The following is a 72,089-nucleotide window of genomic DNA, read 5'->3' as shown; positions in this document are numbered from 1 at the left end:
GAGTGTTCTTAGAACACTTTCAACTTGCCAGCGAACAATACAGACAGCGTCCTCAGAACACCCCCATTTTGTTAATTTATGAACATTTCAGGACACTCACATTCAACTTGCCAGCGAACAATATGGACAGCGTCCTCAGGACACCCCCATTTTGTTATTTATGAACATTTCAGGACACCGCAAGTGTTCTTAGAACACTTTCAACTTGCCAGCGAACAATAGGGACAGTGTCCTCAGGACACCCCCATTTTGTTAATTTACAAACATTTCAGGACACCGCAAGTGTGCTTAGAACACATTCAACTTGCCAGCGAACAATACGGACAGCGTCCTCAGGACACCCCCATTTTGTTTATTTGCAAACATTTCAGGACACGGCAAGTGTTCTTAGAACACATTCAACTTGCCAGCGAACAATACAGATAGCGTCCTCAGGACACCCCCATTTTGTTTATTTGCCAACATTTCAGGACACTGCGAGTGTTCTTATGACACTTTCAACTTGCCAGCGAACAATACTTACAGCGTCCTCAGGAGACCCCCATTTTGTTAATTTACGAACATTTCAGGACACTGCGTGTGTTCTTAGAACACATTCAACTTGCCAGCGAACAATACAGACAGCGTCCTCAGAACACCCCCATTTTGTTTATTTACGAACATTTCAGGACACCGCAAGTGTTCTTAGAACACTTTCAACTTGCCAGCGAACAATACGGACAGCGTCCTCAGAACACCCCCATTTTGTTTATTTATGAACATTTCAGGACACCGCAAGTGTTCTTAGAACACTTTCAACTTGCCAGCGAACAATACAGACAGCATCCTCAGAACACCCCCATTTTGTTAATTTATGAACATTTCAGGACACTAACATTCAACTTGCCAGCGAACAATATGGACAGCGTCCTCAGGAGACCCCCATTTTGTTATTTATGAACATTTCAGGACACCGCAAGTTTTCTTGGAACACTTTCAACTTGCCAGCGAACAATAGGGACAGCGTCCTCAGGACACCCCCATTTTGTTTATTTGCACACATTTCTGGACACGGCAAGTGTTCTTAGAACACATTCAACTTGCCAGTGAACAATACAGACAGCGTCCTCAGGACACCCCCATTTTGTTTATTTGCACACATTTCTGGACACGGCAAGTGTTCTTAGAACACATTCAACTTGCCAGCGAACAATACAGACAGCGTCCTCAGGACACCCCCATTTTGTTTATTTGCAAACATTTCAGGACACTGCGAGTGTTCTTAGGACACTTTCAACTTGCCAGCGAACAATACTTACAGCGTCCTCCGGACACCCCCATTTTGTTAATTTACGAACATTTCAGGACACTGCGAGTGTTCTTAGAACACTTTCAAGTTGCAAGCGAACAATACGGACAGCATCCTCAGGACACCCCCATTTTGTTATTTACGAACATTTCATGACACCGCGAGTGTTCTTAGAACACTTTCAACTTGCCAGCGAACAATACGGACAGCGTCCTCAGGACACCCCTATTTTGTTTATTTGCGAACATTTCAGGACACCGCAAGTGTTCTTAGAACTCATTCAACTTGCCAGCTAACAATACGGACAGCGTCCTCAGGACGCACCCATTTTGTTTATTTGCGAACATTTCAGGACACAGTGAGTGTTCTTAGAACACATTCAACTTGCCAGCGAACAATATGGACAGCGTCCTCAGGACACCCCCATTTTGTTTATTTGCGAACATTTCAGGACACCGGGAGTGTTCTTAGAACACTTTCAACTTGCCAGCGAACAATACGGACACCATCCTCAGGACACCCCCATTTTGTTTATTTACGAACATTTCAGCACACCGCGAGTGTTCTTAGAACACATTCAACTTGCCAGCTAACAATACGGACAGCGTCCTCAGGACGCACCCATTTTGTTTATTTGCGAACATTTCAGGACACGGTGAGTGTTCTTAGAACACATTCAACTTGCCCGCGAACAATACGGACAGCGTCCTCAGGACACCCCCATTTTGTTTATTTGCGAACATTTCAGGACACGGCGAGTGTTCTTAGAACACATTCAACTTGCCAGCGAACAATACGGACAGCGTCCTAAGGACAACCCCATTTTGTTTATTTGTGAACATTTCAGGACACGGCAAGTGTTCTTAGAACACATTCAACTTGCCAGCGAACAATACGGACAGCGTCCTCAGGGCACCCCCATTTTGTTTATTTGCGAACATTTCAGGACAGCGCGAGTGTTCTTAGAACACTTTCAACTTGCCAGCGAACAATACAGACAGCGTCCTCAGAACACCCCCATTTTGTTAATTTATGAACATTTCAGGGCACCCACATTCAACTTGCCAGTGAACAATATGGACAGCGTCCTCAGGACACCGCCATTTTGTTATTTATGAACATTTCAGGACACAGCAAGTCTTCTTAGAACACTTTCAACTTGCCAGCGAACAATAGGGACAGTGTCCTCAGGACACCCCCATTTTGTCTATTGCAAACATTTCAGGACACCGCGAGTGTTCTTAGAACACATTCAACTTGCCAGCGCACAATACGGACAGCGTTCTCAGGACACCCCCATTTTGTTAATTTACAAACATTCCAGGACACCGCGAGTGTTCTTAGAACACATTCAACTTGCCAGCGAACAATACGGACAGCGTCCTCAGGACACCCCCATTTTGTTTATTTGCAAACATTTCAGGACACGGCAAGTGTTCTTAGAACACATTCAATTTGCCAGTGAACAATACAGACAGCGTCCTCAGGACACCCCCATTTTGTTTATTTGCGAACATTTCAGGACACCGCGAGTGTTCTTAGAACACTTTCAACTTGCCAGCGAACAATACAGACAGCGTCCTCAGAACACCCCCATTTTGTTAATTTATGAACATTTCAGGACACTCACATTCAACTTGCCAGCGAACAATATGGACAGCGTCCTCAGGACACCCCCATTTTGTTATTTTTGAACATTTCAGGACACCGCAAGTGTTCTTAGAACACTTTCAACTTGCCAGCGAACAATAGGGACAGTGTCCTCAGGACACCCCCATTTTGTTAATTTACAAACATTTCAGGACACCGCAAGTGTTCTTAGATCACATTCAACTTGCCAGCGAACAATACGGACAGCGTCCTCAGGACACCCCCATTTTGTTTATTTGCAAACATTTCAGGACACGGCAAGTGTTCTTAGAACACATTCAACTTGCCAGCGAACAATACAGATAGCGTCCTCAGGACAACCCCATTTTGTTTATTTGCCAACATTTCAGGACACTGCGAGTGTTCTTATGACACTTTCAACTTGCCAGCGAACAATACTTACAGCGTCCTCAGGAGACCCCCATTTTGTTAATTTACGAACATTTCAGGACACTGCGTGTGTTCTTAGAACACATTCAACTTGCCAGCGAACAATACAGACAGCGTCCTCAGAACACCCCCATTTTGTTTATTTACGAACATTTCAGGACACCGCAAGTGTTCTTAGAACACTTTCAACTTGCCAGCGAACAATACGGACAGCGTCCTCAGAACACCCCCATTTTGTTTATTTACGAACATTTCAGGACACCGCAAGTGTTCTTAGAACACTTTCAACTTGCCAGCGAACAATACAGACAGCATCCTCAGAACACCCCCATTTTGTTAATTTATGAACATTTCAGGACACTAACATTCAACTTGCCAGCGAACAATATGGACAGCGTCCTCAGGACACCCCCATTTTGTTATTTATGAACATTTCAGGACACCGCAAGTTTTCTTGGAACACTTTCAACTTGCCAGCGAACAATAGGGACAGCGTCCTCAGGACACCCCCATTTTGTTTATTTGCCAACATTTCAGGACACTGCGAGTGTTCTTATGACACTTTCAACTTGCCAGCGAACAATACTTACAGCGTCCTCAGGAGACCCCCATTTTGTTAATTTACGAACATTTCAGGACACTGCGTGTGTTCTTAGAACACATTCAACTTGCCAGCGAACAATACAGACAGCGTCCTCAGAACACCCCCATTTTGTTTATTTACGAACATTTCAGGACACCGCAAGTGTTCTTAGAACACTTTCAACTTGCCAGCGAACAATACGGACAGCGTCCTCAGAACACCCCCATTTTGTGTATTTACGAACATTTCAGGACACCGCAAGTGTTCTTAGAACACTTTCAACTTGCCAGCGAACAATACAGACAGCATCCTCAGAACACCCCCATTTTGTTAATTTATGAACATTTCAGGACACTAACATTCAACTTGCCAGCGAACAATATGGACAGCGTCCTCAGGACACCCCCATTTTGTTATTTATGAACATTTCAGGACACCGCAAGTTTTCTTGGAACACTTTCAACTTGCCAGCGAACAATAGGGACAGCGTCCTCAGGACACCCCCATTTTGTTTATTTGCACACATTTCTGGACACGGCAAGTGTTCTTAGAACACATTCAACTTGCCAGCGAACAATACAGACAGCGTCCTCAGGACACCCCCATTTTGTTTATTTGCACACATTTCTGGACACGGCAAGTGTTCTTAGAACACATTCAACTTGCCAGCGAACAATACAGACAGCGTCCTCAGGACACCCCCATTTTGTTTATTTGCAAACATTTCAGGACACTGCGAGTGTTCTTAGGACACTTTCAACTTGCCAGCGAACAATACTTACAGCGTCCTCCGGACACCCCCATTTTGTTAATTTACGAACATTTCAGAACACTGCGAGTGTTCTTAGAACACTTTCAAGTTGCAAGCGAACAATACGGACAGCATCCTCAGGACACCCCCATTTTGTTATTTACGAACATTTCATGACACCGCGAGTGTTCTTAGAACACTTTCAACTTGCCAGCGAACAATACGGACAGCGTCCTCAGGACACCCCTATTTTGTTTATTTGCGAACATTTCAGGACACCGCAAGTGTTCTTAGAACTCATTCAACTTGCCAGCTAACAATACGGACAGCGTCCTCAGGACGCACCCATTTTGTTTATTTGCGAACATTTCAGGACACGGTGAGTGTTCTTAGAACACATTCAACTTGCCAGCGAACAATATGGACAGCGTCCTCAGGACACCCCCATTTTGTATATTTGCGAACATTTCAGGACACCGGGAGTGTTCTTAGAACACTTTCAACTTGCCAGCGAACAATACGGACACCATCCTCAGGACACCCCCATTTTGTTTATTTACGAACATTTCAGCACACCGCGAGTGTTCTTAGAACACATTCAACTTGCCAGCTAACAATACGGACAGCGTCCTCAGGACGCACCCATTTTGTTTATTTGCGAACATTTCAGGACACGGTGAGTGTTCTTAGAACACATTCAACTTGCCAGCGAACAATACGGACAGCGTCCTCAGGACACCCCCATTTTGTTTATTTGCGAACATTTCAGGACACGGCGAGTGTTCTTAGAACACATTCAACTTGCCAGCGAACAATACGGACAGCGTCCTAAGGACAACCCCATTTTGTTTATTTGTGAACATTTCAGGACACGGCAAGTGTTCTTAGAACACATTCAACTTGCCAGCGAACAATACGGACAGCGTCCTCAGGGCACCCCCATTTTGTTTATTTGCGAACATTTCAGGACAGCGCGAGTGTTCTTAGAACACTTTCAACTTGCCAGCGAACAATACAGACAGCGTCCTCAGAACACCCCCATTTTGTTAATTTATGAACATTTCAGGGCACCCACATTCAACTTGCCAGTGAACAATATGGACAGCGTCCTCAGGACACCGCCATTTTGTTATTTATGAACATTTCAGGACACAGCAAGTCTTCTTAGAACACTTTCAACTTGCCAGCGAACAATAGGGACAGTGTCCTCAGGACACCCCCATTTTGTCTATTGCAAACATTTCAGGACACCGCGAGTGTTCTTAGAACACATTCAACTTGCCAGCGCACAATACGGACAGCGTTCTCAGGACACCCCCATTTTGTTAATTTACAAACATTCCAGGACACCGCGAGTGTTCTTAGAACACATTCAACTTGCCAGCGAACAATACGGACAGCGTCCTCAGGACACCCCCATTTTGTTTATTTGCAAACATTTCAGGACACGGCAAGTGTTCTTAGAACACATTCAATTTGCCAGTGAACAATACAGACAGCGTCCTCAGGACACCCCCATTTTGTTTATTTGCGAACATTTCAGGACACCGCGAGTGTTCTTAGAACACTTTCAACTTGCCAGCGAACAATACAGACAGCGTCCTCAGAACACCCCCATTTTGTTAATTTATGAACATTTCAGGACACTCACATTCAACTTGCCAGCGAACAATATGGACAGCGTCCTCAGGACACCCCCATTTTGTTATTTTTGAACATTTCAGGACACCGCAAGTGTTCTTAGAACACTTTCAACTTGCCAGCGAACAATAGGGACAGTGTCCTCAGGACACCCCCATTTTGTTAATTTACAAACATTTCAGGACACCGCAAGTGTTCTTAGATCACATTCAACTTGCCAGCGAACAATACGGACAGCGTCCTCAGGACACCCCCATTTTGTTTATTTGCAAACATTTCAGGACACGGCAAGTGTTCTTAGAACACATTCAACTTGCCAGCGAACAATACAGATAGCGTCCTCAGGACACCCCCATTTTGTTTATTTGCCAACATTTCAGGACACTGCGAGTGGTCTTAGGACACTTTCAACTTGCCAGCGAACAATACTTACAGCGTCCTCAGGACACCCCCATTTTGTTAATTTACGAACATTTCAGGACACTGCGTGTTTTCTTAGAACACATTCAACTTGCCAGCGAACAATACAGACAGCGTCCTCAGAACACCCCCATTTTGGTTTTTTATGAACATTTCAGGACACCGCGATTGTTCTTAGAACACTTTCAACTTGCCAGCGAACAATACGGACAGCGTCCTCAGAACACCCCCCCTTTTTGTTTATTTACGAACATTTCAGGACACCGCAAGTGTTCTTAGAACACTTTCAACTTGCCAGCGAACAATACGGACAGCGTCCTCAGAACACCCCCATTTTGTTTATTTTCATACATTTCAGGACACCGCGAGTGTTCTTAGAACATATTCAAATTGCCAGCGAACAATACGGACAGCGTCCTCAGAACACCCCCGTTTTGTTTATTTACGAACATTTCAGGACACCGCAAGTGTTCTTAGAACACATTCAACATGCCAGCGAACAATACGGACAACGTCCTCAGGACACCCCCATTTTGTTAATTTATGAACATTTCAGGACACGGCAAGTGTTCTTAGAACACATTCAACTTGCCAGTGAACAATACGGACAGCGTCCTCAGGACACCCCCATTTTGTTAATTTACGAACATTTCAGGACACCGCGAGTGTTCTTAGGACACTTTCAACTTGCCAGCGCACAATACGGACAGCGTCCTCAGGACACCCCCATTTTGTTAATTTACGAACATTTCAGGACACCGCGAGTATTCTTAGAACACATTCAACTTGCCAGCGAACAATACGGACAGCGTCCTCAGGACACCCCCATTTTGTCTATTTGCAAACATTTCAGGACACCACGAGTATTCTTAGAACACATTCAACTTGACAGCGAACAATACGGACAGCGCCCTCAGGACACCCCTATTTTGTTTATTTGCGAATATTTCAGGACACCGCGAGTGTTCTTAGGACACTTTCAACTTGCAAGCGAACAATACGGACAGCATCCTCAGAACACCCCCATTTTGTTTATTTACGAACATTTCAGGACACCGCGAGTGTTCTTAGAACACTTTCAACTTGCCAGCGAACAATACGGACCGCGTCCTCAGAACACCCCCGTTTTGTTTATTTACGAACATTTCAGGACACCGCAAGTGTTCTTAGAACACATTCAACGTGCCAGCGAACAATGCGGAAAACGTCCTCAGGACACCCCCATTTTGTTAATTTATGAACATTTCAGGAAACGGCAAGTGTTCTTAGAACACATTCAACTTGCCAGTGAACAATACGGACTGCGTCCTCAGGACACCCCCATTTTGTTAATTTACGAACATTTCAGGACACCGCAAGTGTTCTTAGGACACTTTCAACTTGCCAGCGAACAATACGGACAGCATCCTCAGGACACCCCATTTTGTTAATTTATGAACATTTCAGGACACCGCGAGTGTTCTTAGAACACATTCAGCTTGCCAGAGAACAATACGGATAGCGTCCTCAGGACACCCCCATTTTGTCTATTTGCAAACATTTCAGGACACCGCAAGTATTCTTAGAACACTTTCAACTTGCCAGCGAACAATAGGGACAGTGTCCTCAGGACACCCCCATTTTGTTAATTTACAAACATTTCAGGACACCGCAAGTGTTCTTAGATCACATTCAACTTGCCAGCGAACAATACGGACAGCGTCCTCAGGACACCCCCATTTTGTTTATTTGCAAACATTTCAGGACACGGCAAGTGTTCTTAGAACACATTCAACTTGCCAGCGAACAATACAGATAGCGTCCTCAGGACACCCCCATTTTGTTTATTTGCCAACATTTCAGGACACTGCGAGTGTTCTTATGACACTTTCAACTTGCCAGCGAACAATACTTACAGCGTCCTCAGGAGACCCCCATTTTGTTAATTTACGAACATTTCAGGACACTGCGTGTGTTCTTAGAACACATTCAACTTGCCAGCGAACAATACAGACAGCGTCCTCAGAACACCCCCATTTTGTTTATTTACGAACATTTCAGGACACAGCAAGTGTTCTTAGAACACTTTCGACTTGCCAGCGAACAATACGGACAGCGTCCTCAGAACACCCCCATTTTGTTTATTTGCGAACATTTCAGGACACCGGGAGTGTTCTTAGAACACTTTCAACTTGCCAGCGAACAATACGGACACCATCCTCAGGACACCCCCATTTTGTTTATTTACGAACATTTCAGCACACCGCGAGTGTTCTTAGAACACATTCAACTTGCCAGCTAACAATACGGACAGCGTCCTCAGGACGCACCCATTTTGTTTATTTGCGAACATTTCAGGACACGGTGAGTGTTCTTAGAACACATTCAACTTGCCAGCGAACAATACGGACAGCGTCCTCAGGACACCCCCATTTTGTTTATTTGCGAACATTTCAGGACACGGCGAGTGTTCTTAGAACACATTCAACTTGCCAGCGAACAATACGGACAGCGTCCTAAGGACAACCCCATTTTGTTTATTTGTGAACATTTCAGGACACGGCAAGTGTTCTTAGAACACATTCAACTTGCCAGCGAACAATACGGACAGCGTCCTCAGGGCACCCCCATTTTGTTTATTTGCGAACATTTCAGGACAGCGCGAGTGTTCTTAGAACACTTTCAACTTGCCAGCGAACAATACAGACAGCATCCTCAGAACACCCCCATTTTGTTAATTTATGAACATTTCAGGGCACCCACATTCAACTTGCCAGCGAACAATACGGACAGCGTCCTCAGGACACCGCCATTTTGTTATTTATGAACATTTCAGGACACAGCAAGTCTTCTTAGAACACTTTCAACTTGCCAGCGAACAATAGGGACAGTGTCCTCAGGACACCCCCATTTTGTCTATTGCAAACATTTCAGGACACCGCGAGTGTTCTTAGAACACATTCAACTTGCCAGCGCACAATACGGACAGCGTTCTCAGGACACCCCCATTTTGTTAATTTACAAACATTCCAGGACACCGCGAGTGTTCTTAGAACACATTCAACTTGCCAGCGAACAATACGGACAGCGTCCTCAGGACACCCCCATTTTGTTTATTTGCAAACATTTCAGGACACGGCAAGTGTTCTTAGAACACATTCAATTTGCCAGTGAACAATACAGACAGCGTCCTCAGGACACCCCCATTTTGTTTATTTGCGAACATTTCAGGACACCACGAGTGTTCTTAGAACACTTTCAACTTGCCAGCGAACAATACAGACAGCGTCCTCAGAACACCCCCATTTTGTTAATTTATGAACATTTCAGGACACTCACATTCAACTTGCCAGCGAACAATATGGACAGCGTCCACAGGACACCCCCATTTTGTTATTTTTGAACATTTCAGGACACCGCAAGTGTTCTTAGAACACTTTCAACTTGCCAGCGAACAATAGGGACAGTGTCCTCAGGACACCCCCATTTTGTTAATTTACAAACATTTCAGGACACCGCAAGTGTTCTTAGATCACATTCAACTTGCCAGCGAACAATACGGACAACGTCCTCAGGACACCCCCATTTTGTTTATTTGCAAACATTTCAGGACACGGCAAGTGTTCTTAGAACACATTCAACTTGCCAGCGAACAATACAGATAGCGTCCTCAGGACACCCCCATTTTGTTTATTTGCCAACATTTCAGGACACTGAGAGTGTTCTTAGGACACTTTCAACTTGCCAGCGAACAATACTTACAGCGTCCTCAGGACACCCCCATTTTGTTAATTTACGAACATTTCAGGACACTGCGTGTGTTCTTAGAACACATTCAACTTGCCAGCAAACAATACAGACAGCGTCCTCAGAACACCCCCATTTTGGTTTTTTATGAACATTTCAGGACACCGCGATTGTTCTTAGAACACTTTCAACTTGCCAGCGAACAATACGGACAGCGTCCTCAGAACACCCCCCCCTTTTTGTTTATTTACGAACATTTCAGGACACCGCAAGTGTTCTTAGAACACTTTCAACTTGCCAGCGAACAATACGGACAGCGTCCTCAGAACACCCCCATTTTGTTTATTTTCATACATTTCAGGACACCGCGAGTGTTCTTAGAACACATTCAAATTGCCAGCGAACAATACGGACAGCGTCCTCAGAACACCCCCGTTTTGTTTATTTACGAACATTTCAGGACACCGCAAGTGTTCTTAGAACACATTCAACATGCCAGCGAACAATACGGACAACGTCCTCAGGACACCCCCATTTTGTTAATTTATGAACATTTCAGGACACGGCAAGTGTTCTTAGAACACATTCAACTTGCCAGTGAACAATACGGACAGCGTCCTCAGGACACCCCCATTTTGTTAATTTACGAATATTTCAGGACACCGCGAGTGTTCTTAGGACACTTTCAACTTGCCAGCGCACAATACGGACAGCGTCCTCAGGACACCCCCATTTTGTTAATTTAGGAACATTTCAGGACACCGCGAGTATTCTTAGAACACATTCAACTTGCCAGCGAACAATACGGACAGCGTCCTCAGGACACCCCCATTTTGTCTATTTGCAAACATTTCAGGACACCGCGAGTATTCTTAGAACACATTCAACTTGACAGCGAACAATACGGACAGCGCCCTCAGGACACCCCTATTTTGTTTATTTGCGAATATTTCAGGACACCGCGAGTGTTCTTAGGACACTTTCAACTTGCAAGCGAACAATACGGACAGCGTCCTCAGAACACCCCCATTTTGTTTATTTACGAACATTTCAGGACACCGCGAGTGTTCTTAGAACACTTTCAACTTGCCAGCGAACAATACGGACAGCGTCCTCAGAACACCCCCGTTTTGTTTATTTACGAACATTTCAGGACACCGCAAGTGTTCTTAGAACACATTCAACGTGCCAGCGAACAATGCGGAAAACGTCCTCAGGACACCCCCATTTCTTTAATTTATGAACATTTCAGGAAACGGCAAGTGTTCTACGAACACATTCAACTTGCCAGTGAACAATACGGACTGCGTCCTCAGGACACCCCCATTTTGTTAATTTACGAACATTTCAGGACACCGCAAGTGTTCTTAGGACACTTTCAACTTGCCAGCGAACAATACGGACAGCATCCTCAGGACACCCCATTTTGTTAATTTATGAACATTTCAGGACACCGCGAGTGTTCTTAGAACACATTCAGCTTGCCAGAGAACAATACGGATAGCGTCCTCAGGACACCCCCATTTTGTCTATTTGCAAACATTTCAGGACACCGCAAGTATTCTTAGAACACTTTCAACTTGCCAGCGAACAATAGGGACAGTGTCCTCAGGACACCCCCATTTTGTTAATTTACAAACATTTCAGGACACCGCAAGTGTTCTTAGATCACATTCAACTTGCCAGCGAACAATACGGACAGCGTCCTCAGGACACCCCCATTTTGTTTATTTGCAAACATTTCAGGACACGGCAAGTGTTCTTAGAACACATTCAACTTGCCAGCGAACAATACAGATAGCGTCCTCAGGACACCCCCATTTTGTTTATTTGCCAACATTTCAGGACACTGCGAGTGTTCTTATGACACTTTCAACTTGCCAGCGAACAATACTTACAGCGTCCTCAGGAGACCCCCATTTTGTTAATTTACGAACATTTCAGGACACTGCGTGTGTTCTTAGAACACATTCAACTTGCCAGCGAACAATACAGACAGCGTCCTCAGAACACCCCCATTTTGTTTATTTACGAACATTTCAGGACACCGCAAGTGTTCTTAGAACACTTTCAACTTGCCAGCGAACAATACAGACAGCATCGTCAGAACACCCCCATTTTGTTAATTTATGAACATTTCAGGACACTAACATTCAACTTGCCAGCGAACAATATGGACAGCGTCCTCAGGACACCCCCATTTTGTTATTTATGAACATTTCAGGACACCGCAAGTTTTCTTGGAACACTTTCAACTTGCCAGCGAACAATAGGGACAGCGTCCTCAGGACACCCCCATTTTGTTTATTTGCACACATTTCTGGACATGGCAAGTGTTCTTAGAACACATTCAACTTGCCAGCGATCAATACAGACAGCGTCCTCAGGACACCCCCATTTTGTTTATTTGCAAACATTTCAGGACACTGCGAGTGTTCTTAGGACACTTTCAACTTGCCAGCTAACAATACTTACAGCGTCCTCCGGACACCCCCATTTTGTTAATTTACGAACATTTCAGGACACTGCGAGTGTTCTTAGAACACTTTCAAGTTGCAAGCGAACAACACGGACAGCATCCTCAGGACACCCCTATTTTGTTATTTACGAACATTTCAGGACACCGCAAGTGTTCTTAGAACTCATTCAACTTGCCAGCTAACAATACGGACAGCGTCCTCAGGACGCACCCATTTTGTTTATTTGCGAACATTTCAGGACACCGCAAGTGTTCTTAGAACTCATTCAACTTGCCAGCTAACAATACGGACAGCGTCCTCAGGACGCACCCATTTTGTTTATTTGCGAACATTTCAGGACACGGTGAGTGTTCTTAGAACACATTCAACTTGCCAGCGAACAATATGGAAAGTGTCCTCAGGACACCCCCATTTTGTTTATTTGCGAACATTTCAGGACACCGGGAGTGTTCTTAGAACACATTCAACGTGCCAGCGAACAATGCGGAAAACGTTCTCAGGACACCCCCATTTTTTTAATTTATGAACATTTCAGGAAACGGCAAGTGTTCTTAGAACACATTCAACTTGCCAGTGAACAATACGGACTGCGTCCTCAGGACACCCCCATTTTGTTAATTTACGAACATTTCAGGACACCGCAAGTGTTCTTAGGACACTTTCAACTTGCCAGCGAACAATACGGACAGCATCCTCAGGACACCCCATTTTGTTAATTTATGAACATTTCAGGACACCGCGAGTGTTCTTAGAACACATTCAGCTTGCCAGAGAACAATACGGATAGCGTCCTCAGGACACCCCCATTTTGTCTATTTGCAAACATTTCAGGACACCGCAAGTATTCTTAGAACACTTTCAACTTGCCAGCGAACAATAGGGACAGTGTCCTCAGGACACCCCCATTTTGTTAATTTACAAACATTTCAGGACACCGCAAGTGTTCTTAGATCACATTCAACTTGCCAGCGAACAATACGGACAGCGTCCTCAGGACACCCCCATTTTGTTTATTTGCAAACATTTCAGGACACGGCAAGTGTTCTTAGAACACATTCAACTTGCCAGCGAACAATACAGATAGCGTCCTCAGGACACCCCCATTTTGTTTATTTGCCAACATTTCAGGACACTGCGAGTGTTCTTATGACACTTTCAACTTGCCAGCGAACAATACTTACAGCGTCCTCAGGAGACCCCCATTTTGTTAATTTACGAACATTTCAGGACACTGCGAGTGTTCTTATGACACTTTCAACTTGCCAGCGAACAATACAGACAGCGTCCTCAGAACACCCCCATTTTGTTTATTTACGAACATTTCAGGACACCGCAAGTGTTCTTAGAACACTTTCAACTTGCCAGCGAACAATACGGACAGCGTCCTCAGAACACCCCCATTTTGTTTATTTACGAACATTTCAGGACACCGCAAGTGTTCTTAGAACACTTTCAACTTGCCAGCGAACAATACAGACAGCATCCTCAGAACACCCCCATTTTGTTAATTTATGAACATTTCAGGACACTAACATTCAACTTGCCAGCGAACAATATGGACAGCATCCTCAGGACACCCCCATTTTGTTATTTATGAACATTTCAGGACACCGCAAGTTTTCTTGGAACACTTTCAACTTGCCAGCGAACAATAGGGACAGCGTCCTCAGGACACCCCCATTTTGTTTATTTGCACACATTTCTGGACACGGCAAGTGTTCTTAGAACACATTCAACTTGCCAGCGATCAATACAGACAGCGTCCTCAGGACACCCCCATTTTGTTTATTTGCAAACATTTCAGGACACTGCCAGTGTTCTTAGGACACTTTCAACTTGCCAGCGAACAATACTTACAGCGTCCTCCGGACACCCCCATTTTGTTAATTTACGAACATTTCAGGACACTGCTAGTGTTCTTAGAACACTTTCAAGTTGCAAGCGAACAACACGGACAGCATCCTCAGGACACCCCCATTTTGTTATTTACGAACATTTCATGACACCGCGAGTGTTCTTAGAACACTTTCAACTTGCCAGCGAACAATACGGACAGCGTCCTCAGGTAACCCCTATTTTGTTTATATGCGAACATTTCAGGACACCGCAAGTGTTCTTAGAACTCATTCAACTTGCCAGCTAACAATACGGACAGCGTCCTCAGGACGCACCCATTTTGTTTATTTGCGAACATTTCAGGACACGGTGAGTGTTCTTAGAACACATTCAACTTGCCAGCGAACAATATGGAAAGCGTCCTCAGGACACCCCCATTTTGTTTATTTGCGAACATTTCAGGACACGGCGAGTGTTCTTAGAACACATTCAACTTGCCAGCGAACAATACGGACAGCGTCCTAAGGACAACCCCATTTTGTTTATTTGTGAACATTTCAGGACACGGCAAGTGTTCTTAGAACACATTCAACTTGCCAGCGAACAATACGGACAGCGTCCTCAGGGCACCCCCATTTTGTTTATTTGCGAACATTTCAGGACAGCGCGAGTGTTCTTAGAACACTTTCAACTTGCCAGCGAACAATACAGACAGCGTCCTCAGAACACCCCCATTTTGTTAATTTATGAACATTTCAGGGCACCCACATTCAACTTGCCAGCGAACAATATGGACAGCGTCCTCAGGACACCGCCATTTTGTTATTTATGAACATTTCAGGACACAGCAAGTCTTCTTAGAACACTTTCAACTTGCCAGCGAACAATAGGGACAGTGTCCTCAGGACACCCCCATTTTGTCTATTGCAAACATTTCAGGACACGCGAGTGTTCTTAGAACACATTCAACTTGCCAGCGCACAATACGGACAGCGTTCTCAGGACACCCCCATTTTGTTAATTTACAAACATTCCAGGACACCGCGAGTGTTCTTAGAACACATTCAACTTGCCAGCGAACAATACGGACAGCGTCCTCAGGACACCCCCATTTTGTTTATTTGCAAACATTTCAGGACACGGCAAGTGTTCTTAGAACACATTCAATTTGCCAGTGAACAATACAGACAGCGTCCTCAGGACACCCCCATTTTGTTTATTTGCGAACATTTCAGGACACCGCGAGTGTTCTTAGAACACTTTCAACTTGCCAGCGAACAATACAGACAGCGTCCTCAGAACACCCCCATTTTGTTAATTTATGAACATTTCAGGACACTCACATTCAACTTGCCAGCGAACAATATGGACAGCGTCCTCAGGACACCCCCATTTTGTTATTTTTGAACATTTCAGGACACCGCAAGTGTTCTTAGAACACTTTCAACTTGCCAGCGAACAATAGGGACAGTGTCCTCAGGACACCCCCATTTTGTTAATTTACAAACATTTCAGGACACCGCAAGTGTTCTTAGATCACATTCAACTTGCCAGCGAACAATACGGACAGCGTCCTCAGGACACCCCCATTTTGTTTATTTGCAAACATTTCAGGACACGGCAAGTGTTCTTAGAACACATTCAACTTGCCAGCGAACAATACAGATAGCGTCCTCAGGACACCCCCATTTTGTTTATTTGCCAACATTTCAGGACACTGCGAGTGTTCTTATGACACTTTCAACTTGCCAGCGAACAATACTTACAGCGTCCTCAGGAGACCCCCATTTTGTTAATTTACGAACATTTCAGGACACTGCGTGTGTTCTTAGAACACATTCAACTTGCCAGCGAACAATACAGACAGCGTCCTCAGAACACCCCCATTTTGTTTATTTACGAACATTTCAGGACACCGCAAGTGTTCTTAGAACACTTTCAACTTGCCAGCGAACAATACGGACAGCGTCCTCAGAACACCCCCATTTTGTTTATTTACGAACATTTCAGGACACCGCAAGTGTTCTTAGAACACTTTCAACTTGCCAGCGAACAATACAGACAGCATCCTCAGAACACCCCCATTTTGTTAATTTATGAACATTTCAGGACACTAACATTCAACTTGCCAGCGAACAATATGGACAGCGTCCTCAGGACAACCCCATTTTGTTATTTATGAACATTTCAGGACACCGCAAGTTTTCTTGGAACACTTTCAACTTGCCAGCGAACAATAGGGACAGCGTCCTCAGGACACCCCCATTTTGTTTATTTGCACACATTTCTGGACACGGCAAGTGTTCTTAGAACACATTCAACTTGCCAGCGAACAATACAGACAGCGTCCTCAGGACACCCCCATTTTGTTTATTTGCAAACATTTCAGGACACTGCGAGTGTTCTTAGGACACTTTCAACTTGCCAGCGAACAATACTTACAGCGTCCTCCGGACACCCCCATTTTGTTAATTTACGAACATTTCAGGACACTGCGAGTGTTCTTAGAACACTTTCAAGTTGCAAGCGAACAAAACGGACAGCATCCTCAGGACACCCCCATTTTGTTATTTACGAACATTTCATGACACCGCGAGTGTTCTTAGAACACTTTCAACTTGCCAGCGAACAAAACGGACAGCGTCCTCAGGACACCCCTATTTTGTTTATTTGCGAACATTTCAGGACACCGCAAGTGTTCTTAGAACTCATTCAACTTGCCAGCTAACAATACGGACAGCGTCCTCAGGACGCACCCATTTTGTTTATTTGCGAACATTTCAGGACATGGTGAGTGTTCTTAGAACACATTCAACTTGCCAGCGAACAATATGGACAGCGTCCTCAGGACACCCCCATTTTGTTTATTTGCGAACATTTCAGGACACCGGGAGTGTTCTTAGAACACTTTCAACTTGCCAGCGAACAATACGGACACCATCCTCAGGACACCCCCATTTTGTTTATTTACGAACATTTCAGCACACCGCGAGTGTTCTTAGAACACATTCAACTTGCCAGCTAACAATACGGACAGCGTCCTCAGGACGCACCCATTTTGTTTATTTGCGAACATTTCAGGACACGGTGAGTGTTCTTAGAACACATTCAACTTGCCAGCGAACAATACGGACAGCGTCCTCAGGACACCCCCATTTTGTTTATTTGCGAACATTTCAGGACACGGCGAGTGTTCTTAGAACACATTCAACTTGCCAGCGAACAATACGGACAGCGTCCTAAGGACAACCCCATTTTGTTTATTTGTGAACATTTCAGGACATGGCAAGTGTTCTTAGAACACATTCAACTTGCCAGCGAACAATACGGACAGCGTCCTCAGGGCACCCCCATTTTGTTTATTTGCGAACATTTCAGGACAGCGCGAGTGTTCTTAGAACACTTTCAACTTGCCAGCGAACAATACAGACAGCGTCCTCAGAACACCCCCATTTTGTTAATTTATGAACATTTCAGGGCACCCACATTCAACTTGCCAGCGAACAATATGGACAGCGTCCTCAGGACACCGCCATTTTGTTATTTATGAACATTTCAGGACACAGCAAGTCTTCTTAGAACACTTTCAACTTGCCAGCGAACAATAGGGACAGTGTCCTCAGGACACCCCCATTTTGTCTATTGCAAACATTTCAGGACACCGCGAGTGTTCTTAGAACACAACAACTTGCCAGCGCACAATACGGACAGCGTTCTCAGGACACCCCCATTTTGTTAATTTAAAAACATTCCAGGACACCGCGAGTGTTCTTAGAACACATTCAACTTGCCAGCGAACAATACGGACAGCGTCCTCAGGACACCCCCATTTTGTTTATTTGCAAACATTTCAGGACACGGCAAGTGTTCTTAGAACACATTCAATTTGCCAGTGAACAATACAGACAGCGTCCTCAGGACACCCCCATTTTGTTTATTTGCGAACATTTCAGGACACCGCGAGTGTTCTTAGAACACTTTCAACTTGCCAGCGAACAATACAGACAGCGTCCTCAGAACACCCCCATTTTGTTAATTTATGAACATTTCAGGACACTCACATTCAACTTGCCAGCGAACAATATGGACAGCGTCCTCAGGACACCCCCATTTTGTTATTTTTGAACATTTCAGGACACCGCAAGTGTTCTTAGAACACTTTCAACTTGCCAGCGAACAATAGGGACAGTGTCCTCAGGACACCCCCATTTTGTTAATTTACAAACATTTCAGGACACCGCAAGTGTTCTTAGATCACATTCAACTTGCCAGCGAACAATACGGACAGCGTCCTCAGGACACCCCCATTTTGTTTATTTGCAAACATTTCAGGACACGGCAAGTGTTCTTAGAACACATTCAACTTGCCAGCGAACAATACAGATAGCGTCCTCAGGACACCCCCATTTTGTTTATTTGCCAACATTTCAGGACACTGCGAGTGTTCTTAGGACACTTTCAACTTGCCAGCGAACAATACTTACAGCGTCCTCAGGACACCCCCATTTTGTTAATTTACGAACATTTCAGGACACTGCGTGTGTTCTTAGAACACATTCAACTTGCCAGCGAACAATACAGACAGCGTCCTCAGAACACCCCCATTTTGGTTTTTTATGAACATTTCAGGACACCGCGATTGTTCTTAGAACACTTTCAACTTGCCAGCGAACAATACGGACAGCGTCCTCAGAACACCCCCCCTTTTTGTTTATTTACGAACATTTCAGGACACCGCAAGTGTTCTTAGAACACTTTCAACTTGCCAGCGAACAATACGGACAGCGTCCTCAGAAAACCCCCATTTTGTTTATTTTCATACATTTCAGGACACCGCGAGTGTTCTTAGAACACATTCAAATTGCCAGCGAACAATACGGACAGCGTCCTCAGAACACCCCCGTTTTGTTTATTTACGAACATTTCAGGACACCGCAAGTGTTCTTAGAACACATTCAACATGCCAGCGAACAATACGGACAACGTCCTCAGGACACCCCCATTTTGTTAATTTATGAACATTTCAGGACACGGCAAGTGTTCTTAGAACACATTCAACTTGCCAGTGAACAATACGGACAGCGTCCTCAGGACACCCCCATTTTGTTAATTTACGAACATTTCAGGACACCGCGAGTGTTCTTAGAACACATTCAACTTGCCAGCGAACAATACGGACAGCGTCCTCAGGACACCCCCATTTTCTATTTGCAAACATTTCAGGACACCGCGAGTATTCTTAGAACACATTCAACTTGACAGCGAACAATACGGACAGCGCCCTCAGGACACCCCTATTTTGTTTATTTGCGAATATTTCAGGACACCGCGAGTGTTCTTAGGACACTTTCAACTTGCAAGCGAACAATACGGACAGCGTCCTCAGAACACCCCCATTTTGTTTATTTACGAACATTTCAGGACACCGCGAGTGTTCTTAGAACACTTTCAACTTGCCAGCGAACAATACGGACAGCGTCCTCAGAACACCCCCGTTTTGTTTATTTACGAACATTTCAGGACACCGCAAGTGTTCTTAGAACACATTCAACGTGCCAGCGAACAATGCAGAAAACGTCCTCAGGACACCCCCATTTTGTTAATTTATGAACATTTCAGGAAACGGCAAGTGTTCTTAGAACACATTCAACTTGCCAGTGAACAATACGGACTGCGTCCTCAGGACACCCCCATTTTGTTAATTTACGAACATTTCAGGACACCGCAAGTGTTCTTAGGACACTTTCAACTTGCCAGCGAACAATACGGACAGCATCCTCAGGACACCCCATTTTGTTAATTTATGAACATTTCAGGACACCGCGAGTGTTCTTAGAACACATTCAGCTTGCCAGAGAACAATACGGATAGCGTCCTCAGGACACCCCCATTTTGTCTATTTGCAAACATTTCAGGACACCGCAAGTATTCTTAGAACACTTTCAACTTGCCAGCGAACAATAGGGACAGTGTCCTCAGGACACCCCCATTTTGTTAATTTACAAACATTTCAGGACACCGCAAGTGTTCTTAGATCACATTCAACTTGCCAGCGAACAATACGGACAGCGTCCTCAGGACACCCCCATTTTGTTTATTTGCAAACATTTCAGGACACGGCAAGTGTTCTTAGAACACATTCAACTTGCCAGCGAACAATACAGATAGCGTCCTCAGGACACCCCCATTTTGTTTATTTGCCAACATTTCAGGACACTGCGAGTGTTCTTAGGACACTTTCAACTTGCCAGCGAACAATACTTACAGCGTCCTCAGGACACCCCCATTTTGTTAATTTACGAACATTTCAGGACACTGCGTGTGTTCTTCGAACACATTCAACTTGCCAGCGAACAATACAGACAGCGTCCTCAGAACACCCCCATTTTGGTTTTTTATGAACATTTCAGGACACCGCGATTGTTCTTAGAACACTTTCAACTTGCCAGCGAACAATACGGACAGCGTCCTCAGAACACCCCCCCTTTTTGTTTATTTACGAACATTTCAGGACACCGCAAGTGTTCTTAGAACACTTTCAACTTGCCAGCGAACAATACGGACAGCGTCCTCAGAACACCCCCATTTTGTTTATTTTCATACATTTCAGGACACCGCGAGTGTTCTTAGAACACATTCAAATTGCCAGCGAACAATACGGACAGCGTCCTCAGAACACCCCCGTTTTGTTTATTTACGAACATTTCAGGACACCGCAAGTGTTCTTAGAACACATTCAACATGCCAGCGAACAATACGGACAACGTCCTCAGGACACCCCCATTTTGTTAATTTATGAACATTTCAGGACACGGCAAGTGTTCTTAGAACACATTCAACTTGCCAGTGAACAATACGGACAGCGTCCTCAGGACACCCCCATTTTGTTAATTTACGAACATTTCAGGACACCGCGAGTGTTCTTAGGACACTTTCAACTTGCCAGCGCACAATACGGACAGCGTCCTCAGGACACCCCCATTTTGTTAATTTACGAACATTTCAGGACACCGCGAGTATTCTTAGAACACATTCAACTTGCCAGCGAACAATACGGACAGCGTCCTCAGGACACCCCCATTTTGTCTATTTGCAAACATTTCAGGACACCGCGAGTATTCTTAGAACACATTCAACTTGACAGCGAACAATATGGACAGCGCCCTCAGGACACCCCTATTTTGTTTATTTGCGAATATTTCAGGACACCGCGAGTGTTCTTAGGACACTTTCAACTTGCAAGCGAACAATACGGACAGCGTCCTCAGAACACCCCCATTTTGTTTATTTACGAACATTTCAGGACACCGCGAGTGTTCTTAGAACACTTTCAACTTGCCAGCGAACAATACGGACAGCGTCCTCAGAACACCCCCGTTTTGTTTATTTACGAACATTTCAGGACACCGCAAGTGTTCTTAGAACACATTCAACGTGCCAGCGAACAATACGGAAAACGTCCTCAGGACACCCCCATTTTGTTAATTTATGAACATTTCAGGAAACGGCAAGTGTTCTTAGAACACATTCAACTTGCCAGTGAACAATACGGACTGCGTCCTCAGGACACCCCCATTTTGTTAATTTACGAACATTTCAGGACACCGCAAGTGTTCTTAGGACACTTTCAACTTGCCAGCGAACAATACGGACAGCATCCTCAGGACACCCCATTTTGTTAATTTATGAACATTTCAGGACACCGCGAGTGTTCTTAGAACACATTCAGCTTGCCAGAGAACAATACGGATAGCGTCCTCAGGACACCCCCATTTTGTTTATTTGCGAATATTTCAGGACACCGCGAGTGTTCTTAGGACACTTTCAACTTGCCAGCGAACAATACGGACAGCGTCCTCAGAACACCCCCATTTTGTTTATTTACAAACATTTCAGGACACCGCGAGTGTTCTTAGAACACTTTCAACTTGCCAGCGAACAATACGGACAGCGTCCTCAGGACACCCCCATTTTGTTAATTTACGAACATTTCAGGACACTGCGAGTATTCTTAGAACACATTCAACTTGCCAGCGAACAATACGGACAGCGTCCTCAGGACACCCCCATTTTGTTAATTTACGAACATTTCAGGACACTGCGAGTATTCTTAGAACACATTCAACTTGCCAGCGAACAATACGGACAGCGTCCTCAGAACACCCCCATTTTGTTTATTTCCGAACATTTCAGGACACCGCAAGTGTTCTTAGAACACTTTCAACTTGCCAGCGAACAATACGGACAGCGTCCTCAGGACACCCCTATTTTGTTTATTTGCGAATATTTCAGGACACCGCAAGTGTTCTTAGAACACATTCAACTTGCCAGCGAACAATACGGACAGCGTCCTCAGAACACCCCCATTTTGTTTATTCACGAACATTTCAGGTCACCGCAAGTGTTCTTAGAACACATTCAACTTGCCAGTGAACAATACGGACAGTGTCCTTAGGACACCCACATTTTGTTTATTTACGAATATTTCAGGACACCGCAAGTGTTCTTAGAACATTTTCAACTTGCCAGCGAACAATACGGACAGCGTCCTCAGGACACCCCCATTTTGTTAATTTATGAACATTTCAGGACACTGCGAGTATTCTTAGAACACATTCAACTTGCCAGCGAACAATACAGACAGCGTCCTCAGAACACCCCCATTTTGTTTATTTACGAACATTTCAGGACACCGCGAGTGTTCTTAGAACACTTTCAACTTTCCAGCGAACAATACGGACAGCGTCCTCAGAACACCCCCATTTTGTTAATTTACGAACATTTCATGACACCGTGAGTGTTCTTAGAACACATTCAACTTGCCACTGAAAAATACGGACAGCGTCCTCAGGACACCCCCATTTTCTTTATTTACGTACGTTTCAGGACACCGCGAGTGTTCTTAGAACAGTTTCAGCTTGCTTGGAAAACAAAACGGACACATATTGCATCCTCAGAACACCCCCCCCATTTAGATTATTTAGAACATTTCAGAACAGCCGTGTTGTCCACAGACAAATCGAACACAACAAGAGGGTCTACCACATAAAACAATACAACATTTAACCTATCTCATACTCTCCCACCCTCCCCAAAAACTCTTGCACACCAACACACTATTAAATACAATTTTTAAACCAGGTTTCACTGCGCTACCGAAAATCTGACGTGCTTCACGCTCTACGCCGTCCTATCAGCGAACACATCGCATGTCCATGGACATCACGCATGCCGATTGGCCAATCAGAACACTGTCCATGGAGCAAACAGGGAAGTGTGTCTGCGGACCGAATACAAATATCACTACTTTTTTGTGACCTACTTTTTGGTCATTTTAAAAAAAACTACTGGACAGATTTTCACCAAATCTGCAAAAGCACGCTTTCGGGACCAAGCTGCTACTCCTGGTCCAAATTTGGTGAAAATCCATCCAGCGGTTTGGGCTGTAGGCGCGAGCAAAGTTTTTTCCCCATTCAGTCTATGGGAAAAAAAAAGTTTTGGGACCCCCCTTATAACTTTGCCCCCCCCCTGGACGAATCCTTACCAAACTTAGAAATTCAGAGTGGGCCATATACATTTTTTGCAAAGTTTGGTGTGGATTCGTCCAGGGGGAGTGAAGTTATAAGCCACCCAAAAAGTGCTCTTCCTATGGAAACAGCAACTTAACCATAATGTATATATACATATATTATAGGGCGGCGGTCACCACCCTATAGTTAAGGTTAGTTGGAGACACATAGGAGCCCCTCAACATTCTATTGTTAATAACATTTGATTTGAGTAACGGATTTGGCTGAAATTATGAAAGCGATTAGAAGTCTGTGGGGCCCCCATAGACTGCAAAGTTTCGTAAAGGTTTGTTAAAAAATTAAAAAGTTATGAAGCGTCAAAACATTTTTTTCTCTAAAAGTGTGGCCTACTTCCTATTCATTTTTTCATAGACAAAAAAGGTAAATGTTTGCCAAAGTGCACAGCCCAAAATGCTGGACGGATTTGGACCAGGTCCAGAACAACTTTGGCACGAGGCATTCACTTGCGATCCATGCATGATTTGGGTTATTCCATACCGTAGTTATTTTAAAATTTTACGAAGAAGGAGGTGCCCTCTTCCCCAAAGATTATAATTATATCTCTCATGGTGCATTGCAGGATCATGCAGGATCATGGTTTTCAGAAATGAAATGACCGCCATCTTGATTTTCTCTCGATGCAAGAGATATTCAAATCTATCGCCAAGGTTATGGGGAAATGAAACACAGTAAAGAGTTATTTGAAGGTCACATAAAACTCAAATTCCGCCCGGGTAGAGGTTGGGGGATGGCTAGAGGGCACTGAATAAAATTTGGAAGTTGGAGGGGGACCGAGTTTGCAGCACAAAGCTTTCTGTAGCCTCGGCTATAACCATGAAAAGCCGACATCCCATAGCAAACTGCATCACAGAAGAAGTGTGTGTTGTGGGGGGAAAGGGAGAGGGCAGGGGCGGTGAGGAGGCCAACTCGAGAGTGGGGGGAGCTGGCACAGATGAGTGGGGCACTTAGTGAGGTCCGGATGGACAGGAAAGCTTTTTTTTCCATCTGTTTTGCCTATATTCGCAGCTATATCCGAGTTTACAAAGGACTACAGATAACCAAGGGTATGTGTAGTTCGGTATCCACGGCTATAGAGTTTGGGGTGTCCGTGTTTTTTTGAAAGTACTTTGTCGAGGTATAGTGACATTGGGGTGAAAAATCACTGGCCATGGACAAAGGCCATGGTCATTGACCTGGTAGGTATTGGAGAGTCGTTTTTATTTTGGATGTTTGTTTTCAGACTTTTAAGCATGTGAAACTTTGGAGAAAGATAGAAGAAAGTAGTCTAACAAAAGTAATATAAAAAGGAGCAATTGTAGTCTAGTTTTAGATGCACCATGAGTAGTGTTGTTCTGTATTGATCATTTAAGTTGTTTTGTAGTATAAAACTTGAAGTCAATCCCTTGTCAACTGACTTTTTGTAACCGCGGTTATGATAAAAGTCAATGAACTGTAGCCGTGGTTATGATAAAAAAAATTGGGGTTATTATCTATTGTATTTGTGTATTTCTATATGTTAAGTATTCCTTAAAAGGACTGTTTTGTGGTACAATGAGTGTAGATCTTTAGCACGTAAGGAGTACTGTTTTGATGTTATCAAGAAACACTGCATTTCCTTCATCGGTTAGGTGTACACCATCATGTCAATATAAATTGGCCATGTAGAACTGTATGTTGTTGTTCGCAATCCATAATTGGTTGTGGTCTGTCATGAATGCTAAAACTGCTTTATTAACATTTCTCTGGAATTTCTCAATTTTACCATTAATTATGGTGGTCCATCTCCATGTTTGCCTCTGAGTGAGATTGGAAAGATAAAGATGGTGTGAGGAAATAGTTCCATTAGTTTTCCCATGTCTTGTTTCATCATTAAAGTAGGGGAAACCCCTCGTACATTACCCAAATCATTGCCTCCACAATGATTTAGTATGCCGTCTGGGTGACCTGTACTTCTCAGACTTATCAATTTTGGAAAAACTTGGAACCAACGCATTCACCGCAATCCAAACCATTTAATTGTAAAATCTCTCCAACCGAAGTCCATGTTAATATTTAGTTTGTTACAAAAAGCCAGCAACCAAAATAGCCACCTGTCTCCAATCAGCCACACAGTTTTCAAACCAGCCGTAATATCTGCAGTATGTTTGCAGGAAAGTTATTCCTAATTTGAAATTCTAGTAGTTTGTATGGGCAGGGTATGTAGGATGTGTGTGTGTTGTACTTTCTAATTGGTCGATGGTGATGTTGTCATTATTCGCGGCTATCCAACAGCTGCCATGCCCACTGTACATGAAATGCAATAAGCTATGGCCTTCGGCCACGCCCATTGTGTATTACACCACACTAACCAGCCACTAGCTATGGCCTTGGACCTTGCCCACTGTATACTACATACACTATTCAGCCACTAGTCATGGTCTTCAACACTAGCTAGTGGCCACGGCCTTTGGCTGTGCCAACTGCATATTCTGACATATTAATGAGCACTAGCTATGGCCTTTAGACATGGCTACTGACTACAGCTTTCAACATTGCCCACTGTATATTTTAAAACAGTGACAGGCTACTAGGAATGGTAGTTAACCATGCACATTGGTATTTTGAACACTAACCGACCACTAGCTATGGCCTTTGGTGCTGGCCAGTGACCCCAGCCTTTGTCATGGCCAAGTTCACAGCCTAAATTGTTATTAAGGTAATCAAGGTTTTCATGAGATAACTTATGAATTATGTTATGTATAATTGTATTATTTATGTAATCAGTTATATACAATGCAATTACTGTTGTCACCAGTGATGTGATTTGTAATGCCATCATTGTTCTCACACAACATGTCATTAGTGATGTCATCAGTGATGTGATCTGTGATGTCATCATTGTGGTCAAAGTCTGCGCAACAGGGGGCGCGAAGTTTCGGTGAAGTTACGGTGGCTTTAGCTGAATTTCCTGGGTTTCGTTGCATTAAGTTCTCACCTTAATGTCCCTGCACCTAAGTACAAAGAAACGGAATGCACTCCAGAGAGTTGCAATCCGCCGAAATAGGCAGGCTGCAAGGAAAGACACTGTCAAGGTTCACCAATCATAAAATCTAATCTTTACTGGTGCAAAGGAACAAAAGAGAGTGCTCAAAAATTGACGTGTTTCGCGGCTGTCCAGCCGCTTGATCACAATAAGGAGTGCGTGAAACAGGAAGGTATTTAAAACTACAATGGCTATTCTGTGCTGCTGGGAAATGGTAAACATGGTAAAAATACACAGAAAGAGTAGCATTGTAAAAGCAGTAATGCAGGCAGACATCTTTCAATGGGTAAGACACAAGCCAATGTAATGCATAGTACATTATAGTAAAATAAATAAAGCTTAACGTGGCATATGCTAACAAATGAAATACAAGAGAACAGTCCCAATACATGCTTAATACAATTTAGAAACATGATCCCTAAAGGGTTTCAAACATTAGCAAAAAACTGCTCCATGCAACAACTGCACTCGTATTCCCATGAAGATTTACAACTGCATCAACCAACTAAACAATGGCATTGTGTCAGATTAACTCTGATAGTGTGCAATGTGCATAAGTCTGAAAGACCAGCTGCTAATGCATGTATATTAGAATCATAGCAAGTGCAAAAATGTAAATAACGTGCTAAATCCCAATTTATTCCACAATGTCATCCAAAATGATAAAAAAATCTCTCATGATAAAAGATCTTTGATAATCACAGAAAAAACAGCTCATGTTAAATGCCAAATAATATCCATGTAATACTGGATAAGTCAGGACAGGAAACAGCATAGTGCTGAACCAGCAATTATGCATGCTCAAGCTTCCAACATCTTTGTTAAAAAAACCTGAGGAGTGGGAAGGCGGAAACAAGGGGGGTCATATTCACCTTTAGTAAGCTGCATTTGTCAAAAACCAATAAGAGTATAAAAATAGGATGACAGAGCAGATTGTGCAAAAAATGCGCAAGTAAACATATCTGCATGGACATGCATGTGTAAATATTCGCAATACAGTAAGCAGAATAAAGTGCATTGTGCTTCATAATAATAATCAGCATTATACTGGAGCTAATGCAAACATACCTGCACAACACTACATCATATAAAGTGCATCAGATAAAGTGCATAGCGCACAATAATATCAGACTTCATATAAAGTGCATCAGATGAAATGCATAGTGCTCAATAATATCAGACATCACAATAAAACACTTCCAAATTCCCAGAATGCCAAACAAATAAAACTTTGATATTCGTGTGAAAATTAGTTAACCAACCATTCCAATTCATAGCCAAAGAATAATAACATAATGCCCCTGTTAAATACACTACAAAACAACTCCTTAACAAGGTTGTGAAAGCCCCTTCTGACAGATCTACTATAATCATACGGTATGATCATGTGGTCTAAACCCAGCCAGCTGAACGCCTCGACTAGGGGGCAATAACATTCCCTGTGCATGCTTTGTATGTGATACAGACGTGGGAGAATACAATCCATTCCATAACACTGGACATTCAGCGGATTGGCAAAGTACATCCTCTGGATCCTGTTAACAATTTTTATTTTATTTATGATATTCACGATTCAGCACTCTCTTCCCACTCCAATACTGATCCACCTTCCTGTGCTTCTAACCTGAATACCTACGACTAGCCCTTTACAGGTTTCTTTTTGGAACTCTGTCGGAGCACTCCCTAGCGATAACACACCTACCTAGCATGCCTGGGAAGAATACTAAACGACAAAGCTCCATCAATATGTTTGCAAAACCCTCCCAGAAGACAATGGAGTCAAGACCAGAACCTGAGGCGGCTTTGACTTCTGCTCCAGACTACCAAGACTCGGCTAAAATGTTCGAATACATGCAGGGAGGGTTCACCACACTCCACTCCAAGCTAGATGACATGAGTGGGACAATCTGCTCCATCAAGGCACACATGGAGAGGACTGGGGGCAGTGTCACCGAGGTAGAGAATAGAGTCAACGCCACCGAGGACGATGTCACCTCCCTCAGAACTGAGGTAAAAACACTCTCTGCTAAGGTCCGAGAGGTCAGCAGGAAAAATGACGACCTTGAATCTCGCTCCAGGCACAACATCTGTATAATTGGGGTTCCTGAAGACAACATAGAAGGCCCTATGGAAGATTATGTTGAGCAAACTCTCCTCTCCCTGTTGGACTCCCCCAAACTCTCCTCTCATTTTGCCATTGAAAGGGCCCATCGTGCCCTCACTGCTAAACCTAAACCAGGAGCCCCTCCCCGTCCAATTATCGCAAGGGTGCTGAATTACTGTGACAGAGATACTCTACTGCGTGCTGCAAGAGCCAAGGGCAAACTGTTGCTGGGATCTTCAAGGATTCACCTCTACCCGGATTTTTCTGCCGCCATCCAACAGGAATGCAAACCCTTCCAATCTGTGAAGAAGCGGCTACGCGATCTGGGTGTAAAGTACTCCATGCTATACCCAGCCAAGCTCAGGGTTGAGCACGCAAACCGGAACTTTTTCTTTACTATCCCGGAAGAAGCCACCCGATTCATAGCGGAACATTTCCATGACTGATTTCCTTCTGTACACTCTGCGCCCCGGCCCCTATACCAAATCTATCTGTGCGCTGTTTCCTCATACACCTAACGTTGTCACAGGGCCCCTGACCCAGGTCTTGTCCTGCGCAGATCTCTCTGTTGATCTTCTACTGAATCGACAATCACTTCTTCAAACTCTAACCCCGGAGGGATCCGCGCTCTGTATCCTTTGCTGAAACAGCACCCCTGGGCAGGGACCCGACCCCCTTATTGTACACTTGGTTGCTGAAATGGGGATTGTTCCATACTCGTATGCCACAACGGTCTTGCCATTGTCTAACTGCCCTCCTTTACACTGGCCCAGCTGTGCAGCCACCTGATTCCTGTGATGACATCTAGTCTCTGTAATGACGTATTGTTTCAATGCTCATATGCCACACAATCTAGTCACAATCCCAGCACGAGCGCACCCAAGGATCGCCCAGCGCTAAGGCCCCCAGGCGAAGTCGCTATGGTTATGTTTTTGTTTATTTCAGGGTTGGGATTCATTCTTCCGATTGGGGGAGGGAAGTGGGTGGGGGTGGGAGAAGTTGTAATTGTCCTTCTAATTGCGAGACGGGTACAGTTGAGGAAAGTTGAGTTGAGATGTTATTTCAAAAATGCTTGGCAGCTACGGTGGAGGGTAGGAGAGAGCCTATTCCGTCATGGATTGTATGGTTACGTGGTCATATTTCGTTCTGGCCACCCTGGGTAGGCAGTTCTACGCCACTACGTCGCAAGATAACTCCCTTTATTGTCCTCCAAGATGGCGGACAACGACTTGACCTGCATTAGCTGGAATGTAAGGGGGTTAGGAAACTATAAGAAAATGAGAAACGTCCAGCTGTACGTAGAACGACACAGCGCTAAAGTCGTATTCATCCAGGGGACACATACCAAGGCACAAGGCTGATTTCGATTTGCATGGTCATGAGGCACCCAAAGGTTCTACATGGACTACTCCATGCAGAACAGGGGCGTACTGATCCTACTCCATAAGAGTGTCAAATTCCAGCTCACCTCCTCCCGCATAGACCCTTTGGGGCGGTATGTCTTACTCCATGGCTGTTTGAATGGTAAAGAATTGATACTCGTCAATGTGTATGGGCCCAACATAGATGACTCTGAGTTCTACTCCCATCTTATTACATTATTTGTTGAATTTCCCCGGTCCCTATCCTCTGGGGCGGGGACCTCAACACAATTCTTGACGTTGGTTGGGATAGGTGAGGAACCAGCCCCCGCCAACTCTCTAGGGCCGCACAAGTTATTCTAGAATCTTTGCCACAACTTGAATTAACTGATGCATGGGGAATGTTACACCCTAACTCCTGAATGTTTTCTTTCTATTCCTCCGTCCATGACTCCCACTCTAGAATAGACAGATGGTTGGTATCAGAGACACTACTGAGAAATGTCACAAAAATGCTAATCCTTCCCAAAACATACTCTGACCATTGCCCTGTAACCATTTCCCTAGAAGGAGGCGCTCCCTCAGGTGACACTAGCTCCTAGAGGCTGAAATCTCAGGCACTATTGGATGAGGCCTTCATGGCCGACCTGGAGTCAGCAATAGACAACTACTTCACACTAAATACAGGGTCTGTTCCTACCCAAGCCACTCTTTGGAAATCGTTCAAAGCCTACATCAGGGGAATAGCCATCTCCAAAGAATTGGGGATCCTCAAAACTATTCATAGGAGCATCTCCTGAAGCGAATCCAAACTCTCTTCTCTCGAAGCCCAGTATACCCTTCATCGCTCCCCATCAACCTTTGCCAATATTAGCACCAAACTGGACACCTTTCGTGCTCATGCTGAAAGGGCGAGGAAATATATAGACACCCCCGGTTTGGCGAGGCGATACGGGGAGGGTGAAAGACCAGGTCGCACTCTAGCCAGACTCATTCACCGCAAATCGGGAGCCCCACACGTCATTGCCTTCGAAAGACCCAACGGCTCCCTGGTGCTCCTTTTGCAAGATATCAATGACCCGTTTCAGGCATTCTACTCCTCTCTATACGCTAACACTGACACTGCCTCAGAATCAAGGATTGATGAATATCTTGACTCCCCCCCTCTATCTTTTCTCTCAGAGGACACCAGTACGGTTCTGGACAGGACCATCACCTCTGAGGAAATAGACAAAGCAATCGACGCGTTAGCCACAGGCAAAGCCCCTGCCTCCGACGGCTCCCCCATCGAATTTTACAAGCAATACAAATCACGGCTGGTCCCTCACCTGTTAGCATTGTGGGAAGAATCCTGCACCTCAGGCACACTTCAACCCTCTCTTCGCAAAGCCATAATCACCATTTTTCTTAAACCCGGCAAGCCTCCAAACCAGTGCGGATCATACCAGCCTCTATCGCTCATAAATTGTGATATCAAGATCTACGCTAAGGTCCTGGCCATGCGACTAACCCCCTACATGCCCCACATCATACACTCGGACCAGTCCGGTTTTATCCCTGGTCGCTCCGCCTCCCTCAACCTACGGTGCCTCTTTCACGTCATAAGCAGGATTGACCCAATGACCCAAGCAGTGGCTGCGTCCCTAGATATGCAGAAGGTGTTTGACTCCATCTCCTGGAGTTACCTCTGGCGGATATTAGTGAAATGTAACTTCGGACCCCGTTTTCTCTATTGGGTCAAACTACTATATTCTGGTCCTACTTCTAGGGTTCACACCGATGACAGGCACTCTCTACCCTTTGCAATATCTTGTGGCACGAGGCAAGGGTGCCCCTTCTCAACCCTAATCTTTGCTATAGCCATTGAACCCCTGGCTGATAGGATACGGCAGTCACATTTGCACAGAGGTCTCTGCATGCTGGACACGCCCAACATAATTTCCCTATATGCAGACCACTCCCTGCTTTTCATTCGCTACCCTGAACATAACTTGGCCCGTTCCTCGCAGATGTAGTACACTTTGGTGAACTTTCCGGTCTAATGGTCAACTGCACCAAATCAGCACTGTTTCTGTTAACTGAAACCACCCCCTCCCGACCTCATGGGCTTCACCTGGTCACAAACAGAAACCACATACCTCGGGCGGTTGTAGTCCGCTCACGCAATAAAGTCCTTGAGGCCAACTACCTGAACTATTTAACCTTGCTCACAAAGAAAGGCCAGGGTTGGACCAAGCTCCCACTGTCTCTCGCAGGTAAACTTGGGATCCTAAAGATGGTGGTACTCCCTCAATTTCTCTACCGCTTCCTCAATCTGCCCCTATGGCCAGGCAAGGATTTATTCCGATCATTGACCCGGATACTCAACGAGTTTCTTTGGCACTCTGGAGCAGTCCGCCTTAAATACGACACCTTAGCTGAAATACTGGCTTGTCGCCCAGGCGAAATTTGCATCATACTGGTTTGTCACAAATAACCCGACATTGCACCTACATCTGGAACGAAGGGCAGTGGGAGACAGAGACATCTGTTCCCTGGCCCTTTCCCCCTCGCTTGCAATAACAAATCCCTTGACCCAGTAGTCATTACGTTCGAAGCACTCACCAGGACCTGGGCACTGTCCTCCAATCCCCACCCATTCCATGGCAGCCTCCCGCTCTGGAACTTTCTCCCCGAGGTTCCCTGTGTTCCACCGATGGAGGCACACCACTGGGCAGAAATGGGGTTTGCAACCATCCGGGATGTCGTTGACCAAAACCACTTTGTTGAATGGGCAGACATACCGGCAACTCTATGACGGAAGTCCCCTGTCTGGCTTCAATACGCAGCCCTTCGTCGTATCCTAAAAAAGAGATATCCCACTTTTCCCATCAGCCCCCCCGATGACCCGATTTTAGCAGAATTGATGGACACCACGAACACCAGAGGGAAGATCTCCAGACTATACTCCCTACTAAAATCGAACACCTCCCCCAAGTTAGACTCATTGAGACATTCTTGGTCCGTGGACCTGGCAACGGAAATGTCTGATCAGTGCTGGAAACAGATGTGGCCCGCACCCACGAAGTGTCATTCAACTCTCGCTTTAAATTAATCCTCTTTGAAATTCTGCATCAATATCACTACACCCCCCCTTCGTCTACATCGAATGTTCCCCGACCATTCTCCCTTTGGCCCAGGTGTAGGTCCCAAGACTCAACCTATCTTCATATGATTTGGGCCTGCCCCCACCTTACCCAGTTCTGGTCAGATGTCTGCTCCACCACCTCCTCTATCTCAGACCATGAATTCTCCCCTTCCCCTCAAGTGCCTCTTCCATTACTTCCCAGGCCTCCACTGAGACCCCCGAAGACTAGCTGGGCTGTGTATGTTGTTGGCAGTGCGATGAATCCTCCTACTCTGGCTCCGACCCCGGGTGCCTACACATGCCCAATGGCTCTCTTCCGTCACCTGGGCTTCTGACACGGAAGAAGTTTGGTCATCTCAAATGCTACCGGTTTTGAGGCCGAGAGACATATGGCCCTGTTTCCGCTCTTATCTTGCATCCCTGTCTGCCGACTCAGAAGACTCTACATCTGGGCAACCATCCCCTCACAATAGCCCCTCTAAGATGCTTATCTCAACTGCCATGTCGTGTACCCCTGGTGATGTGTCCTCATAATGGCCCAACATTGGTCTATCATGGTACTGTTATGCATTGCTTACTCATTCCCATGTTGTAACCAATATTGTTTGTTGTACTGCCTGCCCTCCATTTGTTCTACCAATCACAATAAAATAAAGTTATAAAAATAAATGCACAAATCTTCATCCAATAGGCCTTTGTCAAGCCAATTTTTAGGAGCTCAGTAAGTTTAGCAATCATGTCTTCAGTGGTATCCTTTTTCAATTTAGCATAGCAGGCTTGATCCTTGAGTTGTCTTTCGGCCTCCTTGATATTGTCATGTCCGTTCATAATCACAAAGTTGGTGCCTTTGTCTGAGGGTTTGATGATGCAATCAGGAAGTGAACACAACTTGATTAGAGTCTCTTGTTCTCGATGACTGAGATTGTATTTATTTGGGATTCTCCTCTTTCTTATTCTCTTGAGGTCATTAATAACCAAATCCTGGGTTAAAGATGGATTAAACCTGCATTAAAGTTTTAATTTGCTTTTTCCTGTCCAATTAGTTTGGAAATCTGATAGGTCACACTCAGAATCTGGGACGTTGCCAGAATTGAGGCTTTCGGATTCCAAAGAGAGAAGATCATTAAAAGTCTTAACATCGTGGATGGACATGTATATACTCACTGAAAAAATTAGGTTAAGGGGACGTTATGGTTAAGTTGCACTAATAAAAAGCTATACAATTCAGTGAAAAAAAACTTTGTTAAAGGGATGTCATGGTTAAGTTGCACTAATAAAAACCTTTGAAATTCAATGAAAAAATATTGTCATAGGGACCATATGGTTGCAAGTAAAACCAAAAAACCTTGGAAATTTGCCAGTTATGGTGAGCTAAGCAACCATAACTCGTGCCTCTCCCGTTCACTGCTAAGAATAACACCCAGGACATGAAAGATGACATTGCAAACATAGCTTGCTCACATAATTGATGTCATCAATGACAAGTGTTTAGCAAAACGCGTCATGTTTTGTCTGCTGTTTTTATTCCCCTGTACACAGGGATTTTCTGCTATTCAACAACTTTGTGATTTCGCAATTTAACTGCCAAGAGTCGCAGGAGTGCACGAGCAAGGTATGCATGCATCAGTCTTTGGATTTTGATATATATTACACGGCCCGCGGTAGCGGGCGTGTAGTTATGGTTAAGTTGCTAAACCCATAGGAAGACCACTTTTTCAGCAGCTTATAACTTCGCTCCCCCTGGAGGAATCCGCACCAAACTTTGCTAAAAAAGTATTTGACCCGCTCTGAATTTTTGTCGGCAAGATTGGTAAGGTTTCGTGCAGGGGGGGAAATTTATTGGGGGTCCCAAAAATGTTTTTTTTTTCATATACTGAATGAGCAAAAACTTTGTGCACGGCGAAAGCCCGAACGGCTGGATGGATTTGCACCAAATTTGCGGCTGGGGCTTGGGTCAGAAAGCGTGCTTTTGTGTGTTTGGGGGGAATCCTATCAGTACTTTTGTTGCAAACAACTGAAATGTACGTCTCTAAAGATTAGTGGCATCTGAGTCCGCTCCGCTGACCCATTTCACTGTTGGCTCCTTGGACAGAATTGTCATTGGCTTGCGGTACGGCGTGCTGTCGGAGACCTTAGGACGCGGCCGGTGGTTGGCTAAGGGAAGCGTTCTGTGCATCAATATTTTTTGACTAACGCCGCCATGGTGTATCGGAGGACAGTGCGCCGACGAAAGGGTCTGGAAAATATACCATATGCCATGTGTTGGCGGCAAGAAGGGACGGAAAGGGTGGGGGAGTGAGAAGTGGTCCATGTGACATATGTAAATAGGTGGAAGAAGACAGAGGAGGGCCTGCAGTATTTGTGCGTATTGCGCCAATTCTGGGGTACCTAAACAGGCGACTACTTTGTGTGGTGATTGGAGGCAGCTGTCGTAATGGGCCGATAGCTTGTGCGGCAACCTGTTTGTGATGACCTCTTTCCGTGGTGAGTGGTGGCAGGTGAATTTCAGAATAGGAGTGAATTGCACATGACATAGGCTGGGTGGGAGCATGGGTGGCTGTACTCTGCGGACGGATTGCGGTAGTTAGGCACATGGTGGCATTCAATGGGTGCATGAAGTTGCGGTGGGTCTGTTGAAGGATTAGACAATTGGGTGCATGGCCGAAGGCCATAGGCCGTAGAGCATTCACTCAATATCTCCCTTCTCAAGCTCTTCACTCATCCGCCTCCAACTCCCTCAGGGTCAGTAGCTTCTCCAAGCAACAAGTTGGTGGCAGATCTCTTTCATCAGCTGGGGCCTTCCTCTGGAACAGCCTCCATGCCTCCCTGAAACTTGAGGAGAACCATCTCCAGTTCCGGAGCACCTCAAAACCTTTCTCTTTGCTTCTGCTTTTTCTCCTCCTCTCACCTGCTGACCTCCTGGCTGAATCTGAAACTGCACTGGCTACCTGGCCACCCTCTGATCTCGGGCCCAGGTCCCTCCCTGCCAGTCACACACCCCTGCACTGCCTGCCTGGCAATCCCCGCACTTGGGGACTGTTTTTCTGTATCCCTACAGTCCCACTACAAGGACTTGACACCTGATGTCTGCACTTACCTTTGCACTTGCCACCTGCTGGCCGTTACTTTTCTTATTGCTATTACTGTATTCCCGTGTACTGCACTTCCCCTTCCCTTCCCCCCTTGCACTTTCCCCTCTTCCCCCATCGCATGCACTTGTGCTATCTGAATGACACCTGGCCTAGTAGGATCTTTGTCTGTCCTCCCTTTGTTCCCCCTCCCTTGTCTTGTCGCGCCTTGAAACACTTGTGTATAGGCGCGTTATAAATGCCACATCATATATCATATCAAGAGCCTGGGGCTTGAGTGCACCCACAGCAGTTATGCATGTCTGACTCTGCATCCAGTAGACGGTGATGCTTGCATGGTGTGGTGTGTGCAGATTGTTTGGAGTAGGGCCAATGTTGCAAACAGTATGTGGGTAGGTTGGCAGTGACACAATACTTTGTGAATGGAAGTGGGTACGCCCATAGTATGTGAATGAAAGTGCACAGGGGTACAGGAGACTGTTTTCTTCCTACATTATGGTAACCGTTGCAATGTTTTGCTGCATAGCTCCATGGCGGTGTGCAGGTTGGGTAGGAGTGCTGGTGGCAGAGATGTGTACGTGGACTGTCGTAGTTGGTGACATGGTGACATGCATAGTGGCATTACGTTGCGGTGGGTGTGTTCAAGACCTTGACTATTGGGTGCATGGCCGAAGGCCGCAGGCCATAGGCCATGCACTCAAGAGCCTAGGGCTTGAGCACACCCATGGCAGTAATGCATTTTTGACTCTGAATCAGTTAGAGGGTGGTAACATGTACGGAATAGTTGTGGAGCATATTTCAGACGCAATAGAGCAGCAGAAGTGAGCTGCCATGTGTGTATGTTTGGCTTAGGAGGTGAGGTCACTGTTAGAACATGGTAAAGTTTTTCATGTGTGGTTGGAGATGGTGCAGTGAAAAGGCACGCATTGTGGGCTCTGGGTGCAGTGTTTGCATGCTGTCAGTATGGAAAAGGGTATGGTTGAAGTGCACCTTATATGTGCTTTGATAGTTGCTGTGTGCAGATTGCTTGGAGTAGAGGCAATGTTCTGAGCATTTTGTGGTTAGGTTGGCAGTAACAAAATACTTTCTGAGTGGGAGTGGGTAAGACCATAGTATGTGAGTGAAAGGGCGTAGGGGTGCTGGAGACAGTGTAATCTTTGTAGATTATGGTACCTGTTGCATTTTACGCTGCATAGCTCCATTGCGGTGCAGAGTTTGGGTAGGAGTGCTGGTGCCAGTGGTGTGTATTTGCATAGTAGTAGTTGGTGACATGCAGACATGCATGGTTGCATAAAGGTGCAGTGAATGTGTGCAAGGAGCACACCCACTGCAGCAATGCAGGTTTGATAGTGCATCAGGCACAGGGTGGTGATCTTTGGAGAATGGGTGTGGAGCACAATGTAGAAATGCTAAGTGAGTTGAAAAGCGTGCATTGTACCTTTCCATGTTTGTGGTGATAGTTGCAACATGCTACAGTATGTGGTGTATGGCAGGAGATGGTGCAGTGAGAAGGTGGGCATTGTGGCCACAGGGTGCCGTGTTTCTATACTGTATGTGTGGAAGAGGGTATGGTTGAAGTGCAGCTTATATGTGCTTGGTTACTCTACTGTGTGCAGATTTATTGAAGTAGACCCAATGTTGTAAAGATGTTGTGCTTAGGTTGCCAGTGACACAATACTTTGTGAATGGTAGTGGGTAGGGGTGATGCAGGCTGTGGTATGTTTGTGGAGTCTGTTAATTGTGACACGTTTTCGTTAATGGGTGTGGGGGAGTTGGGTAGAAGTGCTGCTACATATGTTAACGTGTTTGCATAATGTTAGCAGCCCACATGCTTGCATGCATGGCTCCATAGTGTTGTGGTGGGTTTGGGCAACGGCTGCATTGTTGTTTGCATAGCTAAAGGTGTGCTGGGTGCGTCTGAAGATCTTTGTGGATGCTGCAATCATGCATTCTTGAGCAGAAGTTTCTGTTGGAGGGGCTTTGGAATCAACCGGAACGTGCAGTGAGAGTGTTTAACAGTAAATATGGAGTGGTATACAGAAATTATAGTGTGCAATGCAGAGGTTTTGTATGTGATTGCTGCATGCGTGTGTGAAAATTTCACAGCACCCAATGAGGGAGTGCTGCAAAAATGGCAGTGCAAAGGGAAGAAGTATTGTGTCTGCTTTACTGGGCCATGGCCCTGACTGTAGATGGGAAAGCGCATGTGCCACATCCTGCCATTATGAGCACGGTGGCCATGGAAATGGAATTGTGGGAAATTGGTAATTAGGTGTTTAGGTTGTGGTTGACAGGAAGGGGCAGTACCATTTTTTCCCAATGCTGTGTTGTGAGGTTGGTAGAGATGGAGAGACGCACATCGCTTATTGTCAGTGATACCTTTGTGCGCCATCTGCACAGGAGTTGTGTGCAAAGAGGCGTTGCTGGTAATTTCAGGTTGGAAGGAGTGGACGCTTTCTGGGGCTGTCAATATGACTGCAGTTTCAGCGGGATGGTTCGCCTTTGCAGATATGTGGCCTCTATCACAAACGTTGACTTTGTCGTGCTGCACTATGGAAGTCTACATTTGGGTTACATGGCGTGTGGACGTTTAATCCATCACCTGAAGAGGTTGCTGAACTCAGTGATGTAGATTTGTCCTACTGCCAAGGTCGTTTTCTCATGCATAACACCAGGAGGAGTATGGGTCCATGCCGAAGTAATTTGTCCCCAGCCAGATGTTGGAAGGTGTGTTATAAACAGAAGCATGTGTGAATTTATGCAGACTGCTGGCATGTTCTCCACCCAATATGAGATCATGAGGTCACAAAATATGCAGTGTTTCCATAGAAATGGCATGTATTCGAGCGCCATTGGCAATGCCTTTTTCTTTTACACTGTGCAAGAATCATTGAGCAGAATGTGGTAAAAATGTGAGGAGAGGCAAACAGAAACGCATATAAAGAGAAAATAAAAAATAGAAAAACCTTTCTACATCTATGATGGAAGACCCAATCCCCTACACAGCTTGATATTGCTTCCCCCCGCCACCCACCATCACTATCACGAAAAGGTAGCAGATTCCAGAGTCCTGTGTGGCCATGTGGATGTATGTGGATGGAGAAATAGTGCATACTTTTACTAAACTTTGTAGTGGACGTGCTTTGGAATGGCACGACACTTGGACTGTGAATATGTAACAGTACATTTGTAGTGTTGTACAGGAGTGACAGTGTTGGATGATGGTGGCTTCAATGCGATTGGTGGATGCGTGTGTGCCTATTTACACTTAACCCAATGAGGTAGTTCTGCAGAGAAGATAGTGCAAAGGGAATAAGGACTGCTCCAGCTTTACAGGGGTGCGGCCCTCGCGGTACTTTGGGAAGCACGCGTGCCACAATCTACCCTTCTCACCATGTTGCCCAATTGACATGGCACTGTGGGGATTATCCAGTCAGGTACTGTGGGTGTGGTTCAGAGGAAGGGGCGGTCCAACTGTTATACATTATACTCTGTGTACTGAGGGTGGCTGACATGGATACACGCATTGTGTTGACTGTAGGTGATGCCTTTGTCATAGATCTGCACAACTATGCCCTGGAAAGATACTTTGCTGACAATTTCGGTATGGAAGGAGTGGACACATTGTGGAACGCTGTGTATAAGTGCAGTTTTGCCGATATGCATGCACTTTGCGATGACCTGGCCACTTTTGCTACTGTCGATGTTATCGTCATCCACTACGACCACATGCATATGCGTTACGTAGCTTGCTTAGATTTGTTCCGTTGACTGAGCAGATTGCTGGATGTCGTGAAGATGCTTTTTCCCAATGCCAAGGTACTTTTCTCATCCATAATACCATGAAGAGTATGGGCCACTGCTCATGGATTTTGTTCTGAGCCAGACGCAGGAAGGTGTCTCATCAACAGAAGCATGTATACTTTTTTGTCCGCTCATGAAAGGTTCTTCTGCAAAAATGACCTCATTAGTTGTGGAAATGCAGAGTTTTTCCAAGGAAATGGCATTTTGTAGTCACCCATTTGCAATGCAGTTTTGTTTGGCCATCTACAGGGTGCGGTGAAGAGTTTACTGTAATAATGTGAGCACAAGAAAACACAAAAACAAATAAAAAACGAAACAAGGGGTTTCTTTAGAAGCAACAAAAAAAAGGCTCTTTTAAGAGCCGCCCCTTACCACAAACTCCCCTACCCTGTTTGCAAGTTATTCCCCCCGCCTGCACGCAGCACAAAAGCCACATCCAGGGATTTTGAAGATGGCAGCCCTGGAAATGGGACTGTGGGGATTGTCCAATCAGATGATTAGGGTGTGCGGCAATAGGAAGAAGGCCTCCTGCTTCACTCGAGCCCGGCACTCGCAGTACTTGAGGAAGCGCACGTGCCACATTCTGCGCTTCTCACCATGCTGGCCTATGGAAATGGAACTGTAGGGATTGTCCTATCAGGTGCTTAGGGTGTGCGTCACAGGAAAGCGTGCCAATTGGAAGAAGGACGCCTCCTGCTTTACTGGGGCGTGGCCCTCAGGGTACTTGGGAAATGCACGTGCCACAATCTGCGCTTCTCACCATGCCGGGCAATGGTAATGGGACTGTGGGGATTGTCCAATCAGGTTCTCCGGGTGTGCATCACAGGAAAGGGCAGCAATGAATTTTCCCATTACTCTGTTTACTGACTGTAGCAGGCAGAGATGGAGAGACGCACTGTCTTGATAGTCGGTGATGCCTTCGTGGAAAATCTGCTCCAGTATGCCGTCGAAAAAGGCTTTCATGGCAATTTAGAGTTGGAGGGAGTGGAGGTGTTGTGGTGCTGTGGCGATGTGTGGAGCTTCGGCGCTGTGCTTGCAGTATGTTGACGAGTGGCCACTTCAGCTACTGTACATAGTGTGGTCTATGGAGTATTGCATTATGGTTCCATGCCTTGTTCCCTTCTGTACTGTCAACTGAAGAAGGTGATGAAAGTAGTGCAGCGTATTTTTCCCACTGCCAAGGTGCTTTTCTCATGTATCAGACCCTCCATCTTATTGCGATTTTGCGATCCCGCAAAATGCAGCGAAAATGGCAGTTTTGTGCAAAATGCAGCAAAAACTGCCGTTTTGTGCAAAAACTCCTGTTTTTGCCCAAAAAAATGTAAAAACTACAATGAAAAAAAAAATCCTCAGGGTGCCAGATTCTCAAAACTATTCAATGCAAGAAATTCAATCTGCAAACACATCTCATAACTTGCGCCCAAAAAAAGAGCAGCCCAATCCACAAGGGACACTTGAATGGGCACATTTTATTAAAAAAGTGCCCATTCAGGTGTCCCTTGTGGATTTTATATGCGCGCTCATTCAGATGGCCTTTTTCACCTCTTTGAGTAAATCAGGGGGCGTGTCTGCCAATTTAAAAGTGCATCCTAAATTTCCATGCAAGATGCACTTTTAAATGTGCAGAAATTGTAGGCAACCCCACACGCATGGGAGGTGGTGATGCCACTGCATGACAGGGGGCCTCATTACAAGTCTGGAGGTAGCCGTGCTGTTAAAAACGGCACAGCTGGCGCCAGAGTCATTTTCTTTCTGGCGGTCCCTCCGGCCAGGCGCTGGAAAAAAGAAAATCCCCATTCCCATCGCGTCCCATTGAACTCGATGGGAATGGGGAGGACAGATGCACCGTGCATCCGTCAAGGTCTGTGAGCGGGTGCCGTTTCTCCCTCCAGGTCAGACTGGTGGGCTGAAAGGCACCCACTCGCAGAACTCGTAGTTTGCCGGTCCGGAAGCAAAGGTAGCGGCAAGCTTACCAGTACCATTGTTTCCGGACCGGCAACCTCATAATGACCCCAAGGGTCTTTCTTGATCCTGTCATGCATTTTTTTTAAGGTATGAACTGCTGCTATGTCGCTTGCATTTCTGTTCCTCAAACAGGATAGAAATGCTTTTTTTGAGTGGCATTTTACAGTGGACGTGCTGGGAGCTTGCAGAACACTGTCAGGAGAGCGCTTCTATTCAAGGTAATACCCATTTTGACCGCCAGAAATTGATATAATTACCGAAAATGTGGAGGGGGGGTTGTGGGGTCTCATCCGCTCCCTATGTTCAGTATTTTGGCCTTGGGGGTTGCAAGGGTGTCTCCCGCTTCCTCAAAATTGGAGGTGGGGGTTAAGTAGGGGAGAGGTTGGTTGGTGGTGAAAGGTACATTTTAGGTTGTTTGGCTGAAGTGCAAATCTATTCGCAGCAAAATTGAATACGGTCAATTCCACCGCAAATAATAACACTTCGGTCATGCAACCCAGAACTCTATACAAGGCAGCTGGCCAGTGCACAATTTGCACTACAGTTCATCCCTGTGGAAATGTGCAGGTCACCTTTGAGAATAAGGTGACCTGCTCATTTCCAAAAATGGGTTATATAAAAATATCATATCCTCGGCTTAAATGTCCAATTTTTTGAGGATCATGGTCAAACTCTACATTTTTTAAAAATGGTCACGCTATGAAAGGGAAAGGAGAGAGGAAGAGTGATGAGTGAGATGTGACGTGATAGAAAAGAAAGCAGAGGGAGAGCAGTGGGTCAGAGGAGAAAGTGGTGCACAAGAGAGCAGAGGAAGCAGTGATGCGATGGGCCAGAAATCTGAGAGCGAGAGGAGGTACAGAAAGTAGAGGGAGGGTGGTCGGGGGGAGCAGTGAGCCAGAAAGCAGAGAGGAAGCGGTTGGCCAGAAAGAGGCAGTGAGCTGTAGATTGGGAAAAAAGGTGAGTGAAGAGTGTGATAGAATGGGAGAAAGGATGCAAGATGCAGAAGCAGCTCAAAATAATGAAGGACTTTATATTGCGGTAAGAATTGTAGAGTGTAAGTTTTGAGTTGGGAGTATGATTTGGAGTTTGGCAGGGGCGGGGGAGTTCAAATTGTGACTTGACAGTGTGACATAGCACATTAGTATTTGTATGACAGATTAGGAGGTTCAGGAATGCAAGTATAATGGGGAGTTGGTGAGCTGTGTGATGTGTGTTGGTGAGAGAGGTGTAGGGTGTGGGGGATTGGAGAAAATAGAAGGGGCAAAATTTCAACATTACAACTGATAATGATAAATTTAGTTAATACTATTAAATATGCATGCACATTAAAACAAAAATATAGTCAAAACAAAACTGTTCTGCCAAAGCCAGAGACATCTGGGATTCTTCCTATTAAATTAATACAAAAGATACATTATAATGACACCCTGATTCTCTAATTGGGTTTCCAAGGGAGAACCAAACGCGGGGATGCCTGAGATCAAGGGATGGAGCTGGGCAGTGGGTTGGGTTGGGGTTTTGGGGTGTGTAAGTTTAAATATGAGCCTGGGGGGAGGAACTAAAATCAGGTGTCTGTTTGGTGTGGGGGGGAGGGTTGCTTCGAAGGGGGAAGGGGAGCTATTGATGAACCATGGGGGACCTTAGGATATTAACGTGGAATATTAGAGGGCTCAACAGTTATTTGAAGCGAAACAAGGTCATGCTGTATCTGAAGCGACAGAAGATAGATGTCGCCTTGCTACAGGAGACGCATCTGACGCGAGAGAAAATGGAGTTGGTGGGGAGGAAATGGAAAGGGACAGCGGTGGGGTCAACGTACTCTGCCTATGCAAGAGGAGTACTGGTTTGGGTGGCGCCACATGTCCCATTTAAGTTAACTGAGGAGGTTGTGGAGGCGGACGGGAGGTTGGTCATAGTGAGGGGGCTGATAGAGAACAAAGAAGTATGCATTGTAAATACATACGCCCCCAACCAAAACACGGCGGCATACTTTAGGACGCTGTGTACCAGGCTCAGTGCGGGTGTGGGGGGTGCGGTGATTTGGGGTGGGGATTTCAATTGTGTATTGAATCCTAGGGTGGACAGGTCGGATGATAAGAAGGCCAAGCCCAGCCCGGCGGCTAAAGTATTGCAGACGCTGCTAGCGGACTTTGGCTTGGTAGATGTGTGGAGAGCGAGACACCCAGACGTGAGGCAATACTCGCACTATTCGGCTCCGCATCAACTACATACGAGGCTTGACTACTTCTTTGCCACTCCGGACGTAGTCGCGGAGTGTGACCATATAGACTACAGAGCAAGAGTTCTCTCTGATCACTCGCCCCTGGTCCTGAGGTGGCAGTATTGCCCCCCAAGGGCGCGCATACCAACATGGCGCCTCAGGGCGGAGGCGCTCAGAGACCCAGTCTTCAGAGAAGACATAAGGGAGGAGATTATTGCTTACTTCGAGGTGAATACTGGTAGTGTAAAGTCGGCCGGTACTTTATGGGAGGCTTTTAAAGTTGTAATGCGGGGGATCGCCATTGCGAAGTCAAAGGGACTGATGGGTGGAGTTCTAGCTGATCTGCATAGAGCTGAGACTGAGCTGGAAAGAGAGTTGGAAGGTGACGGGATCGATACGGAGGTAGTCTCCAAATTACAACAGAAGTGCGCAGAATACTGCGAAAGGCTCTGTAACTTAAATTATAAAAAGTATATAGAGAGACAGCATGCGGGAGGAGACAAAACGGGCCGACTCCTAGCGTGGTTGTACAAGAGCGAAACCCTGAGATCCCCGATTCGATTGGTAATCAATGAAGAGGGCGAGGAGGTGGACACCCAAGAAGGTGTAAATAGGGCATTTGTGGAATACTATAAGGCATTATATGAAGATGACGAGGGGAGCAGCCAGGAGGAGATAGACGAGGTACTGGAAGATATAGGCCTGCCTAAGGTCAGTGACAAGGAGAGGGAGGAGCTGGATGCTCCGATCACTCTGGAAGAGTTGAAAGAGATTGTAAGGCAGTTACCCACCAGCAAGGCTCCAGGTGCAGACGGGTTCCCTAGTGAATTTTATAAAGTGTATGGAGAGGAGGTGCTCCTACCCATGCTAGAAATGCTTAATGAAGCGTTCGAGGTGGGACGGTTGCCAGAGTCACTGAGGGAGGCGATCATAATACCGCTCCCTAAGCCCAATAAACCGGGACACAGTTGCGGCTCCTACAGGCCCTTGTCGATGCTGAACCAGGACAGCAAGATACTGACAGCTGTCCTGGCCAACAGAATGCGGAGAGTAATCGGCAAGTTAATCCACCCTGATCAAACGCGCTATGTCCCGAGCAGGAACATCACTCACAACCATAGACGCCTCCACCGGGTGGTCGAATGGGGGTGCAGTGATGACGGCGAAATGGCGATAGTGGCATTGGACGCGGTTAAAGCGTTCGACTCTGTCAAGTGGCCGTTGTTGCTGGCGGCCCTAGGAAGGTATGGAGTGGGGCCAGGCTATATTAGGTGGGCTGAGATGTTATACAGTGCACCGCTGGCCAGGGTCCGCACGGGTGCAGTGGTGTCGGAAAGATGGCATCTGGGCAGAGGCACTAGGCAGGGGTGCCCCTGGTCCCCGATGCTGTACATATTGGCCCTGGAACCCTTAGCAATTTACCTCCAGCAGCAATATGACCCGATCGGTATCGAGGTGGGAAGGGAGTGTCACCGTATAACCCTGTATGCTGATGACATGCTACTATATCTGAGATACCCGGAAGAAAATCTGCGGTATGTCTTGGAGGTGATGGGGAGATATGCCAGGCTGTCCGGTATAGCGGTGAACCCCCAGAAATCTGTTCTATTTCCCCTGGGTAGCTATGTGGGGACTCCTGTGGAGAGGTTGCCGGTTTTGCAGATTCCGTGGGCGACGAGCTCTTTCCGCTACCTAGGAATCGACGTGTATCACACGACAGAGGAAGAACATAGGCACAATACTGAATTAGCCATTGGGAAGATCGGGAAATGCATGAGGTTCTGGGAGAGATTGCCATTAGCGATGATGGGCCGAGGTGCTATGCTTAAAATGGTGGTATTACCTAGGCTTTTGCATTACTTCAACAATATCCCATACATGATACCCAAGAAGTTTTTTGTAAAGCTGCACAGTATGTGCAGGGAATTTTTGTGGCACAGTACCCGGAACAGAGTTGCATTATGGAAGCTGCAGAACTTTTACGAAAAAGGCGGCATTAAACTGCCGAATTTTGAAGCCTACTATGTGGCAGCGCAACTGCAATATGTGGCTAAGTGGCTCTCCGATGAAGAGACCCCTGAACACAGGTTGCTTGGGAGGGACTGCACCCCTTTTTACTTGCGGGAGATGATCTGGGTGGCCAGCGCAGACATGAGGGAGCGCCCTAGAATGCTGGCTTTGGGGCGGAACGTGTGGCGCCGAGCCTGTCGGATGATGGGGGACCCTTTGCCGTGTGTTCCGCAGATACCACTGGTCGCACTGGCGAGGGGAGACAGGCAGCTGAGGGTAATCATCAGGACATACTGGGAGTCAGTGGGACTAGTCACTATGGGAGACATTTGGCAAGACGGGACTATTATGGAGTTTGAGGAACTGGAGGAGGTGGCGGGATTGCATAGAGGCCAATATGTCACTTATCATAGGGTAGTGCAGGAGATTCGGAGTAGGTGGCCTGAAACTATTCTGGTGGATGAACCGGATGCTATGGTTGAGATAATATATGACACATCGGAGGGCGGGCATGAGGTCTCTAGATTGTATGAGATGTTGATGACTAAGGTCGGGAATGACCTTGTGCACTTGAGATTGGAATGGGAATCTCCCGATGGAAGATGGGCTGTGGGAACGTGCTTTGGGATATCACAAGAAGGTGTCGAGAAATGCCAGGTTCAAACAGATACAGCTATATATAACGCATAGGGCGTACATGACCCCTCTGAGAATATCTAAGTTCCGGAATATTGGGCGCCAGGCGTGCCCTAAGTGTGACGAGGAGAATGCCGACATGATACACATGTTCTGGGCGTGCCCAGTAATTGCATGCTACTGGGGTGAAGTGGCGCAGAAACTAGCAGGAAAGGGGGTCACGCTCAAAGTAGATTCGGCCTGGGCCTGCTTGCTGGGGGGGTATCCCAGAGCGCGAAAACTCAAACATGTTGGGAAACTGAGAGATTTGGCATATTTACTTGCGAAACGTAGGATCGCCATGGGATGGAAGGAGTGTCATAAGCCACGGGTGGAGGTCTGGTGGAAGGACCTACAAAAATGGGCAGAGGCTGAAACAGTGGTGTGGCAAGAGGCCAGTAACGCGGGGGGGATGAAGAAATGGGCTCCCTCATGGCATGGAAATTATTGATAGCTGAACTGTTTGGAGCAGTGTCGGCTCCTGTTGAATCTGAGGACGGCGATACCCTGCCACACGAAGCGGATGCTGAATGCGAAGAACATACAGGCTCATAGGGGGGAGGGACGGGGATTGCGGTGTTCATGTTGTTTAATGTGTTTATTTATGTTTTGTTGTATTGTTGTTTGGTTTGAATAAAATAAAAATATTTAAAAAAAAAAAATAATGACACCCTGACTCTCTGTTAGCCTTGCATTCTGCCTCTTTCCTACAATGTGGCAATCTTACACCCTCCAGATAATACAAAATGTTCGACAAAAATGCTGCAATAAATAAAGGTTTGTGCCACAAAATGTGTGATTTCATGCCGTAAAATTTGTCATTTCATGCCGCAATATCCTGGAAGGTCTGATGTATACCACCAAGATTACTATGCACCTCTTCCAATGATTGCTGTCACCAGCTAGAGGTTGGAAGGGGTCTCATCAACAGAAGCATGTATACTTTTTTGTCCGTTCGTGGATGTTCTTCTGCAACAATGACCCCATTAGTTGTGGAAATGCGGAGTTGTTCCAAGCAAATGGCATTTTGTTGTCGTCCATTGGTAATGCAGTTTTCTTTGCTTGTCTTCAGAATGCGCTGAAGAGTTTACTGTAATAATGTGAGCATAAAAAACAAAAAATCAAATAGAAACCAAAAAAAGGTGTTTCTCTAGAAGCATCTACAAATAAAAGACTATTTTCGGAGCTGCCCCTTACAACAAACTCCCCCCTACCCTGGTTGCAATTTATTCCTGTACGCCCGCACGCAGCACGAAGGCAACATCTGGGGATTTTCAGGATTGTTGCGGTAATGGAAATGGGATTTTGGAGGCAAAGGGATTGCACAATAACGTTTCTGGACTTGGTGTGTATGCATAGGTACAGAACAGATACTGTTACATGGGGAGATCTTCAATGTTATTGGTGGATGTGTGTGGACCATTTTAACAGTACGCAATTACAGCGTGCTGGAAAGAAGACAGTAGAAAGGGAAGAAGGAATGTTTCTGCTTTCTTGGGCACGGCCCTTGCAAAACCTTCGGGAAACGCACGTGAACATACTCCCGTTGTCAGCTTGCTGCCCATGACATTGGGACAGTGGGGACTAGCACACCTGCCGCTGTGGGTCACAAGAGGGGCCATTCTTAGTTTTCTACATTACTGTGCGCACTGAGCTGGATTGACATGGTTGCAATTACTTGCAAGTGCAATGTAGCACAGCCCATTTGGTCCAACATCACTTACACGCCAAACTTATGTGGCTTGCTCCTGTGTTCTGAAAAGCTGCAAACAGATTGCGGAGCAGCTCGGGGGTTTGGCCTTGTGTAGGGCTGCTGTGGAAAACTTGCACCCGGAAAACATGCTTACCTTGTTCAAACACCTACATACATGTACAACAGCCCATTGTGGTGTATTTGTAAGCTTGTACTTTCTGAAAAACGCTCCCTACCTTCCTCAACACTGTCCTTTGCCGCTGTCCATGGGTCTGGATCGTGTCACTGAAATAAGGGCCCATGCGTAGCGTGGGTGCAGTTGCATAGTGATGTCGCCACTGCTCTCCTTTCAAACTTCTTCTGCAGGACCGTTTTGGGTGGAATACATTGTGCGCATGTGCATACCATTGCCACTTCGGTACTGAATAATAGGGCGCCATACTTTTGCCGAGCATTTTGGGAGACACTGGCTGTTTATATGGTACAGCAGGTGGGATGTTTATCTGTATATGTACCTGCAGGCCGTGGGTGGGCGCCAAGACCTAATTAACATTTTTTTGCATATGCTGCACAGTGGCAGTGTTACCAGGACACATAGGAACAGATACATATGCGTGTACCTGTACAACGGTCAAATGTTGCCTCCCACACGTAATCGTAGGTGGAGGACAAGATGCAGACATACTGAGGGTGCTGGCGTTGTACGGATGCCTCCATTGTCATTGTGGATAGGCGGGGCAACTGCGGTGTCCATAGGACACCTACCTTTTCCTTAATTGCGGTCATTCCAACGAGGACTGTGTGCCGCCGAGTGAGAATGGCAGTTCAACAAAAAAACAATATCACATATGCACTCAACAATCTTTCACTTAATATCATTTACGTGTACACATTCATACAAACCATTAGGAAAGGGAAGGAGTAGCATAAGTGGATACCTATTGTGGGGAATTCCTCAAGTTGGTTGTGAGGGGAGGAAGACATTCAGGTATCACCCTAACGCCTCCCATCATATGGATTTTAAGGGGATGGAGCCCTTTGCCATGGGGAAGGGGTACATGTGCAGGTCTGCTAGTGCTATTTCATTTTGTCAATAATAAACCCTTGTACGCACCCTTTCAGGCGGCACAATTGTTCATCAATTTTTCCACTTTGCTTACAGCCTGTCCTTTTTGCTATGCACAGAGTTTCTTTCCTTAGCTATGGCCGTATGCCGTTGTTGAAGGCTTGCCGCTTGTGCTGCCTTGCTTGCCTTTCCAATATGTTCTCTCACAGAAAAGAAAATGTGTTTGGTGTACATAATAGCAATATGTATTACATAATGTACGCTTCACAGTACTGTGCGTACCAATGGGGTTAGTAGTGTAAGTCATTGTTTCATGAGGGGAATTTTCTTCCAGCCACTCTAAGGTGCTTGCCATTGCTCTGTAATAAATGAAACAATATGCTTTTCTACTATTGTTTACTGCAGCACCTATGCAGTTAGTAGACAAACTTCAGTGTGCTTACTACATTTTAGTGACATTCTGTTCTTGGTACTTTCCAGTCCGTAATCTCTGAAAACACGTTGTTAAACAGACGTTATGGTTAAGTTATGCTACTCGTCTTTACTGAAAACACTATGCTAAAGTAACGTTCTGGTTACAGTGCCCTACTAAAAACCTATGAAATTCACTAACAAAAACTTGTTAAAGGGACATTATGGTTAAGTTGCACTAGCAAAAACCCATGAAATTCAATGGAAAAACGTTGTTACAGGGACGCTATGGTTACAGGTAAAACCGAACAACCCCTGAAATTTGCCAGTCATGGTAAGCTAAGCAACCATAACTCGCGCCACCAGTGTACACTGCAAGGACTAACATCCATGACATCAAAGATGCCATTACAAATCTCATGGATGACATCACTGATGACATCACATGTGTGGCTCCCTCTTTTTTGTTCACTGACATAAGTATGCCAGGTGCTTTTCTTCATTAACAGTCAGGAACTAACAATTCAAAAGGTTCTATCTTTGTGTACGGCACCCTTCTCGTATGTTCTTGCACTACTTGCCTTAGGGTTCACTCACATCATATGATACATATACATATAGGGGAAGAAGAAAGCGTACAACACAGCAATCATTTCTGTGCATAAAGACAATCAGTTATGTTATGAACAGTTTCTGGTAATACTGTTGTTTTTTGCTTACTTGAATTTCCGTGTATATGCTCATATTTGTATGCATTGTGGTGTCTATGTGTTCTGTGCAGTAGTGCAATTATGTAGTTATTAAGGCAATCGTAGCTCCTTCTTAAATGTTTCACAGTATCCGAAACTCTAAAACGAAAGCATTTATGATTTCACTATGTAACATGGACAGATTTTGAAGATTACACTTCTATGGGGCATGGTGCAGACAATGCCTAAGTTTCCACATGAGCTGGTTCATGTACTGCAAAGAAGTCTGTAATACAATGGTTTGTATAGCAATGCATTGCTCAATGAGCTACTTATCTCATGATAGTTCTTCCAATGATCTTTGCTAGTTTTCTGCCACCATTACAATAACAATCGCTTGTGGAGGCTTTCCATGAAAGCTAAATGCACATGTGATGTCATCAGTGATGTCATCAATGAGATTTGTGATGGCATCTCTGATGTCATGGGTGTTAGTCCTTGCAGTGCACACTGGTGGCGCGAGTTATGGTTGCTTAGCTTACCATAACTGGCGAATTTCGTTTTTTTCTTAGTTTTACCTTTAACCATAACGTCCCTGTAACAACGTTTTTCCATTGAATTTCCATAACATCCCTTTAACAGTGTTTTTTGTTAGTGATATATATATATATATGTATATATATATATATATATATATATATACATATATATATATATATGTCATCCATGTAACTGACTTGCCATCAGTCATTCGAGGAGCACTCGCCTTCGGATATTACTTTAGAGATTTACATCACTCTCAGCATGTCTTTTTTAAACCTCTTTATTGGTTAAAAGTTGGCATCCACGTATATAATATGCCTTGCATTATGGCTTTCCCAACAAAAAGTTGACGCGTTTCGCGGCGTTACTCTCCGCTTGCTCACAACACCAGTACCCTATCACCATAGTGTTTAAATACAAAACAATACAACTGTAGGCATAGAAACAGGACATGCAGATCGGCATTTAGTGGAAACAAAGAAGGGTCTTACATGTTTGTAACTGGTTAGTTGTGTGCCGGCGGCCATCTTAAGATAGGCTTGATTCCTATGTAAAGTGCATGGTGCATTAACCATTTATGCAATAAAGAGCATAGTGCCTGCAATTTGTTCGAATAGTGTTCCACTTGATCCGAGTAATGTGGTACTGCCTAGCTTGCGTCTAGTACTTTGTTATTTTTATTCAAAGTGTCTTATGCCTTAATGTAAAGTGCATAGTGCATTCGACATTTGTCAAATAAAGTGCCTCGTGCAGTTTGTCAAAGTTCCAGGTTTCTTTATTCAAAGTGTCGTATGCCTTAATGTAAAGTGCATAGTGCATTTGACATTTGTCAAATAAAGTGCCTAGTGCAATTTGTCAAAGTTCTAGGTTTCTTTATTCAAAGTGTCTTATGCCTTAATGTAAAGTGCATAGTGCATTCGACATTTATCGAATAAAGTGCCTAGTGCAGTTTGTCAAAGTTCCAGATGCTTATGTGCATAAAGACTTAATTGTCCATGAAGTGCTTGGTGCTCAGTTCTTAGCAGCCTCAGATCAGATTAATTTTTTGAAAATATCCCAATTGATGTTCCCTGCATGTCTCTGGCCTACATTGTGTGTCAGTTCATACTGGTCCAAATGTTAAAAATATACACCACTCCACAATCGTGGCTTTCCACAAAAAGCACACAAATATCCATCACCATAACACATGTGATCAACATTTAGTTAAAATCTGCAACAAAGCTGGGTTCACACTTATTTGGAACCCAATTAATGAAATCACTTCAAATCAATTATGTATCAGACATGAGGACCATTGATCATGGGAATCAATGTCCTAAAAAGGTATAAAGTTCTTCGTCCATGTTGTGGCCCCTTGGCTGTTTTGTTTCGAAATCTAGAATGCACCGGGTTTCTTGTTGTCGTAGCTTTTTTTCTCAGTCTCCTCCTCTAGGGCCATTTTCAATGGCATGGATTCCGAAGAATGCAAAACTTTCCATATTGTTCTCATGGTGTTCAGTAAAGTGTTTGGCCATTGGATAGTTCGCATCTTTGTTGTGTATAGCCCTGACATGTTGTTGCACTCTTGTTTTCAATTTACACTTGGTGCTTCCCACATACCACTTGTTGCACTTGCATAACAGAATGTATACCTATCTCTGCCTATCTCCTGACCCGGATGGAGCCCCTTTCCCTCTGCTCCCCAGCTTTTTCCACCTGCGCCGGACTGCCATCATTGCTGCGCATGGCTGGGGGTAAGGAAAAAGACACTTTGACATTTATTGCTGATGCTGCGAGCGACCGTCTAATATGACTGGAAATGCACTTTTCGGCCGTGCGTGCACACTGCTTCTTCCATCTGCTTGTTGCGCTCAGGGCACATCCCACTTGGGATTCATATGTGCTATGCCCTATTCGTGCCTGCTGCCAGAAGGCCTTTCCAAGATGGCCATTTGCACGTTGTTGATGCTATATTTGTCTTTGTGCTTCTTTTTCTGGGCCAGCTCCTGCCTCCCTCTCCCATTGGTTGCCTTGGCCCCCCTTAGCCAATGGCAGCAACCGGGAGGCGGGAGCCGGCCACACTACCGAGGTATGCCGGATCGCCAGCCCCTCTGTGCGTGAGTGTCTGTGTGCCCCCCCCTGCCCCCCGTGAGTATCTGTGTGCCCCCCCTGCCCCCCTGCCCCCCCGTGAGTATCTGTGTGCCCCCCCTGCCCCCCCTGCCCCCAGTGAGTATCTGTGTGCCCCCCCTGCCCCCCTGCCCCCCCGTGAGTATCTGTGTGCCCCCCTGCCCCCGTGACTATCTGTGTGCCCCACCTGCCCCCCCTGCCCCCAGTGAGTATCTGTGTGCCCCCCCTGCCCCCCTGCCCCCCGTGAGTAACTATGTGCCCCTCTTGCCCCCCGTGACTATCTGTGTGCCCCCCCTGCCCCCTGTGAGTAACTATGTGCCCCTCCTGCCCCCCGTGAGTATCTGTGTGCCCCCCTGTCCCCCGTGAGTAACTATGTGCCCCTCCTGCCCCCGTGAGTATCTCTGTGCCCCCCTGCCCCCCGTGACTATCTGTGTGCCCCCCTGCCCCCCGCGAGTATCTGTGTGCCCCCCCTGCCCCCCGTGAGTAACTATGTGCCCCTTCTGCCCCCCTGCCCCCCTGTGAGTAACTATGTGCCCCTCCTGCCCCCCGTGAGTATCTGTGTGCCCCCCTGCCCCCCGTGAGTATCTATGTGCCCCCCTGCCCCCGTGAGTATCTGTGTGCCCCCCTGCCCCCCCTGCCCCCAGTGAGTATCTGTGTGCCCCCCCTGCCCCCCGTGAGATCTGTGTGCCCCCCCTGCCCCCCCTGCCCCCAGTGAGTATCTGTGTGCCCCCCCTGCCCCCCTGCCCCCCCGTGAGTATCTGTGTGCCCTCCCTGCCCCCCCACCCCCAGTGAGTATCTGTGTGCCCCCCCTGCCCCCCTGCCCCCTGTGAGTAACTATGTGCCCCTCCTGCCCCCCATGAGTATCTGTGTGCCCCCCTGCCCCCGTGACTATCTGTGTGCCCCCCCTGCCCCCCATGGGTAACTATGTGCCCCTCCTGCCCCCCGTGAGTATCTGTGTGCCCTCCTGCCCCCCGTGACTATCTGTGTGCTCCCCCCGCCCCCGTGAGTAACTATGTGCCCCTCCTGCCCCCCGTGAGTATCTGTGTGCCCCCCTGCCCCCCGTGACTATCTGTGAGCCCCCCCTTCCCCCCTGCCCCCGTGAGTAACTATGTGCCCCTCCTGCCCCCCGTGAGTATCTGTGTGCCCCCCAGCCCCCCGTGAGTATCTATGTGCCCCCCAGCCCCCCCGTGAGTATCTATGTGCCCCCCTGCCCCCGTGAGTAACTATGTGCCCCTCCTGCCCCCCTGCCCCCCCGTGAGTAACTATGTGCCCTTCCTGCCCCCCGTGAGTATCTGTGTGCCCCCCTGCCCCCCGTGACTATCTGTGTGCCCCCCTGCCCCCAGTGAGTATCTGTGTGCCCCCCCTGCCCCCCGTGAGTATCTGTGTGCCCCCCCTGCCCCCCGTGAGTAACTATGTGCCCCTCCTGCCCCCCGTGAGTATCTGTGTGCCCCCCTGCCCCCTGTGACTATCTGTGTGCCCCCCTGCCCTCCGTGAGTAACTATGTGCCCCTCCTGCCCCCCGTGAGTATCTGTGTGCCCCCCTGCCCCCGTGACTATCTGTGTGCCCCTCCTGCCCCCCGTGAGTAACTATGTGCCCCTCCTGCCCCCCGTGAGTATCTGTGTGCCCCCCTGCCCCCCGTGAGTAACTATGTGCCCCTCCTGCCCCCCCTGCCCCCCCGTGAGTAACTATGTGCCCCTCCTGCCCCCCGTGAGTATCTGTGTGCCCCCTGCCCCCCGTGACTATCTGTGTGCCCCCATGCCCCCCGCGAGTATCTGTGTGCCCCCCCTACCCCCCATGAGTAACTATGTGCCCCTCCTGCCCCCCCTGCCCCCCGTGAGTAACTATGTGCCCCTCCTGCCCCCCGTGAGTATCTGTGTGCCCCCCTGCCCCCTGTGACTATCTGTGTGCCCCCCTGCCCCCCGCAAGTATCTGTGTGCCCCCCCACCCCCTTGCCCCCCGTGAGTATCTGTGTGCCCCCCCTGCCCCCGTGAGTATCTGTGTGCCCCCCTGCCCCCCGTGAGTAACTATGTGCCCCTCCTGCCCCCGTGAGTATCTATGTGCCCCCTCTGCCCCCCGTGAGTAACTATGTGCCCCTCCTGCCCCGTGACTATCTGTGTGCTCCCCTGCCCCCCGTGAGTATCTATGTGCCCCCCCTGCCCCCCGTGAGTAACTATGTGCCCCTCCTGCCCCCCTGCCCCCCGTGAGTAACTATGTGCCCCTCCTGCCTCCCGTGAGTATCTGTGTGCCCCCCTGCCCCCGTGACTATCTGTGTGCCCCCCTGCCCTACCGTGAGTATCTATGTGCCCCCCCTGCCCCCCGTGAGTATCTGTGTGCCCCCCCTACCCCCGTGATTATCTGTGTGCCCCCCTGCCCCCCGTGAGTATCTGTGTGCCCCCCTGCCCCCGTCAGTATCTGTGTGCCCCCCCTACCCCCCGTGAGTGTCTGTTTGCCCCCCCTGAGATTCTGTTTGCCCCCCCTTGAGTATCTGTGTGCCCTCACCCTGCTTGCCCCCCCTCTTGGAATGCGTTCCACCCCCCTCCTCATTTCCATCCTCTTCAACTTCCCTCCTACTCCCCCCTCCTTTTCTCCCCCCTCTTAGACTTCCGCCTCCTAGCACTTACTCCTATCATCTGTTCCGTGACTCTTGATAGCAGCTTGTCTGTCCCCCCCTCCTTTTTGTTCTCCCCCTCCCCCTCCCCTACTTTTCAATTTGTCACTGACTTTTTTTTTATCAGTAGCCTGTCTTGTTCTCCTTCCCCCCTCCGTCCACTTGCCCCCCCTCCCACCCCGCCTCTTGTTACCACCTGCCTGCGTAAATTGTCGTCAGACTTAGTAATGTTACTGCTTGCTCTGTTTTCCTTCCTTTCCATCACCTCTTGCCTTACTTGTTCTATGCACTTGCACTATCAGAAATGTCGACAGGCCTATTATGATAGTTATTTTCACATTCTTTATTGTTTCAAGGACTTTTGCTGAATGTAACTGTATTTTTCCTATGTCCCCTCCCTCCTTGAAGCGCTTTGAAACACATTGTGTATAGGCGCTATATAAATAAACTATCATATCATATCATACCACGTATTCGGTGTCACACGTGATTTTTTCGTTGTTGTGCACAGTTGCCCCTGTTACTGGGTGTTCCAAAGTGGCACAGTTTTTTGCGAACTTACACATATTACACCTTGTGCATTTGTAGAAACCTTTCTTTCGATTCTTTAGCCAGGAGCTCGCATCATCAAGTTTTTCTTTATCCATAAAGCTGTGAACTAAACTATCTTTAATCAAAATGTTCCTTCTAAAACTGATGTCTGGATGTTTCTTTAGTGACGTACCAATGTCCTTGTCAATAGTGAGCACTTTCCAATGTCTCTGCAACACTCGTTTAACTTCAGTTGTTCTGCTATCATATGTTAGGATGAGACGTATCTCTTCATTCTCTTTCTTAGTTGTCTTTTCTTTATCCGCCAGGAGGATTTGTAAGTCATGACTTCTAGCTCTTAAGTACGCTCTTTCGATGACCTTCTTCGGATAACATTGCTGTAAGAATCCTCTCGCCCTGGTTTTACTCTCTGCATCATATGTGTCCAGAGTAGAGCTGTTTCTTCTTATCCTAACGAATTCTCCGTATGGTACACTCCAAATTAAACTCTTCGGATGTCCACTTTTGGCATGAAGTGGCATGTTTGACCCAGTTGGTTTTCTGTGTAGTTCACACGTAAGTGATTGTTCCACTATTCGTAAATTCACATCTAAGAAGGTGATAAACGAGAAGCTGTGGGTTTCAGTAAACCTAAGGTTGTGCTCATTTTGATTCAACTGCTTTACAAAATCGACCCATCCATGTTCGGTACCCTTCCAGATTATGAACAAATCATCTATGTACCTGAGCCAGATGACCACATTTTCGGTTGATTCTTGGTATTGTTCCGTCCACACCTCAGAGGCTTCCCAGAAACCCATAGTTAAATTTGCATACGACGGGGCAAATGTAGTGCCCATTGCTGTGCCCTGTGCTTGCCTGAAGTATTCTTCATTGAAGACGAAAATGTTGTGGGTTAGGCAGAGGTCAATCATCTCTAAGATCATCTGTGTGTGTTCAAGATAATTGAGAGACCTCGTGTTAAGATATTTCTCACAAGCTTTTTTCCCATAGTCATGCTCAATTGATGTATATAGGGACACGACATCCATTGTTGCCATCATAAAATTAGATTCCCAAGGAATGTTGTTAATACATGACAGAAAGTCTTTGGTGTCTTTTAGATAAGAAGGTAACGTAGAGACAAAAGGAAACAAAGTTTCATCTATGAATTTAGACATGTTTTCCAGAGCTGACCCTACTAAGGAAACAATCGGTCTTCCTGGTGGTTTTTTACAATTTTTGTGTATTTTCGGAAGGAAATATATAGTGGGAGTGGTGGAGTTTGTCGTTTGTAAAAATGTACAGTTCTCTTCGGTGAGAATCCCTTTCTGCTCCCAACCTGCTACAAACTTCTTTGTTTTTTCTTCTAGCTCTTTTGTGGGATTTCCATCACATCTTTCGTAGCAGTTTTTGTCATTCAACTGTCTGTATGCCTCTTTAATGTAATTATCTCGAGTCATGAGTACAATATTACGTCCCTTATCAGAGGGCTTAATTACGCAGTTGGTCAGGTTGCAAAGTTCTTTGAGGGCCACTCTATCCTTCATGGTTAGATTGCTTTTTTCTTGATGTCCTTTGTTACGCCTGAGTTTTTTGAGATCTTCTATTACCAGTGTTTGAAATGCCTCGATGTTGTTAGCGGTATTCATCATAGGATTGAACTTGGATTTTTGTTTAAGTTTGCTTTTGACCGTCCAATCTGTTCGTATCTCCAACTCTTGGAAATCAATCGGTTCCATATCTTGATCAACATTATTTGTCGTACCTTTCTGAAGCTTAACCAGATCGGAAAGGATTCCAATTTCTGCAATGGTTATCTCCGTTCTGCCTTCTGGTGCTACAGTTTTCCGTGTTTTGAAGTCGGTGGTGGAGAAAAATTTCTTCAAACGTAGTTTTCTGATGAAATGGTCAAAGTCTATGCGGGCTTGTACATAGTCAAAACCTGATGTTGGACAGAAATTCAAGCCCATACTTAATAATTTAGTTTGGTCATCAGCCAGGATGTGGTTTGACAGGTTTATGATTTTAAAACTTGTCTCAATGTTTTGACTTGTATTTCCTATTTTCCAGAGCGCAGCGATCTGCCCAGGGTATTGTTCGGGGCACTTGTTTCCCCTCTGCCCCTCCTCGTTTTTTTCGGCCTCCTCTGCCTCTGCTGTTTGCTTGTGCTCCACCTCTTGCTTTTTTTTGGTTTTTGCCATCTTGGCAAAGCAGTCTCATTTCGTCTAAAAAATTAAGCCGTATGCTCGACTCTTCATTTTCACTACCAGTTGCATCCGATTCAGTTGCTGATGAAATGGATCCGCTTTCTCCATTCTTTTCCGCTGATGTTGTCATTTCCCCTGGGATAGATCTCTGTCTTAGTTGTTCAAACCTTCTGGCAAACGTGTATACTCTGCCTTGTTCGTAGTCTTCCTTATCTCTTAGGAATTTCCTTTGCTTCCTCTGTTTTATTTCCTCTTCATACTTGGTCATATTTTTTACCATGCTGCATTTTAGTTTTGTCACCTCTTCACTTTCAGGTATCAGTTTCAGTTTCTCCTCTATTTCTTGGATTCTGTCCAGCAGTTTGGCCCTATCTGCACCGGCATATTTGACCAATATCTTAAGAAAAGTTTTGAAACACCAGTTTGTCACTTCGCTCCATTCATGGAGCATCTCCGGGTCCTGTTCTTCAAAGGAGGGGATGGTCAAAATCCTCAAGCCCCGTGGTATTCTCCCCACTTCGATATAATTCTTTAGGGAGTGCTCTTCCCACCATTTGCTGACTTCTCTTCTCTGTAACTTTTCCAATTCTTTCAGAAGAGTAATCTCATTGTTCTCTTCATTTACCGGTGCGGTTTTGGGTTGTTTATGGTTGATTTTCAGTGTTTCATTAAACAAATCTAAGGCTTGTGCCTTTCTTGTTGCCTCTTTGTGGGCTTGGGAAGTAGCCATGCTGTATTCGTTATTGCCGAGTATTATCAATCAAACTGGTGTCATTGGTTCAGTGTAATTCCAATTTCAATGTCAGAATCATGTCTTTTCTGTTCTCTAAAAGGCCGAAGAAATAGCACTGAATCGCAGGCAATCGTGCTGTTTGTGGGTTTATCTCTCAAAGGGCTGAGCCAATAATTATAAATTACATGAAGTGTTACTCGGCAAAAGCAGTTACGGGGGGTGAACAACACAGCTGACTCACCCGGCTTCACTCTTCGGTGCGTTCTCCAACGCGCAGATTTGTTTCGCCGTGTAGAGCCCTGCGTTCGCAGCCTCCTGTACCGATCCTGCGTAGTTTGCCTCACTTCATTAGTCAGCCCGAGCTGCTCCGGGACATCCGTCTGTTGTTTCGTGATCCTCCGTGCGCTTTTGTTAGGTGGTACATGGGTCAATCCTGTGAAAGATAGGAATTGGACATCACCATTATGCTTGTCCTGAAAGTGAGTGCTTTGTGATACCTTGCGTCTGTCACAGGAGTGTATCATTTAACCCCTGTTTTTGTAATGAGCTGTATTATGCCTAAATAAAATAACATTTTAGAATAGCTAAAGTCTTGTGTGCTGGAATACTTTTTGCATATGCCTGATGGGCGGTTTTTTGGAGTGTTACAACCGTGCAGGGGCTTGTGCGTTTTCTTTATATATATATATATATATATATATATATATATATATATATATATATATATATATATATATATATATATATATATATATATGTATATATATATATATATATATGTATATATATATATATATATATGTATATATATATATATATATATATAAATATTAACGGTAGCGGCCGTTTAGTTATGGTTAAGTTGCTCATCTCATAGGAAGAACACTTTTTGGGCGGCTTATAACTTCGCTCTCCCTGGACGAATCCTCCCCAGACTTTGCAAAAAAAGTATATGGCCCACTCTGAATTCTTTTGCTAAGTCTGATGAGGTTTCGTCGAGGGGGGGGGATTGTAGGGGCGGTCCCAAAATTAATATTTTTTCTATAGACTGAATGGAGAAAAAGTTTGCTCATGCCGCCACCCAAACCGCTGGACGGATGTTCACCAAATTTGCAGCAGGAGCGGTGGCTTGGTCCCAAAAGCGTGCTCTTTAAATTTGATGGAAATCCATGCAGTAGTTTCTTTTTAAAATGGGCAAAATATAGGTCCAAAAAAATGTGTGATATCTGGCTCCGCTCCACAGACCCTTTCCCTGTTCGGTCTGCGGACAGGACTCCGATTGGCCCAGAGGGCTACGTGATGTCTTCGGACATCGAACGCGCCCCCTGATTGGAAGGTGAAAAGAGTGCAATGCGTCAGATTTTTGGAAAAGGCCGCAATGTTGGATTCACGTATATTCGCCGGTGTCCGCGGACATCACAGTAAAAACATATCAAAGACACACATTACACTTGTCAGACTTATCAAACAATCTCTGGAGAGTGGATGGGATGGGATATGGCCATAAGAAGCCAAAACATTGGTGTTTTTCACTGGAAAAGTCTGCAAACATCCGCAAACAGTCCGGATGTTTGCAAACAGTCCTGTGAAGTTTCAAGGACACTTCAGTTGTTCTAAAGCAGTTCTTGGATGGCTTATAGCTTTGCCACCACTCAATGAAACTCCATAACATTTTGGAACTCTGTTTTAGACCAGATACTGAAAGGCTTTGCAAAGTCTGCAAGACGATTTTAAATCTAGATATACAAGTTATTGCAAAGTTTGGTGGGATTCTGTCGAGATGCGGCAAAATTAGAGGGCGTCCCAAAATATTGTAAAGGCTTATAAATGTGGTGCCATTTGACGAATCTGCACAAAATTTGCAAAACGATTTGAAATCTAGATCTAAATGTTTTGTAAAATTTGGTGGTATTTTCTCAAGAGGGCGCTAAATTAGAGGGGGTCTCAACATTTTTAGATGGCTTATAACTTTGTTGCTATTTGACGAATGTGGACAAGACCCAACCTTGAATTTTTGTGTAAAGTCTGAATGGATTTTGTCAAGTTGGGGGCTAAGTTATATGACTACTGTATGTACATACATTTTCACACTATTGGAGAAAAAAAACATGGGCGGATTTCAAGCAAACTCGTGTAAGGAGCATTGGCTAGGACCTGACAGCATGGTTTTGCAAACGTGCCTGTGTTTTATTTTTTGACAAGTGTCATAATGTAGGTACAAAAAATAGTGATAAACCTTTGGTGACTGAGGTATAGCCTGGAGCCATGGGCTGTGGCCAGATTGTTCGGGTCATGGTATAAGGTAATGACCTGGACAATCTGGCTACTGGCCTTGACCGCGAGGGATGAAAAATGGTGTTAAAGTGGCCATGTTGACCTGGGACTGGCTATGTTACAAAGTTATTCGAAGGTAGGATAGGTTTGAAAGGGAAGAACATGTGCTTGTGGTAATACGGTCATAGGGTTCTGACTTCACCTTCTGCAGGTCTCCATGGAAAGAGAAGAGGGGCTCTGTACTGAGCCCGACTTCCTATTGCGGGACACTAGAGGCGTCCCGCTGTAGGAAGAAAAATCTATTTTTTAGCTCCCCAGGTTCTCGCTTTGGGAACAAGGGGTGCTAATGGCCTTTATCCATCATTGCAGGGGCTGCAATGGAGGATAATGGTCCGGAGCCCTCGTTATTTATTTATTTATAACTCGCCGAAGTCTGCAGGCATCAGGGCGCACACAGACACACTTCGCTTGGGCCGATAACTTGGGCTGCCGGGCCATTATCCCCCGTTCCAGTCCCTGGAACGGGGGATGAACGCCACATTATTCCCATTAGCATAACACAAAATGCTAATGGAAATGTTGGAAAAATGGATTGAGTCTATGTATGGTCACGTAGCACTGTCCGGAAGGTCAATAGTGACGTCAGACGATCGCGGACGTCGACGGAAGCAAAAACTTTGGAAAAAGTATAGAAGTGTTCAAAATGATGCTAGAAGGTGGGAAATGGCAGAGTTTTAAGGTGAAATGTTGTAAATTGGACACAAAGGTTGCTATATTGGGGTAAGTATGATATTAGTAAGTTGTAGGAAAATAGCATGCACTAGTAAAAACACAGGAAATTCTCGGAAAAAATCTTTGTTAAATAGACGTTATGGTTAAGTTGCACCAATAAAAACCTATACAATTCAATGAGAAAACTTTGTTAAATGGACTTTATGGTTAAGTTGCACTCATAAAAATCTATGAAATTCAATAAAAAAAAACTAGTTAAGGGGACGTTATAGTTAAATTGCACTAATAAAAAGCAATGAAATTCAATGGAAAAACGTTGTTATAGGGACGTTATGGTGACAGGTAAAACCGAAAAACCTCGCAAATTCGCCCGTTACGGTATGCTAAGCAACCATAACTCGCACCACCACCGTCCATGGCTAAGACTAACACCCAGGACATCAAAGATGACATCACAAATGTCATTGATGACATCTCTGATGACATCACATGTGAAACTAATTTTGATTAAAAGTCCCAAGGGGTTATGTTTATAATGTTAATAACAAGATGTCAGGGGTGATTGTGTAATGTTAAACATGTAATAACTAGCTAACAATTCAAGACTTACTACACAAGTTTGCTAGTACAAACAATACATATGAAGACCCACAACGCATACAAATCAGAGGCACATGAAGGGAAACTAAAGTAAGGAAGAAAGAAACAGCATCATCAGAAAATTTTAATAGCATTAAAGTGTATCTTCATGTATACAAATGAATTGTGTGTTTGAAGCCTGCTGTTGCCCCATGTATGTGCACCATGAGCTGAGACCAAACCCTAAGGAAAGTACTTTAAGAGCATATGACAAGGTTAACGTCTAGATATACAGCAGCTTTTGAATTTTAATATTCTGAATGATAGTGAACAAAACCACCTGGCCTAGATATTTCAGTGAACAAAAATAAGTGAACCAGATAAGTGATGTCATCAGTGATGTCATCAATGACATTTGTGATGTCATCTTTGATGTCCTCAATGTTAGTCTTAGCAGTGCACGGTGGTGGTGTGAGTTATGTTTGCTTAGCTTACCATAACTGGAGAATTTCTGATGTTTTTCGGTTTTACCTGTAACCATAATGTCCCTGTAACAAAGTTCTTTCATTGAATTTCAGGTGATTATGTTAGTGCAACTTAACCATAAAATCCCTTTAACAACATTTTTTCAGTGAAATTCATAGGTTTTTATTAGTGCAACTTAACCATAATGACCTTTTAACAATGTATTTTCTGTGAATTTCATGGGTTTTTAGTAGCACATGCTAACTTCCTGCAACTTACTAATATCATACTTACCTCAATATAGCAACATTTATGTCCAATGCACAAAGCTTCACCTTAAAACCCACCATTTCCGACCTTCTAGCATCATTTTGAACACTTCTATACACGTGTTGCAACTTTTACCACTGTTTATGCGTCCGTCAATGTTCGCAAAAGTCTAACTTCATTGCTGACTTTTCCTTGTTATGCGTAACATAACTTTATGACGTTTATGATGACCGTGTATGTTTAACTACGCTTCCCACTAATGGCGTTGAAGTATGTGGAGCTCATTCTGAGCATATAGTGATGTTAGCATTAGGGGCGAGCAAATGTAATTGCCACACAGCTCTTTGAAGTTCGCCCGATAGAATCTTATTGAGTTTATCTACTTTACTGAACATGCAAAGTAGATGAATTCTATAAGATTACTTTTTTAGTTCTATTTTTTAACTGTGTGTTTCATTTTATTCAGGAAAGCTGACAGTGTAAGGTGGGGCGGTAAATGAGGGAATAGGCAACAAGCAGTAGTATGTTGCACGTGTGTCACATCTAAGGTGTTTTATGGTCTTTGATTACAGCTTCAAAAGCATTTCAAAATTGCTCCCCTGCAGAGTGGTGTGTGGCAGTATATACAGAGGACTGTTGTCTTAGAAAGATATGGATCAGCAGCCTCTTTCATTGCTTGCAAGGTAGCTGGTGGTATTTTGTGTTCCATAGAACTAGACTGTGTGGCCGTTGTACTGGTTGACGAAGATGAGTTGGAGGAACACAGGGTACTACTTGCTAAGAAAGGAACAGCCTTTCAGAGAGCACTGCAGTGGTTTGATTGGGTGTTGCGGGGCATGGATGTGGTCCTGTACGAGTACTGTCCACGAAGACCGTGACTAAGTATAATTTATTTTTATTTATTTATTTATATATTTGTATAGCGCTGCAGCCCGCAAGCATCAGAGCGCTTCACAAAAAGACAGACTAGAGTATAGAAACGGGACAGGCCAAAGGCCACATGTAACAGACATATAGAACAGAGTTGGGCTAGCTGGCTAACGGAAGTAGGGATCTTATTTAAAGAGAAGTGTCTTGAGTTGCTTCCTGAAGAGTAGATGGTTAGTTTCCAATCTCAGCACAGGAGGGAGTTTATTCCATATGAGGACTGCCTTGGTTGTGAATGCCCTACCTAATCTTTTAGCTTTTTTAGTAGGAATAACTCGCAGGAGGCCAGATTTGTTAGACCTCAAGTTGCAATGTGATTCGTACCACACAAATTGCTTTTTTAAGTAAATCGTTGCTTTTCCATATAAGCATCGGTGTACTAGGGTAATGGCTTTAAATGTGATGCGATCCTCGATCGCCAGCCAATGTAAGTCCTTTCTGTCTTTTGTGATGTGTTCTCTCTTGGGTTTATTGGTGATTGTTCTGACTGCATTATTTTGCACCACTTGGCATTGTTTTAAACATTTACTGCTTGCTCCTAGGAGTAAGGAATTTCCGTAATCCAACCGGGAGAGAATTGTGGCTTTAGCTATTGTAGTACTGTTTTGTGGGCTCAGCAGGGGTCGAATTTTTTTCAATAGTTTCTGATAATATTGACAATTCCTTTTGAGGTAGGCAGTGTGGGTTTCTGCTCCCAAGGATGCCTGAAGATAGACGCCTAGTCTTTTAACTTTTTCTGCTATAGCTATCTGTGTCTCTTTGATCTTGAATTCGGTGTATTGTGGACTAAGATTTTTCCTAGCATAAGGAGAACCGAAGATCATAGGTTCCGTCTTGGAGGCATTTAAGCACATCCAATTGTCCTTCATCCAACTTTCGATGATATTATAGATTCTCGAGAGTTTTTCGCTGTCCTGTTCGTAGTTACCATTAAGTTCGAAAACACTAATTGGGTGTCATCGGCAAAGTTAGTGAAAAATATACCAAGTTGGGACAGAAGTGAGCATAGGCATCGCATGTATAAATTAAACAGTAGAGGGGAGAAGATTGCGCCCTGTGGGACTCCACAATTAACTGGTTTTGGTTTAGAAGAGTGTTTGCCCCAGACGATCTTATATTGCCTATCCTGCAGAAATGATGACACCCAGTCTATGGCCTCATCAGAGCAGTTTCCATGATTGATCTAGGGCCTCTCGGAGCCTCCAGTGATCCAACAGATCGAAGGCTGCCGAGAGGTCCAGTAGGATCAGCAAACCAGATTTACCTTGGTCGAGGATGCTTAGCATTTCTGTCTGCAGATCTAAAAGCGCAGATTCTGTGCTGTGGGCTGTCCTAAAGCCCGATTGTTGTGGATGGAGTAGGTTGTTGTCATCCACAAATTCCTGGAGATTTGCGGGGTCTTGTTGGTTAAGTTCAGGTTTTTTAGGTAGTGGTGTTACCGTGACCGTTTTGATAGCGGCTGGAACGTTACCATCTCTAAATGACGCGTTTACCATTCTTGTCAGAAATGGTGCAAAAATAGCAGCGTTGTCAAGGATTAGTTTTGGGGGCAGTACATTTTCAGTGCATGAAGTGCATTTGATACTTGAGAGGGTTTTATTCATACCTTCCAGTGATATGGGTTTGAAATGGAATTTTGGGCTTTGTGAGTCGATCTTATCCGTCCCTGTGTTGTCTGGAATAGGGATATTAGTTACCTTACAATTGGAGAGTGTTTCTCTTGCCTTGATGATTTTATTGTGAAACGCAGTTTGAACTGCTTCACAGTCTTTTTGAGTGGGTTGAAAAGGGGGAGATAGTGCTACAGGTTTTTCAATATTTTTAAGTATCTGGAAAAGTTTCCCAGTTGAATTAGATGCAGTAGCAATTTGTTCATTATAGTGATTTTTCTTTAAATTAGTTATTTTAGTCCTGTATGTTATGTCAGCGGTTTGCCAGTTTTCTTTTGTAGGGTCTTTTAGCCATATTCTTTCTAGTTTCCGCTTTTCCTTTTTGAGGTTCAAGGCTTCAGAATTAAACAATTTCTGGTGATTAATATTAGGTCGGACTTGCTTGTTTTTTAGGGGAGCATGTTTGTTTAATATGTCAATAATGTTGCACTCAGTGCATTTCACTTTTGTAGCTTTAGCATTTGGTATATTCCCAACAGTGGTAAAGAACTGCCACACCCATGATTGCACCTCTACCTCTTTTCTTCGTCCTCTTCTTTATCTTTGGAGGTGCTGCCCTTTTTTGTTGTGGTCGTCCTTCAGCTGGTAGTGGTGATGGTGTCTCTTGTGGAGGAGATATGGAAGTAGAGGATGTTATTTTTAAGATAAATAGCAGTTTTTCTAATATTCTTCCAAGTATGTGCTGTGTGTTAGATTGTTAGTGGATAATGAGAAAGAATAGGTGTAGGAGCTGTAATGTTGTTTCCTTCTTCCTTACTTTAGTTTCCCTATATGTGTCTCTGGTTTGTATGCATTGTTGGTCTTCACATATATATATATTTTTTGTACTGACACAAGTATGTAGTACATCTTGAATTATTAGCTTTTGATTCCATGTTTAACATTACTGAAAACTCTGATAAGGTAACACTCATTATTTTACTATCCAAAATTACCAGATTAGAAACATTGTACTTCTATGGTGCATTCTGCAACCATTGCCTATGTGTGTGTATGATTAAGTTCCTGTATTAACAACAACACTCCAATATAGGGCCAGATGCATGGAATGATTTGCGCATAAAATAGGGGGCTTGCGTGTGAAATCATGTGCAAGAGCCCGTTTGTCGATTCATGAAACACAATGCGCTGGGCTTAGCAGGGACTTGCGAGGAATCCGTGCCGGTCCAACATGTCTCTGTGACACCATGAATGCATTGCGCGAGACTCCAAGCGAAGGCCCGCCCTTGTCTGCGCAGCCACATAAAAATGGTGTGGAACACGTGGAATGCGGAACAACAAGCGAAAATATGGGCGTAACAAGGGAAGTACCACAGTAAAATTCTCGCAACGCCCATACACACGCTAAAAACCCGTATTCATGGAATTGAACGGGGCTCGCCAGCATGCAGAAAAATATGTGCAAATTGTGAAACACGTGCGCCATGGGATAGCTGGCGTAAACGTCAATGCGTAAAACTCCTGTGTGATCAAACAATGCACGTATACAGCTACGATTAATGTACCATTTGTCTCAGCAGTGATCGTGGGACACCGCAGGAGGAGGAGGATGGCCAGGGCCTGGATTTTTCTACCTAGGACCAGCCTTTTTGGGATGCCTGATGACCAGGTCTATGGCAGGTGTAGCTTTCCACCTCATATCACACTAGACCTGGTCACGGAGTGGGAAGATGACCTTACATCACCTACCCTGTGCTCCCAAGCATTGAGCCCTGTGGAAAAGGTGCTCAATGTACTGAATGTTTTGCCAATTGTTCATTTCAGGGGACAACTGCCATAGTTGGGGGCATTTCACAGCCCGCGTAGTCACGCTGCCTACACCAGGTGTTGCAATAATGATTGCATACCCCTCAGTCCGCAGGCACATCTACATGCCCAGAACACCTGCAGAAAGGCAGGCAGTGGTCCAGGACCTTTATGGGGTGGCGCTCTTCCCTAAAGTTCTTGGTCCCATCGATTGCACCCATGTGACTCTACGTCCACCTAGGGCTACAGAGCACATATATCGCAATCACAAGCAGTGGACGAGTAGTTAAATCATCAACCGAGACATCAAGTTCAGTCAATAAACTGAATAAAATGTTGCTTTTATTATTTATGTATTTATTATTTATCTGTTTTCCTTTGCTCAGCACTTTCCATTTCTCCCTCTATCCTTGCACTTTCCCCTTTCCCTCTCCCATGCCCTTGCACGTTTTCAATGTCACTGGGCCTAGTAAAATCGTTGTTTTTGTTCCCCCTTGTTCCCCTCTCTTTCCTTGTCGTGCTCTGAAACACTTGTGTACGAGCGCAATACAAATAAAATATCAATATCAATACACAGGGTACAGGTAGACATTTAGGCCACATCAGGTAAGGTACTAGGACAGACATCCATCCGGTCCATGCAACTAATACTTCACTAGGCCTCACATCACAACACCAACTTCAACAAAAGTGAACATAAAACGGTATGAGCTATAACCATCTGTAGGAACAAATCCGTATTTTCTATGAACATCCCAGTTCCCGTTTTCTATTCACTTTGTTAAAACCCATTTAAATAAACTTCCCATAGTCAATTCCCAAAATAGTCAGCATTTCCTACAATAGCCTCTCTTTACTTAACAGCAGCCCATCCTGCCACCCAGAAAAGGGATCCAACAGTACCAGCGTCTAGTGATACAACCAGACAATGCGGAAAATAGAGTGGGAAAAAAGTTTCCATTTCAATCTTCTTGCCATATCGCGAGGGAGACATCAAACAGCACTGACAAAACATGAACTCTGGCTCGTATGCCTCGCTGAGACAGTCACTCTCTCTTTATACTCCACCAAAAATAAAATAAAAACACACAGTACCTTCTTTTATTTTTATTTCCTTCATTTAACCCTCCCGATATTTAATTCACACGTCGCTGTGAACCCTCATGTGCCACGATTTTTACTGCCCACCTCTCCTGAAGTTCCAAACTGCCAAACCCAGAACAAAACTGGCTGATGAACCCAAAGCTCCTTCACCAGGACACCCTTAGATACAGGGTCCTGAGAAAACAGTAAATGATTTGGCAGATAAAATTTCTAAATACTGGAGCTTTCTAAGGGGAATACATTGCAATGGAACTCCTCCTGGGAGAAATACAAATAACAACACCTAGCCAAGTACCATCAAGTACCGCTTCGCCGCAGCGACACTGCGACCCTGTGGGACCTTCTGCACATTTATGAGGAAACTATGAGTGCAGGAAATAACAAATTTAAGTGAATACAAACTGTTCAGTGGTTGATTATTTAGAAGTCCCTGGCAGATATTGGGTGTACTGGTTGTATATAACATGCTCTCTTTGGTGCAGACATTTTAGTGGGCGCCCAGAGGCATATCTTGTCTTACCATTCCTATTCTTTAAAAACCAATATGCCAATTGATTCAGGGTTGCCAATTTGCACCTCCGAAAAGAGCATCGAAAAAACAAAGCGTACATATCGCACGTCTCGGAAAGCAATAGCGCTGAAATTAGTCGTACGGACGGCATCAGCAAATCGGGACATGCGTACGTTTTGTGAAAAAAAAAATAGAGGCCAGAACAGATAAACAAACAACAGACCCCGTGATATCCCCACAACTTGGTATTAACCAAGGAACTCATAGAAGACATGAGTGGTGTAAGTACTAAAATTGGGGCACACAAATTGGGGGTTTCTGATCAAACAATTCTAACTATACCTCAAACACCAATTAAAAGCTTTCGGCGTAAAAGGACTAAATCTATAGTAGAAGAACAAGATATATCTTTTGTAGAAAAGGAAATAGAAAAGAGTATACCATCTGCTGATATTTCATTGCATGCCAGTATTGGAGATTTAGAGATATCCAGGTGTTCAGATGTGACTGATTATAATGCACCATGCTCAATTGATACAACCAGACATGTGATAGATGATTCATACATACAACCTACATCACAACGTTGTTTACCAATTGGTAATGTTGGCAACACATCAGAAAATCTTGCACTTATTGAGATTAAACTTGGGGCTGTAAATACAACCATAGCCAGTCTCTTCAAGCTCTTTGAAGGACTGGATATGAAAATTACCCAACAATCTATAAACATTGATCACATCTCAGAATGGATTAGAAATCTGCCCCATGATCCAGTGAACTTGGAGGCAAATAAAAGTACATTGGAGAGACTTGCCGTCATTGAGCAATGTCTGGGGAAGATAAATGCATGCTCAGCGTCTACCATGCGGTCAGTTTTAGCAATGTTTTCAAAGGTAATACGGACAATAGAATGTGGCAAGGCAGAAATTGTGACGTTAAACGATTCTTGGGTCAGTGTGGACTCAAACTCTGACAATTTACGCCGGTCGACAAGTGTTGACCATTTTGATGTTTTCTCACAGCAAACACGTAATAAAAATCGGAAAAAACTGCAAGCAAGACAAGCAAAATCAGCCGTACATGAGACAAATAATGTGGTCAAGAACAGAACGATCGATGCAACGACCTCTCAAGATGTGACAGCTCAGTTGGTGAACATTACTAAAGTAAGCAAGTCTGTATTAGAAACCAAAGTTCCTGGCGGTGTCAGTTCAGTAATGGCCAAATAAATGGGCCCGGTGATTATTTCAGATCAAATTCGTCAATCTCTACCTGTAAATCATTTGCTGTTAGATGATCTGGTTGAACTTATACAAGACAATGTAAACAGTGCTAAAGAGGTCCAAAAAGTAATAATAACTGACTCAAACTTGGTCAAGCAAGCACAATTAACAACCATGAACTCAGCAAAGAATAATATTCCTGTGCTAACGTGAGAGCTCTGGTGTGAAGATTGAATAACAGCTATAAAAGCAGCTGTTGATGCGTACCTATTACAAGGTA

Source organism: Ambystoma mexicanum, chromosome 4q (genome assembly GCF_040938575.1).
Source record: "Ambystoma mexicanum isolate Mex_15411 chromosome 4q, UKY_AmexF1_1, whole genome shotgun sequence".
Classification (NCBI taxonomy): domain Eukaryota; kingdom Metazoa; phylum Chordata; class Amphibia; order Caudata; family Ambystomatidae; genus Ambystoma; species Ambystoma mexicanum.
Note: the sequence above shows the minus strand (reverse complement) of the source record.